Source organism: Rattus rattus, chromosome 3 (assembly GCF_011064425.1).
Source record: "Rattus rattus isolate New Zealand chromosome 3, Rrattus_CSIRO_v1, whole genome shotgun sequence".
NCBI lineage: Eukaryota > Metazoa > Chordata > Mammalia > Rodentia > Muridae > Rattus > Rattus rattus.
Window position 1 is genome coordinate 103,598,414 of NC_046156.1, and position 72,089 is coordinate 103,670,502.

Below are 72,089 nucleotides of genomic sequence, written 5' to 3' on the forward strand. Positions count from 1 at the left end.
TGGTAAAGATCACCCGGAAAATCAAATTCCGGAGCTTCAGCCAGCCACTCTTTCTGTAAAGTTCAGCAGTCTAATCATAAATGGAGCTGTGAAAGACAGAGCTACCCTGAGTGTGATTAGTAAAAACAGGGCAAGAACCATCCTGAAATGTCAGGCATTAGTGATGAACTTAAATTGCTTTTCCATAATAAAGTTATACTTCCGAGGTGACATTTGCAAATGCGTGTCCCGCCTGGGATGATTGCTTCAATCTCTTCCTCTGAACTGTGATTTTGCTAATAGCAGAGACTGATATTTGGGATAGCCGTGTCGCTGAGCCTCTGCTGTGCTCTACATATTTAGTGGGTTTTAGTGCAAGTGAGAGTCTTCCTTTCCCCTTTGCCAGGGCTCACTGCCCAAGTTCTTCTGCCGTCTTGAAGCTAACAGCACTAGCACATGGAACGGTGAAATACGGTCCTCCCAGGAACATCAACATTTTAATTATGTCAACAGTTCCTAACGAAGCCTCTGCCACGTGGTATCTATTTCTCTCTTGTCACAGAATTTGCAGGACATAATCTGAACAGCCTCTAAGAGGAGACCGGCCTCATTGTGCGCGTAGGCGAAAGGAATGACCTTAGGTTTAGGTTAGCACAGGTTGCTTGCCTGCAGAGCGACCGCTCTCAGCTTGCCTTTGACTGACTGCTTCTTTTGCTGCCGTAGTCACACCATCTATTTTTGCTTGGCAGTCTTCTTATCTTTTAATTTCTAATTATCTGTGGTTCAGTTTAAAAGATGAATATGAACCATTTGGGATGGTGTATAAAGAATGGGAAATTAAGCATGAAATGAAGGCACATGAGTCTGTGCTGAAGGCAGAACACATAGTCTTAATGCTCAGAGTTAAAAACAAATCATTGACTTATTATTATTACTATTATAATTATAATATGAGTTTATACATATGTACCACATTTTAAAGGAGGACAGAAGAGGGCATTGGATCCCCTGGAACTGAGATTACAGGCAGTTGTGAGCTGCTATGTAAGTGCTGACAATCAAACCCTAGAGAACATCAACCCAGCCACACACACTTTGTCTAGAGTGGTGTTCTGCCTGCAAGCGATGCTAGGGCAATGGTGGCACGAACCTTGTGGGAGTGACCAACCGCGGTCTGATTTGGCGTAGTCCATAAGATGAAACTCATACCCAGCACTGCTTTGGTGACCAAGAGCCTGAGTCTAGCTAATCCAGTGACCTAGGGTAAAAGCTCTTAAAAATGTAGCAGTAAAATGACTCCTAGTGACCTTCTAATATACTCATACATATGCTATATTCATACATATGCTCATAGATCAGTGCCTTGCTCAGCCATCATCAGGGATGATCCTGTAGCAGATGGGAACAGATATGGAGACCCACAGCCAGACATCATGCAGAGGGAGAGACTGAGAGATTGGAACATTCTGCCTTAAATGGGATGATTCATCAAATTTCTTCCCTTGGGGCTTGGGAAATCTCCAGGCAGAAGGAGGAGGCAGAAAGAGTGTAAAAGCCAAAGGAGATGAGGATACCAAGAAAACAAGGCCCCTAAGTCAACATAATTAAAGTTCATATGAGCACTCAGAGACTGAGGCAGCAAGCGTGGGGTCCGCACGGGTCTGCACTTGGTCCTCTGCATAGAGATTCTGGCTTCCAGCTTAGGGTTTTTATGGGGTTCTTGAGGGTATGAATGAGTGGGTTTCTGCTTCTTCTGCCTTACCACGGGGCTTTTTTCTTCTGTTTGTTTTGTCTAATTCTGATGTTTTGGGTTCATCTTATTATACTTTATTTTATTGCATTTATTTTATTATTATCTCCTAAAAACCTGTTTGCTTTCTAATGAGAACAGGGAATAGGTCTGGATGGGAGGGGACGTGTGTGTGTGTGGGTGCCTGGGGGGAGAAGAGGGGGAGAAAACTGTATCAGGATATATTGTGAGGAAAAAAATCTCTTTTCAGTAAAAGGAAAAACAGTATCTATCCACCTATCAATCTAACCTTATCTATTAATCTAATCTTATATATCTATTAATCTCATCTATCATCTACTATTTATTTATTAACCTTATCTATCTATCTATCTATCTATCTATCTATCTATCTATCTATCTATCTATCTATCTGTATGCAGCTTTCTTCCCAGCTCTAATTCAATTTTCTTTTGTGGATCCTTGATTTATTTGTTTCCTGTAGTTGCATTGATCAATCACTAATGGCAAATTATCACAAACTTTGCAGCTTAAAACAACATAATTATTATTCTGTCCATTTGAAGATAAGCACAGTGTGTTTCTGGATTCTTGGTGGATATTGTCTTGGTGTCTGCATTTCTTTCTGTACCCTTCCTGCATGCAGAATTTGTCTGCTCCTTTGATCACTGCCCACCTTCCATGTACAAAGCTGGTGATAACGGGCTGGGTCTCTCTCACACTGAATCATTGTATAAGGAACATTTGGGTCTTCTATGTTTAAATGCTTCGAAGTCATATTGGGTTCACCTAGTCAATCAGGATAAGCTTCTGTCTTAGGGTTAGCTGATGGTGAATTTATTGTAATTTTACCACATAACATGACAGGGAGATTCTGAGAATTTTTGTGAACCTATTCAGGGAGCAATGACTGTCACCACGATCACTTGCAAATCATAAAGAGCCGAGGCCCATGGAAGGTAAATGACAGTAATTGTTAGTGGCAGAGAAGATTAGAAAGCAGGGCCATGGGGGTATGTGCAGTTTCAATGGGCTTCCACATGACGAAGCTCAGCCCATCAAAAGCAACAACTTACTACGTCTAGACATGTATTCCTCATGGACACAGTGCCAACGATCACACATCCTATAAGAAAACCCACTGGAAAGCCAGCATTTTTTCAGAGATTGCAGTGGTCAGAGTTCCCCTATGAAGCTCTTAGGCAGCAGGGAGGAGGCTGGACTGCCCATAGCATATTTTTATTCGCCTATTGGATGCCTGGCTCTCCCTCTATATCAGCCTTGTTTTTGGAAATTCTATCCTTTCAGATTAGAGCTCTCTTCTTTTCTGTGGTCATAGTAAGAAAGAACAAGGGGTTACAGTTAACAGACTGCAGGTCAGAGACCCCGTTTGTGTGTTACCAAAGATGTGTAATTCGGCCTTCCTTTGAAATTGTCAGTAGAATTTGCATCAGACTGAGGGATGTTATGTAGACTCTTTAATTTTTATAAAATGATTTCATTTTGGTTCTCTCTCTCTCTCTCTCTGTCTCTCTCTCTCTCTGTTTGTGTGTGTGTATCTGTGTGTGTGTGTGTGTGTGTGTGTGTGTGTGTGTGTGTGTGTCTGGGTACCTAGAAAGGCCAGAAGAGGGTGTTGGTTCTCCTGGATCTGGAGTTCCCGTCAATCTTCAGCCAACAAAGGTGCTGAGGATGGAATTCGGAGTCTCTGGAAGAGCAGTGGGTGTTCATTTCCCTGAGCAGCTCCCAAAGCACTTAAAAGCCGGTGACGGGCACTGTAAACAGGCAGGATTGGTGCAAAGACTGTCTCAGGGCATCTTCTAGTCACTGCCTACTGAACCCTAGCACAGTCCATTGTTAGAGTCAATCCTGAGAGTGACAGACAGAGGGTACCATCTCCAACTTCCCTCCTTCGTGTAAAGAAAAAAAAAAAACCTGTCATTAATTCAACACACGACTATCAAACCCTCGCCATATGCTAGGACTGTCTCACAATAACACAAGGGCTCCACTGATGCAGGAGTCCAGAGAGGACGTGATCAGTTGTACAGCAGGGAGGGTTTTTAATTTTGTAGTGAGAGCACAGATTATTTAAAGTGATATTAAAATATAGAACATACTCCATAGGCTGGAAGACGGCTTGAGCCGATAGGTGGCTGAGGAGCCCACATTCTTTATTTTAAAATGTATTTCTCAATTCATGTTTATTTCTCCAAATGAGGCCTTACCCCTTTAAGATGTTTCATTGGCATAAATTAATTATGCCATGTCTCATTGTGCTATTTTCGTATGAGTATCACAGCACTGGTTTACTACGTTCATCTCCCCATATTTCTTTCTTTTGTTTCCTTTTCTACTTTCACAAAGGTTGTTACAGGAGTTTGGGTGTCAGTTTGCAGAAGTATGAGAGAATTTGTTTCCTTTTCTACTTTCACAAAGGTTGCTTACAGGAGTTTGGGTGTCAGTTTACAGAAGTATGAGAATATTACCAGTGCTTACACCACTGAAGAACAAGTCCTCCCACCCCAACCATTAATTGCATAGAAATTCTAAGAGTAGGGCCTTGTGAGTCCCCTACTCACTCCATGATAAGATGTGGACTGGCTCTATCTTGTGGCTATAATGTTCAGGTTAATCACCATTGGTATGAGTTTATGAATGCAGCTGCCACACCTTACCCAGATGACAATGATTGACAGCATGTCCCAGATCTTTTAGTCTTCTTTTTAAAGGTTTATTTTCTTTTGTATGTATACATGTGTGTGAATGTGATGTGTGTGTGTGTGAATCTGATGAATGTGTGTGTGTGCGTGTGTGTGCATGTGTGCATGTGTGTGTGTGTGTGTGTGTGTGTGTGTGTTTGTGTGTGTATGTGTAGGCCAGAGGGCATTGGATCCTTTGAAATGGAAGTTATAATTGGAAGTGTGGGTGCTAGGAACTAAACCCAGGTCCTGTGCGTGAGTGGCATCTGCTAGTCTTCGCCGATCCACCTCTTTAGCCCTCTCACTTGCTAACCCCTCCCTTTTGTGTGATGCTCCTTGAGCCTTGGAGGAGCTAATACATACATTCCCCCCTTTTTATGGCTGGGCATTAACAGTCACTTACTCTCTGCACTTTGATAGTTATGAGTCTCCAGCAAGAAAGTTTTAATAACAGGGTAGGGGGAAGTTTTGGTGACAATATGTGTCGGGAGTCTCTGGATCACATCAGAGAGTGAAACCTGAGGACACATGGTCGGAACATAGGGTCTCTCAGTCTATTTACATCTCTAAGTGGGTTACTATTGATCAGTTGCAGGGTGGAGGTGTCCTTGTGGGTCTTTGTGACCATATTCCTTCTCTGAATTGTGACACCAAACTGCCATGATGTCTCATGTTCCTTTCAGGGAGACAGAGGGAAAAGACATCATGTCAACATGACACTATAATGCTTTGTACTTAGTTGTAACTCATCAGAAGGCAGCTGTAGGAGGGGCCTCTCCCAAATCATGCAATGTGACAACTATTTGTCACATGTGTATTGTCTGGCCATGAGTAGAAACTTCTTGGGTGTCAAGTGGAGACTCCTCATACTTGAAGTATTGGGGAATAGGACGATTTTATTACACATGGTTATGATCTCAGTACAGGACCCAACAGAAAGTCCATACCTGAGGCCCATTTGCTGAACTAACATACACATGTACCTCTTTAAGCCATACTTTCAGTCGTGACAGCTCTCTGGTGGCCCAGCTCTCCATTCAGGCCAGCTGTTTGGAAACAGAGGCCATTGTTTACAAAGGAAATTGAGCAAGATTGTCTGGTGAGACCCACTATCCACCTACCGCATGCGGGAGTTGGATCTGCACCACAGTATTTTTAGAACAATGATTTGAAGAGTAAGAAAAAAAAAACTGCTAGAATATCTTACCTGTGGATAACACTGTTTACTCTTTTTTGAATATGAAGGAGAAATTGAGAGTTTGAGAAATAGAATGAGCAAGGGAAATTAGTGATGGGTTGAGACGCACAGGGCCTGAGCCTCCCATTTTCTTAGAGCTCCCAGGTCTCTCTCCATGGTAAGTGAAAGAGAATGGCTCACTTATCCACAAGCTGGATTCATATAGAAGGATAAATTGTGGTGCAGATAATAGCTAATGTAATGCCAGACTTCTCTCAGGAACTGTGGAGATTTCAGATCAATATGTAGTGAAGGAGTACATGGTGATGACTTTCTGAAAACGTGATCAATACGTATACATCACCAAGATCAGAATTTATTTAAAATTATGAGCAGCCTGGAAGGCTGCCAGGGCTTGAGTAATAACTCCAGGCAGTCCGAGCCCATTCCAGCTTCCTCCGTTTATATAAATTGCTGGAATCTCTCATGCCTGACCCCTCTGATGTATCAGCTTTGTTATGTCGGTTTAGATACATGTAAATTTCCTAGGGGCATTTATTAGCTTTATTAAAAAAGAGGAAAGTGTCCAAAGGCCCGTGGGCATATGCAGCCCAAACATAAGATTAAAAGAATGAAATTAAATATTCAGGCTGCCAAACACCTCATCAAAAAGCCAGGCCAGTTCAGCCCACCGAGGCGTACCAGATTGACAGGTTTGATCATGTGTTTTTCCCTATGAAGGTTTAGAAGACCATGCTACCGTCTGGTTGGACAGACAAACAAACTGCAAAGGCAAAGACCCTTAGCAGCCTTGCCTTTGAGATTCATGCCTGGAATCTGTTATTAGAAGCAATATGGCCGATCTTAATATATTAGAATGAACCAGTGGATAGGGGAAACCCTCAAAGGAAATCTCCTTTATTGAAATGCATCCAAATAGCATCTGTAACCCCATTTGCCATCTTCCTTTGATTGATGACTGTCATCTCTGGAATATTTCACATTGTCATATCTGACACTTTTCCCTACGACCTTTGTACTTAAGCAGGTGTGCAAACATCATATTGCTCTAAGTTAGTTTTGACTCAGGGTGGTTCCTTCCTTTCCCAGGGGATACTGGGAAATATACGGAGACAACTTTTGGTGTCACAATCTGGTGTCACTGGCTCTTGCCATCCAGTGGGCTGATCCCTGGGATGCTGTGGAGCACAGAGCAACTTCTGCAGCAAACATCTGGCCTCTAGGTCAGAGGTGCTGACGCAGTACAACGCAGTCCAAGTTTCTAGACCAACATCTGCTATTGCTCTATCACTTCTTGTTCTTTCTATCACAGCCACATGTCCTTTGTTGCTTCTCACCGAAACTTTTAAAGTTGAGAAAAACCAACTGAGACTGTCACACAGATACTCTGGTTGAATGAAAGGGCATCTTTAGCATGTGGTGAGTCCTTGTATTGAAGTTCCTTATCTTGCATTCACTTCAAACTCAATACCATCTCTTGCCCAGGGGAGGTACTCTGGCTAGCATTATATCAATATGACATAATCTAGGGTCATCAGGGGGGAGGGGATCTCAGTTGAGAAAATACCATAAGATCCACCTGTAAGCAAACCTATAGGACGTTTTTTAGATTAGTGGTTTATGGAGGAGGGCCCAGAACGTTGTAGGTGGGTTTGTTCTTGGGCTGGTGGTCCTGGATCCTGTAAGAAATCGGGCTAAGCAAACCATGAGGAGCAAGTCAGTAACCAGCCCTCCTTTGTGGTCTCTGCATCAGGTCCTGCCCCAAGGTTCCTGCCTTGTTTGATTTCCTGTCCTGACTTCCTTTGATGAGGAACTGATATAAATGTATAAGCCAAATAAATCCTTTCCTCCCCAAGATACCTTTGTCATGATATTTTATCACCGCAATAGTGACTCTGACTAAGACCGAGAGTTACCATGAACTGGTGTCCCACAATTTAGAGAACACTGTATTGTTGTGTTCCCTTGCCCCCCATAACACATTATTATGCTTGAAGAATATTCTCCTAAGTTGCCATCAACTTGAATACGTGTTTCTGAGTTCTGAGAGTGGGCATATTTCATCAGAGTGCAACCAGAAGATGAGTTAGAGAAATCTTAGGCAGCGGAATAAAAAGTGAGTGTCCATCATTGCAGATGCCCTCCAGGAGGTTTTATGGGCTCTTCCGCTCCATCAGAGAGCCCATCTAAAATGCTTGTAATCCTTTGCATGGAATTACAGTGACTCTCCCTCAGTTTGTGTATTAAGAGTCATTATCCTGGCCCATAATATTTTGAAGAGAAAGGCTGTGTTCTTTGATATTAACCGATGGCACCACTGAAGAGCGGTTATTATCGTCATTCCAAATATGCACTTTTGACGCTATGTCCTACAGTGGACCAATTTACCTCTTTGTGCAATCTTTGCTGAAGGCTATCTATATATCTACATTTTTCTGTTTATTGTTCTTGCTGGAGTACCTGTGGCAAAAGAAGTTATGCGGCCTCCTGGCTGCTTCAGTGAGAGGCTGGAAACCTGCAATCTGTACTTGAGGCTCCTGGGTTCCTGTAAGCCGGAGACTTTCTGTCCAGGAGACAGACATGGCAAGAATTATCCTCCCTCAGGGAAAACCAGTCAGTGTTTCACATTAAAAGAGTTACGCTGCATTATGAAAACAGTCTGGGCTTGGCTGGGTTTTTTTTTCCTCACTCTGAAATTGGTTTCCATACCTATAATTATCTTTGAGAACCACCATAAAAGCCCTCCAATCTTTACCTCATGTCGTTCTTCCTTGGGGGCACTGATTCGGGACCCATCCAACTTTTGCACCAAGCCATAATTAACAGAATTATATTTAATAATCCCCCCTGATTCTGAAGGGAGCACAGCAGCAGATAATGAGAGTGGCAGAGGTCTCCCAACCCCCCCTCTCTTGGAATTGTATCATCACATCCTGAGTGCAGTGTGCTGCCCCTGTCATCCTGCATTGGTCTCACTGGTCCAGCAGCCTCTGCCTTAGTGACAGTTAGACACAAGAGAGAGACACATATGATCTGTGGGTTTTCTTCTTTTAACTAAAGGAAAAAAAAGTCATATACTTAAAAGAACACACAGCCTACTGCTGTCTTCGGCAGCTGCAAGATGTTTCACAGTGTAGAACAAGGAACGTTTCCAAATCCCTTCCATGCAGGACCAGGCCTTGTATTATTGATAACTTTTACCCATGGGATTTTGGCCCAATAAGAGATTTCAAGGTTTTGGAAGGAGATGAACTTAACAAGGACTCACCCATTCAAGATTTTATTATTTCATTCTGTTTTTAGAAACGTTTTCTAATTTGTGTGTGCATGTGCATGTATTTGCGTGTGTGCATGCATGCGTGTGTATGCATTTGCATGGTATTACCTATACTCACATTTACATAGGGAGCCAGAGACACTTGAAAGGCATTGGGAATCCTCCCACCCTTTGGCTTATTCCTTTTGGGTAGTCTTTCCCTGAAGCTGGAGGTTGTGCTTTTGGCGAGGCTGGCAGGGCATCAGCCTGGTGATCATCCTGTCTCTACCTACCACCACAGTGCTAGAATAACAATGAAGATGAGCTGGTGCACAGCTTATTGTGTGGGTGCTGGGATCTACACCCAGGGCCTCATGCTTGCACTGCATCTGCTCTTACCCAGCGAAGTGTCCCTCCAAGCCCCTGGTTCACTTTTCACTTCTCTGTGTACCTCTGAATCATTATGAGGCTCTGTTCTCCCCCAGGGAAGAAATAGCATCCAATAATTTCCCCAACAGTAAGAACTATACGTTCAAGAAAATGTCTGTGTTCTTACAGCAAAAGAAAACTTATATGCAGGTCCCTTGTTTTGTTCTATTCTGTTTGTTCTGAAAGGATCCTAAGTGAAATGGCTTTGCTTTTAGATTTAGTGAATGTCCCACCTGACATAAATTCAGATAAAAGAAAAGCATTTATGTGTAATCTCAGGCAGGTAGTGAAACTGCTTCTTATATGGAATCATAAATTTTACTGCTAGAAAGGGCCATAAGGAACACTTAGTCCAGCCCCTTGCGTGTGGTAAATGGAGGTAACTGTGTGGTCTCTTCAAGGCTGAAGTTAAAAGTTAGTCTCTGGGAAGTAAGGCTACAGTTTGGATCTGGAATGTACCCCAAAGGCCTACATAGTCAGCGCCTGGTCCCTTGTCAGTGGTCCTACTGGGAGATGTGGAATGTTTAAGATACAGCTTAGTGACAGAAAGTTAGGTGATTGGGGCATGTCCTTGGAAGGGAGGCAGGACATCACCCTTCCTTATTCTCACTTCTTACTCTTGTTCTGTTATGCATTCTTACTGTAATATACACCTATGGACTCTGTATGCATGAAGGGAAAGGAAAACTTGGTCCAGCCTCCCCTTCCTGCTTTAATACAGCTTCACAGTGATGAGGTCAAACAGTCTTGGGTGGAAACGTTCAGACTGTAAGCCAAAGTAAACCTGCTATGTTTATAAATTGATTTATCTCAGGTATTTGCTACAGTGGGGGAAAATAATCTGACTAACCCATGGAATTGATGGTGGTGGTGTGTGGACAACCCTGTAACAGCAATGAAGACGACCAACGAAAGTAGATGAAGAATGTATGGGAGCAGTTGAATAGAGAGAGTCCCTCAGTCGGCAGCTGAAGATTAGCTTCATGTTCCGATTCATGATTCCAATTGGATTCATGTGGTTAGGCAGGTTAAACCCAACACAGCACACTCAGCCTGTCTTATATACAACCTGGGATAATATGCAGGGAGGGGCTTGTAGCAGAGATCAAGAGGAGCTGAAGAGCATCCATTGTAGTCATAGCTGAGATAAACTGGATTATATCATGAGCAGACACAATCCATCATTTTGTAGGGTCCAGGGGCAGGGCAGGAATAGTTCTTCAGGCTCCAGATCACTTTTTTTTTTTTTTTGGTTCTTTTTTTTCGGAGCTGGGGACTCACTTTTTTTTTTAATGTCATCTCAGGTGGCTTCATCACAGGGCTGCAGGCGAGAAAGCTACAGGTTCCTCACATAAATATCTTTTGGGAGCATTGTTCTTAGTGAACATCAAGAAAAGTTAGGTGTGCTACAGATTGGGAGGTCAGTTTATAGGTATAAATTGAATGCCTTGGAAAGAAAAACGTGGTGCCAGGAGTTACTGTGAAATGTATGGCCCCTGACAGTGTGCAGCTGTCACAGGGAGCTCAGTGGCATTTCTTCTGGTGATGCCATGAAGGCTTGGACTCAGCTGCTCCTATTTTATCCTTGACTGTGGGTAAGGGTGGCAATAAATGACATCCAAGACACAGGTGCGGCCATAGATTCCTTTGGGGAATTAAGACAACTTTTGCTATATTGTGGCTTATCTGTTGTACTTTTCAGCCTGAAGGTCAGATGTACATAATACTTTGAGGCAGTTATGATTCTGGAAGCTCAGGGGATATAGCGTGAACGAGAGGTCAAGGAGGGGACCGACCTGGATTTATGTTTAGAACATGGTTTTCTCCAGAGTCTCAGGTCAAGGACCTGTCTGACAGGGTGAGAAACTCAGTATAGCTTCTGAGAGACAGCTCATTCTCTGAGCTGCAGGAAGTGACATTTGTGACAGTTGGAGAGATAGGTAGAGGAAGGTATTCAATACATGCATTATAATTTAGCGTTTTAGGCTTAGCAAGAAATTTGATCAGGCAGTCTAGAAACCCGGAAACACAGATGGTCAGAACTGTAGCAGAAGATGGGCCCATTTAGGAGGGGCGGCTAAGAACGTTAATAAACTGCGAATGTACTCTAGGAAAAGCTGACGTTCAGAAAGGCAAAGAACATTCTAATCAATGTCTACAGAACAGGCTCAAATTTGAGCTCTGCAATAGCCCGAGGACTCACACACTGACAGTCAGCTGGTTCTGTTTTGCCTGGAGCAAGGACAACCCAGTTGGGGCAGTTGAAATGCCTGGAGCAAGGGGTGTCATGAAGACCGATAAGCGGTGCTCTCCTGTAGCATTCTGCTTCCCCCCTGTCCTTTCTGTTAGGGGATTTGTTCCAAAATGGAGAAGTTAACAATGGCACCATAGAAAATATTGGAGAAAGAGGGAAAACCTATCTGTGTTAAATGCTGTCCAGGACTCTTGGCCTAAAGGAACGATAGCCCAATATAACTGGGATTTTTTTTAAAGGTGATTATTAAAGGTACATTATAATCTAGAACAGCAGCTGCTCAAAAAAAAAATACCAGTGTCAAGGAAGCAGGAAATCGAGGTCCATCAGCACGTCTATTGTTTGGTGGTTTCAGAGATGAGGCATGATGGTGGAGAGGAGGAAGGGTGTGGAATTCATCAAACACAAGCCACGGTAAACTAACCTCGAATGGCACTTGTTAGTGTCTTTAGACTATGAGTTAAATGACATGGGAAGGCAGGTTGTAGACTTTTGCCAGGCCTCTGTGAAGAACGCTAGAGGGGCCTGTAGTTCTAAGTCGCAGAATCTCAGCAGAGAGAGGAGGTTCCGTGCAGGAATTGAGCTGGAGGCTGTGACATGGCGTGCTTCGTGTTTCTGTCTCAAATGTCCTTTCTCTCCCAGTAACTTGGAAGTGGATGATGTGCTTTATATGTGGGCATGTGTAAAAACAAAATATATGCTTAACTGATATGCAAATGTTTAAAGCAGAGTCTCAGTAACCTGAATGATAGGTTCAGAATGCAAAATGTTGTTATCGACATAGAATTACCGGTTCAAATCAATAAGCTTTACTAATGAGATAAACATTATATTGTACTTTAACAGATTAAAAAAGCCGAATGAACAGCAGAGTGAAAAACTGGCTATAAATAATTTCATTTCCCCCTTCCCCAAACTCCCAAAACAAATAAATTGAAACACCTCCCAAAACAAAGCAAAGAAAATATGACATTTTGTTTGACATTAAGTTAAGTGAAAGTCAGCCTTGTGTTGCAGTGTCTAAATATTGACCCACACAAGGCCAGCAAATATCACTATCTTCATAATGTTGTGTTTAGTTCTCAACACCACAATGTCCTGTGGGAATTATACCAACTTCCTGGGGCCACAAGTAAAGGAAAGCCTGTTAGTTCATTGTCTCAGCAACCACTTACACATGCCTAGATGTGCTAATTACTATACTAGAGATAAATTGATAATGTCTCCTCTTTGTCTGTCTGTCTGTCTGTCTCTGTCTCTGTCTGTCTCTGTCTCTGCCTGTCTCTGTCTCTGCCTGTCTCTGTCTCTGCCTGTCTCTGTCTCTGTCTGTCTCTGTCTCTCTGTCTCTGTCTGTCTCTGTCTCTCTGTCTCTATCTGTCTCTGCCTGTCTCTGTCTGTCTCTGTCTGTCTCTGTCTCTGTCTCTGTCTCTGTCTCTGTCTCTCTCTCTCTCTCTCTCTCTCTGTGTGTGTCCAGCAAGAGTCCACTCAGGGAGGCTGACGGTGATGTGCATGGGTGCAGCAGGAGGGGACAATGGAACTGGAAAGATTCAACTCTTTGGGTTCTTCTTCTTGGGAAGTAGTAATGAACCAGGTAGAGCTGGAAGGGGCGTGGTCTTCTTGCAGAAGGAATGCATGTGGGAGAACACGTGGCATAAAAGATCCTGGTTCACTTGAGGACAGAAAATACTTTAGTATTATTAGAGCCTGTGTAAAAATGACACAAGCTGAAGCCGTAAGTGGACTAGGGCCAGGATTGGACAAAGTAGGGACTTGACTTTATCCTGAGTACGCAGGGAGCCAAGGAAGGGATTTTAACAGGGGGTGGGTGATCACTCACTTGGGTTTGAAAAACTGATTGGATATAGTGAGCCAAGTAATGGAAGAATGAATGGGACAGTTGTTCAGATAAAATGCTCTGCAGACCTGCTTTCAGATGATGGCAGTTCGTGGGAAGTGGGGGCATAGTTTAGAGAGATTAATGAATAAATATCAACATTTTGGAAATGTCAGTTATCCTGAGGTCTTCTCTCTCTTTCCCTATTTCTTCATCTTGAGCAGACAGAGCTAGTCCAGCACTTGCCAAATGCAGTGTTGTATCTGTTGTTGTATCTGTATGCTTGCCCTGTGTAAATCTTCATTGTTAGCTCGACTGTATTTAAAAACATTCCATGAGACTTAGGTGTGCTCCTGGGTGTTTCTTTGAGGAATTTTCCAGAGGGTGAACTGTAAGGAGGGCCCATGTTGCCATTAGATACACCATGTTTGGTGTTGCATATCTGGATTTAAAGGGATATAGAAGAGACAGCAGGCAAACAGTAGCAGGACCCTTTGTCTCTTTTCTGATCTCTCCCGAGTCTCTGCTACACTCTAACCCCTGACGGACCAAGCCCTCTGGAGCCATGAGCCTAGATAAAATGCTACTCCTTTCAGGCTGTCTTTGTCAGGTAAAGGATGGAGGTGTCTTTGTCACCCACAATGGACAGTCCTCTTACATCAATTGACAATCAAGACTCAGAGACATGATCATAGACCAACCAGACAGACAGTTGCTTGAGCTTCTCTTCTCAGATGAGACTAAGTTGTGGCAAGCTGACATTTAAAACTCCCTTCTCTTCACATTTCTCCTCTTCTTCATTTGGTTCATGGGAAAATTATTTCTTCTAGCAGTTTCCTGAGGTTGGACTGTACCATTCTTTAATTTGATCCCCATGACTTGAATATGCCTCCAAAGAGTTTGTTTAGAACAGTTTCAAGAGAGGCAGCAAGGTCAGTAGCTACTGTACAGAATTTGACAGAAGGCAGAACTCGTTTATTGTGAAGCCTCAGTTTTCTCATCTTTAAATGTTGAGATGAGACTACATATACTTCTAGCTGTAAAGACTGTGGTGATTCATTTACTGTTTATTAAAGATATCAAGTATAGTAAACACTTAACAACTGTTGCGATCATCGGGGATTATTCAAGGCTGTGCTTGGTTTCGTAGATTCACATTAGGCTGGCAGAAGGAGTTTATGTACTTGGGACTCAGGTGTGGGAATAGATCTGCAAAGACTGTTTATCTCCAGTGAGCCTGCAGGTTTCGTGACCCTGTACAGTGAACCTTCTGTCCCACGGTCTTTGTCTTTCGTGTAGCTCATCTTGATTCCATGGATGCCTTCCTGCCCTTTGTGCTTGGAGAAGGTTCTGAGCATGAAGTCCCAAGCCCATGGTCTTGTTGGGATATCTTCCATTGCCTATCTAGTTTCTGTAAACACTCTTTGGGAGCAAGCCTTCCAGGATCCTAACTCTGTGGTTTTGGAAACCAAGTTGGACTTTGATGTTAGACCCACTCTTGCTTATACATCACTGGGCAGGAGGATTTGACCTTGGTGTATATTTAAATGACCAGAGACTTTCTCTCAGGTATAGCATTGAGGTCAGCCCTGCCCCTAGAGGCATTGCAGGTGTGGCTGCTGTGTCACATGTGCATCATTAGGTGGCAGAGAGAATCTATGTCTACACCAGTGTTCTGACCTGTGAACATCTGGTAATAATTAGTAGCCTAATGCATCCTGAGAAAAAGTGAGCCTGCGATCACCATCCCATCACCATGCAAGTCTGGGTTGGGGGTGCCGACCATGTCCAAGATGACCTTTTCCCAGGGCCATAATGCATAAGTGAAGCATAGCACTCCTGAGACCACTCCTGAGATGACCCCAGACACAGAGAGACTCTGGGCGCCACTAAAAGGAGTAAGAAAGAGGTGGAGAAATGGAAGAGAAAGAGAATCAGAAGAATGTGGGCACAATAAAGAGAGGCAAAACTGGAAACTCAAGGTTAGTGAGGAACAGCCTGATGTGAGTAGCTGGTGTCTTACCTTCAAAGGCCAGGTAGACTCGCCTGGTTTGGTCTGCTGCCCTGGGACATGTTGCTGTCTGGGGGCTGTGCAGAAATGGCCCCACCCCTCTCCAGGGTATCCTGGGAGAGCCGACCTTGGGTATGTGAAAGCAGAAGCCTCACATCCTGTCCCTAACCAGCTATAGTACTCCAGAAACACACCCTCACACTGTGGGAATCGTGTATGAGTGAGCCAGCCACAATGGAGGGTAGCTGGCTCTGCACTTGTCTCTTGTGTGTTGGCATGGACGAGGGGGAAATACCTTCCCCTGCTCCTTGTAGCACTTGAGAGACCAGGCCTTGCACCTTGCCTGGGCTGCACAGTAGAGCTTTCCCTGGAGGTGGGGGCATGGGCAAGCTGGACTGGAGGGTGTGAGCATGCAAGTGTTGGCCTTGTCTGTGGTGTGGTGGCATGGACAAAGGAGAGATCGCCTCCCATTTCTTTGCCCTTGCCATTTGCAGTGGGTAAGAGAGCTGGCCTAATGGGGTCAAAAGAGCAAGAGAGTTGTCTCTGCCCTTCACCTGCTGCAGCATTTGAGAGAGAAGGCTTTGAATCCCAACTGGATAACATAGTAGGGCTGACCCTGATGGTGGGGCATGGGTGAGTCAACCCTGAAATCTGTATACTGTGGAACACACTGTGACACATTACAGCTTCCACAATGAGAATTTTTTTCTCTGTTGTAGGGGAGGTTGAAAGGGTGGAGGATGGGTATGAGAGGAGGGGGAGATGAGTGGGGTTAGGTACATGATGTAAAATTCACAATCAAACGTTTAAAATAAAAGAATTAAGATCAGAGTATTTGCCTGTGAGTTCACATAAGCCAGAGAATCAGTTTCTTTTCCTTAAAAAAATTTTTTTTATGAGACAGGGTTTCACGGTCTAGCCCTGGCTATCCTGGAACTCACTAAGTAGACCAGGCTGGACTCAAACTCATAGAGATCCTCCTGTTTCTGCCTCCGCCTCCGCCTCCGCCTCCGCCTCCGCCTCCGCCTCCGCCTCCGCCTCCGCCTCCGCCCCCGCCCCCGCCCCCGCCTCCGCCTCCGCCTCCGCCCCCGCCTCTGGAATGCTGGGATGAAAGGCATGCACCACCATATTTTTAAACATTTCTTTTGACCACTTTCCCCTTCATAGTCTTTGCTGTTGGTGATCTTTCTCTGCTCATCTTGATGTGCAGTATTCTTTGTCTAGGGCTGAAGATGGATAACCGCAAGCTCCAGACTCCTCAGTTCTGGAAGGGGTTGCAAGCTTTTCAGTTTCTATTGGATGCCAGATGGATTGTGCTTGCTTGCTGTGTTCTTGAGGGCCACTTAGAAGCTTCAGCTCTCTGTACATGTCCCGGAGTTCTTCACTTCTTGCCACTTTACTGCCAGAACTGCCCCTGAAATCGAATGTCTTCTTTTGTCTTTTTGTCTAGCCACTGCCAATTACAACCGGATTCACTCAATGGACACATCACTCTCTGTTCACGTTTCCTTGTATTTTTTTGTACCTGATGCCCAGCTGCTGGGATTCCTTACCTTGTTCAGCCTCAGTTTCTCTTCATCCAAACTCAGACATGCAAGGATCTTGTACCTTATTCTAGTTTTGCTTCCAGCTGGACCACATCTGGTTCCTCACTCTGCTTCACATTCTACAGCCTTGGCCTTACTCCGTACTTATCAATTTTAAAAGGACTCAGATGCCTTAATTCAGGAGAAAATAGTCTACAGTTAAGTGAAGCACATGTCATGCTGTTGAATATTTATGCATTTATCCCTGCATAGGGACAAATGCCCTTAAAAGATAACTTGACGGAAAACTTTAAATTAACCAAAAATATACAGCAGTCTTGCAAAATGAAACAATCCAATCCAGCTACATGTATTTATGAGACTGAGAGTGGGGAAATAGAATCAACTTAAAGGGCATTTTCTCTTAAACGTACCTCTGTAGGCATCTGCTTTCAACCCTATATCTGTTTGTTTGGAGGGAAGCATAGAGCCACTGAAGCAAACATTGCTTTATATACTCGGTGATCGTGGATCGATGATGGGGCTGGCGCACGGAGCGAAAAGACCTCGAGATGCTGCTGCTGTTTTCTTTTACTGTTCAGTCAACAGGAAAAAGAGAACTCAAAGAAAAGAAATAAAATACAAAGAGAGGTATTTTTATCTCCTAATTTCAGCTTTCATTCTTCTATAACCACGAAGGTGTGACTGTCTAACCATCATCCTCGCAGGCAGCTCTAAAATTAAAACAGACAAAGCGTCTAAGACATTATTTTTTTAGATAAAGAAGAAACCAGAACTTTTAGGGTCAAAAATGAAATTATTACTTATTAAATTAATTTATTTACAGTGCATATGTGTGGGGAGGTGTTTGTGCATACATATATACCGTGTGTGGAAGTCAGAGGACAGCTTATGAGAGTGTTTTTTTCCCACCATGTGGGTCTCAGGGATTGAACTCAACGCTGTGAGACTTGACAAGGAATTTTACCCCCTGGTCCGTCTTGCCAGCCTGCAAGAGCTTCTTAAGTGAAACTCTGCCACGTTGGTCAGACTATTTGACTACTTTTAGTATTGGGCTATCTTTCATCCCTTTAACCCATTTATGTTCTGATTTGTAAATTGGGGTTCTTATGGATGGAAATCATATTCTAACATATTACACATACAGAGGTATGATTAAATTTGAATAATAATGGCATCTGCTCTTTAAAAGTCGACTTGAATCATTTCTGCCTTTTGATTGGGATGTTTGAGTCATTTAGATTTAATGCAATTGTTAATATAGTTATCTTAAGATCCACCACCTTCCTGTATGTGTTTTCTCTTAGTGCTGTGAACTCTGCATTCTGTTTCCCTTTCTCTTTTTCAAATTGTTTGTAATGACCTAATTTCACTTTGACTTCCTGTTGGGATTGTCAGCTCTCACTTTTTGAATTTTCAGTGTTTGTTCCATTGTTCACAAAACACATACCAACCTCGCTCCTCACCAAGGAATACCACATTACTGGATGTGTGTATACATGTGTATGTATGTATGTATGTATGTATGTATGTATGTATGTATGTATGTGTGTACATATGTACGCGTGTGTATATATGTATGTATGTATGTGTGTATGTATGTATGTATGTGTGTGTGTATGTGTTATTATGAATGTATAGAAAACAGTATGTTTCCATTTCGAGTCTTCTGTGCAGGTCAGGTTCCCCAGTGTCAAACTGCAAAGCATTGTTACCATTTCCACTTTAACCAGATTTGAAGATCAGTTCAGAACTAAGACGAGAGCCTTCATACTTCCCTATACACATCTGATTTCTGGAACTGTAATCCTTCTTTTGTGTAGATCTGTGTTTTTATTGTATGTTCCTTTCCTCCAGCCTAAGAAGCATCCTTTCATATTTCTTGTAGACCAGGTAGGTCTTTATGATTCTGAAAAAGTTTTTTAGAAAGATTTTAATTAAGTTAATTAATTCACTACTTAACTAAATTGAGAGAGAGAGAGAGAGAGAGAGAGAGAGAGAGAGAGAGAGAGAGAGAGCGCGCGCACGTGTATGCGAGCATCTGTGCATGCACATGTGGGTGCTCACAGAGACCAGAAGAAAGCACTGGATCTCCCATAGCTGAAGTTACAGGAGGCTGTGAGCTGCGTGATGCAAGTTTTGGGAACTAAACTAGTCCTGGAAAAGACAAGCAAGCATTTAACTACTGAGCTAGCTCTTCAGCTGTTTGAAAATTCTTTATGTCATCTTCATCTCTTGAAAGTGGAATTCTAGATTAACTTCCATTCATCTTTTGGTATTTCACTATATTATTATTATTGCTGTTGTTGTTGTTGTTTCATTATATATAGTATTCTGTTATTTCCTGGCCATCTGTTGTTAAAGGGAAGCTCCCTTACCATAGGGAAGCACCTTACATTCTTATTTTTCTTCTCTCTCTAATACTTTTCTATACTCTGGATGATTTTTTTCTTCATATCTGGCTTTAAGTAATTTAATACAGTGCACCTCTGTGTATTTATGCACCTTTGGGTATCTTGGGTTTATAGATTTATAATTTTTATCGTGTTGAATAAATTCAGCACTTATTTTTTTTACTTTATTTCTCATCATATTTGGTTACTAATTCAGTGGAGTCCTTTTAAAACCTATCGTTGTCCTGTATTACAAGATCTCCTTTCTCCCTGGATTACAGTCAGTGGTCTATCCCGTTATGTTCACATGTATGTATTCTTTTTCTTCTGCTGTGTCTAACTTGCTGTTTATTGTATATAATGTATTCTTAATCTTAGTCATTATTAGTCTCTGTAGCTATCTGAAATATGAGATAGACTCATAATAATCATTTTAATATGCTGGTCAGCAAACCTACAAACTATATTATTTCTAGGTCAGTTTTTTCCTAATTTTTTCTTTTTCACTGTAGATCATTGACTTAGTTACTGCTCTACTGCTGTGAAGAGACACCATGACCATGGTTACTTATAAAATAACCCACTTTGGGAGATTGACTACAGTTTCCGAGAGTTAGTCCATGCCAGTTATGATGGTAAGCAGGTAGACGTGGTGGTTGTGTTGTATTTGAAAGGTTACCTCCTGACCTGAAGGCAGAAGAAATAAATAGAGTGAGAAAACGACCGCCCTGGGCATTTGAACCCTCAAAGCCCACCCCCAGTGACACATCTACTTACTCCAATAAGCCCTCACCTCCTAATCCTTCCTAAACAGTTCAACCAGCTGGGAGCCCAATATTCAAATGTATGAACTTATGGGAATCATTCTCACTCAAATCACCAAACCATATCTCCTCTTTCAATACCTGGTAAATTTTCTCATTTATACAAATGATAATGACTGAGGGGTAGGCTGAGACACAGCCAGCAGAGTTCCTGCCTTGTGTCCAGGGGATTATGACTGGTTATGTATAGGAAAACACAGTCATCTGAGTTGGGTCATTTCTGTGCACCATGCTTTCAGATTTATTTGCATCAATCTAAGTAAACCCCATTAATTTAGGAGGTGGATCTTCTAGGTCGTGTGTTTGGCCTCGTGTCAATGTTTAGTCATATTCTCCTTGTCCTCAATCTTGGTAGACATGAATATGACAACTGTGAACTGGAAACTGGGTGCCCTGGGGCTTTCCAAAGGCATGGCTTTAAGAACCAGCACAAGGCCTGAGACAGCATTTTTACTGGGAAGGGCTGTTTACTGGAAAGGATTTTTACGGCAACTCATACCAGCAACAGACTGTATATCTAAGGAAGATTATGTTTAGTAAATTTTTTAATAGATGAATAGATGATTCACCTTGTTCTGGATAACTTTGAAAATGCTATAAATACACACTCACTCTCTCTCTCTCTCTCTCTCTCTCTCTCTCTCTCTTTCTCTCTCTCTCTCTCTTGAACTTTTTATTACATTTCAAATGTTATATCCTTTCCGGTTTCCCATTCATAAACCCCCTATCCATTCCCCCATTCCCCTTCTTCTATGAGGGTGTTCTCCCACCCACCCACCACTTCCCACCTCCCCACCCTGACATTCCCCTACTCTGGGGGTTCAGCCTTGGCAGGACCAAGGGCTTCCCCTCCCCTTGATGCCCAAAAAGGCCGTCCTGTGCTACATATGCATCTCTTTTTTAAATGCAATGAAATCATTTAACAGAGTCTGCTCTTTTCACATGTGTCTGAGCCTTGTTAGACAGAACCAGAGTTGTGTTTAACCCCCCCTCCCCCAACCTCCTAAACAGTCCTTCAAGGTCCTCCTTGGCACAGCTCATGTTTTAGTGACATTCTGCTGGCTGATGTGAAGACAGGAACATTTTCTTGGATTTCTTAAGGGCTTTATTTGTTTTCTTTAGCCTCAAATAGTTTTCTAACTCATAGGTGACTAATTCTATTTGGAAAATTCAAGCGATGGGGTCTTTTGATATTGCTAGGGGTCCTGATCCACAGACTCTAGCAGTTCATCTTCCCTTGGACTCTGAGGTCTATTCCTCAATACAGACTTCTTCCTGGAGTCTCCTCCATGGTTGGCCTCTTGGATTCACTCTTTTGTCTGTTAGGTGAGGTATTGAGGGCTTCTTTTATTTTCATTATCCCTAGATTCATGCATTACTTCATGATGTGTCATATTTTTTTCCTGTATTTTTCTGTTTTTTCCCTACCCCATTGTTTCAAATAAGAGAGTAAATCAGTTCCCTAACACCTTATCATAACTGTGAGAAGAAATACCTGTTATCTTGGTTTGATTTAAAGCATCCCAGCCTGCACAGTGCATTTCTGTAAGTAGAAAAGTTTTTCTTGCTTTTGTGTGAACATTTTGACTCTGGTCAAGTTTCTCCATTATCTGGGCTCCCATCCGTTAATCTGCCTTCTATTGACAAGTACATAGTAGCGAGTCTCCCGACAATTTATGGCTCAGCTTTGGAAAGCAGAAATTTCCATGATAAGTTTATCCTTCAGTTTTCATAAATAGATACTAAATACAAATAAACACCAACAGGCAATGATTTCACACTCTTTGAAAGCAGACTTTCATGAGCACAAGGCACAATAGTACACATAAAAACCGCACTAGACTGAGACTCCTCTATTTTGAGAATTGTATAATTTTGTTTTTATGACATACTCATGGCGGGACAATCAAATTCAGAATTACTGCTTTTAAGTGTTCTTGTTGAGTAATTCTTTGGAAGGGATCCCTTTGTGTTCAGCGTAAGTGGACTATTAAAGGGTTCCACTATAATGAAAGAAAAGATTTAGAGTTATAAGTATTTACTTGAATAATCAGTTTTGGAAATAAAAGCCACAGAACAGGGCTGCAAGTAAATTCTTTAATGAGTTATGGTTTTCTCAGCATTCATAAAGGTTTCCGAGTCTTCTTTTTTCTTTGTGAATGTATATTTACATGTTCATGTATGTTTATCTGTGCTTGTGTGTGCGTGGTGTACAGGTAGTGTTAAGCCCAGAAAGGCTGCTCAGTGTAGCTGGCAAGCTCTCCTTTATCCCCTTTACGGAAAACTCTATCACTTAGAGCATCACCAAGCAAGCTCCTGGCATGGTGGAGTTCAGACACACATCTCTGAGTCTGTTGAACTCCAAGGATGCTTGCTTCCGGTCCTTTCTTCCTTGTTAAGGTATAGAGACAGCTGGAAAACATTTTCAAATTTTTTTTTATTATCTCATATCACAACTCACTTTATGATATTGAAACACAGCTTTAAAAATCTTCTCCCTTTTAAATAAATCCTGTGGGACCAATGTCTTAATTGATTTTTATACGTGAATTTGCATATATATATGCATATATATTGAAATTCAGGTCAATAGTCATAATGAAGCAGTTTCTCTTCTAATTAAAAAGAAGTTAACATTGCATGTTGTACAGGCTCAGGGATAGTATTTATGGTTGGTTAAAATGATCACAAATTATTTGCGATTCCTCTTGTGACGAGGGTATGTATTTGCTGCTTGTCTGCCTCTAGGCAGGCCTGTGGCTTCTTTTGATTGACGCAATGAAGTAGAAGTTTTACCATGAGGTCTCAGCCAGGGCTCTAAGAAGCTTTGAAGCATTTGCTTTGATCCTTCAGAGCTCTGCCTTTTGAGGGATGAGAGACAGGTGGAGAAAGACCCCGAGACTGTAGTTATCCCACATATTCAGCGTACCCCAGTTGCAGTTCTAGACTTAAGAGCGAAGCCAGGTAATGTCATACAGAAAGTGGTCTTTTACTGAAGCACAAGCAAATCACCACTTTATATAAGTAAACTTCGTGTTCAGCTTTTTCATTTAGCGAGAGGTGACTGAATACAGTATAGAATAATAGTCCTCCTACACTCTGCCTTCCTTTAGCTTTTCCTTTCTTTTAACCTAATAATTGTTTTAAGATTTATTTTACTTGTATTTCTCTCCCCCCCCCACCTGTGTGCATGCATGCGTGTGTGTGTGTGTGTGTGTGTGTGTGTGTGTGTGTATGCACGCATACGTATTTCTGCATCTGCCTGTGTGATGACTTGTTTACAGGAGTAAGGACATCTACTGAGGCCAGAGGTGCCTTGGAAGTAGAGTTCCAGGTGATTGCAAGCTGGCTGAAGTCGATGCTGGGAACTGAATCTGCGTCCCCAGCACGAGCACTTCCTCCTCTTAACTATTGAGCCATCTTTGTAGACTCTGGGTGTCTTGTAGCCCAGCCAAGGATAACCATGAACTTCTGAGCTTCTGCCTCCTCCTCCTAAGCTCTGGGATTATGAGCATGCACCACAGTCTTAGTCAGTGTTATACTACTGTGAGGAGTCACCATGACCATGGCAACTCTTATAAAAGATAGCATTTAATTCGGACTGTTATTATCATCATGGCGGGAAGCATGAGGTACCAGGAAGAGAAAGACTCTGGGCTTGGAATGGACTTTTTGAAACCTCATTGCCCACCCCCAGTGATACGCTTCCTCCAACAAGGCCACATCTCTTCATCTTTTCAAGTAATGCCAATCCCTGATGACCAAATATCGAAATATGAGTCTATGGGGGCCATTCTCATTGAAACCACCACAAACACCAAGTTTACTTCATATGTTGAACCCAATGCCTGTGTTGTACTTGTGTAGAGAAGCACTCTGTTGACAGAAGCATATCCCCAGACCTTGTCTTTCCTTTCAATTGGCTTTTCTGACTCATCCATTTTTTTTTCCTTTTCTGAGCCCTTCAAAAGCCTTTGAGTTTTGCATTTGGTGTTAATAACTTCATTTGCTATTAGTTATTCTATATACTACCTAGGTTGAGCATTCTAATCTGTAAACTTAAAAGTCAGTAATGCTGAAAAAAAAAAAAAAAAAAAAAAGGAAAAGGAAAAAAATCCAACTTTGAGTACTGACTGGTTGCTGCAATTGGAACTTTCCACACTTGACCTCACATGCTAAGCTGGTGTTAAAATACAAAGAAGCCCAAAAGTATTGTACGAAGTCATCTCCAGGCTATGCTTCCAAGGTGACTATGAACCATAAGTGAGTTTCGTGTTTAGACTTGGGCTCTATCTCTCGCACATCTCACTATGCGTATACAAGTATTCCAAACAGCTCTGGTCCCATGCATTCTGCAGAAAGGATACTCAACACATGCTTTATATGGACAGTGAGTTCTTGAGAGCAGTTTTCCTTGGAGTCTCCTAGCACACTTACGTAAACAGATGGCAGTTCTATCCATGTTAAGTTGATGAAGCAATGTACTCCATTATTATAATACTTTCTTTTGCAGTCTCATGTTGTCTGGTAGACATGATCTCACCGTTCCTCTGATTGTACGGTCAGATAGACAAGCAGGATGAGCAAACTATCCGCACAGGAATTCTAGCTCTACCTTGACCTTCGTCTACTCTTTGGAGACCTGCTATGTGTGATGTCAGTGACCCACCTGGGTCCTTGTCACAGAGTCATAACAAGGTGCTTTACTTGGTTTTCATAAAACTAAGGAATGGGCAATCCAAGGGCCTCGGCTGTATTTCAGGAAGACTCTTCTAAAACTCAAGTTATAAATCTCCATCTTGTTCCTAAGCTAGTCCTACCATGTTTCTTTCTCATTTTTACTATTTTTAATAGTGTGTGTGTGTGTGTGTGTGTGTGTGTGTGTATGTTTGTAGGGGTTTGTACATGTGAGTGAGTGTGGTGCCCCTGGAGGTCAGAAGGAGTCAGAGCCCTTGAAACTTGAGTTGCAACAGTGAAGTGTACAACAGGGTTGATGGAAGCCAGACTTGGGTCCTTTGCAAAGAGCAGTATGCACTCTTAACTTCTGGGCCATCTCTCTAGCCTCGGATTCTTATACTTTAGACTCTAAAAGTACTCATTTCTATGGGTTTTGTGAAATGACTAGCTATGTGGATTTATTTCGCCTTAAAAATCTTGGACCTGACATATTTGCTAACAAGATTTTGTTTCTTGGGTTTGGAAGATCTAGTTCCCGATTCGTGAAACATTTAGTTGTAGGCCCCCCCCCCCCATCATAGCATCACAGAGCTCTCTGGGATTTAAGAACACAGATGACACTGGGTTCTGGTCCAAGCTCTATAGCCATCAGAACTGTATAGAATTTGTGTTGAGGCACTGTCTCCTCCTCTTCCCCTCCCTCTCTCCCTCTGGCCTCCTCCTTCTCACTCTCTCTGCTGGAAAGGAATACACAGCTTCCACCAGTTTGCGATGAACCTGTTGCTTGCTCTTCCTTCCCCAAGTTTTGAATCAATATCTCAGGAGCTTGGATTTTATGATATTTCTCTACCTCTGTTTCAGTTTGATCAGGAATTATAGCCTGTAGCATCACTCCTCAAACCCAAATACACAATTTCCTTCAAAAGAACATTCCACTGAAGGGCACATAGGGACCAAAAGTCAATTTTCAGGAACAACCAATGTTATTGTATCAGGGAGGAAATTGTTATATGTATTTATCATCACACTATATTTCATTAGAATTATATGAGTGCCTCCCAAACAGAGTTCTTAAGTGGACCAGAGTTACCTGGACCCTCTAACAGACAAAGCCAATAGGAAATTTGGTACGGAGGATTCTTTCGGTTGTTGGATATTTGTAGGTGCATTGAAATTTGAGAAGTGTCAGTGGATGATATTTTGGAAACCCCACGCTCCTTTAATGACAAAGAAATCGAAACACATAAAAACCAAGACACTGAAAACGCAGCCCAACTCCAGCCTGCTGGTCACGTGGTCAGCACAGTGTAATTAATCGCAGGCTGGGGTGGGTTATGGCATTGTTTTCCTCTTTTTTTTTTCTCTTTTCTTTTGAAAAGGGATGTGCACGCACATAAAGGGAAAACTGACATGCCTTTGTGCGCCTGTCTGTGAAGTGCTGTCTTTGGACAGAGCGTTTAGATGGCACTGTCTGTCTGGTGGGAAAAGGGTTTCAGCTCTTGTCTGTTGATCTTGAGGTTTTGTTGCACCAGGGAATGACGCACTCTGCATGTTTCTAGCCACAGAAGCAGAAAGTGCCCCCCCACCCCCAGCCCCTTCTTCCTAAGATGTCATATCTTGAAGAAAAACAAAACAGAAAAGTAACAAATTTATTCTCTGGGAGCTTGGAGGAGCATGAATTATTTATTTTTAGAAATCCTCTACTTTTCTTGCATGAAAGAGAGCCCTATTATTAAAAGTGAATGTTTCTTTTTCTGCATGTCAGTAACTGGGAGATGAGAACGGACCGACTGTTAGATAGCTTCCTCCTTGGAGACTGGGCTCCCCAAGGCAGCCTCTACGGCAGCTAAGTTATTTTTAAGATAATAAAAATCATTGAAATTGATGTATTAACACCCACAATTGATGTGACAGGGCTCTGCTGCTGAGGCAGGCTAACAGGAGGAAAAGGCCGTTAAAATGATCCCAATTACCTTTTAATTATGAATTAAAACATTTGCATAAATCACGGCACAGAGCATTTCTGGGTTCACGGGCACGTGTCCATGTCAATTGCTTGGCTGTATTAGGACCTAGCTAGGGGGATCAGTAAATTCTCCCCTACCTTCATCCTGGAACAGAGGAAGTCAATTCTTCTTGCCTGGGGAAAAATTTTTACATTTCCCCTTGATGCTGTAATCTCATTTTCTCCTGAAACAGTTGTGCGAATGAGAACAATCGTTTTGTCTCTGCAACTCAGGGAGGCTTTCTTTAGAGATGCTCAAATATGGCGTTTCCTTGATAAAAATAAATTTCGGTTAGAAAGAGGCAGCTGGGCCTTTTAGCCCTGGAGGGACGAGAGTGAGGGGAGGATTACAAATCAGGCTTGGCATTTGGTGGACAGTGGCTTTGGGACTCTTAGCCTCTCCAGGTCCTCAAAGCAGCAAGTGTGCCTCTTTGCTCTGGAGAAAGTGGTAAGTGGGAGACGGTTAACATTTTATTCCTAGAACTAAACACTGGCTTTTTCAAATTAGTTTTTGTCTTTAGCAGGAGTAAGGGAGTATTTTAGTCATGTTTATAGAAACCTAATTATGTCTGGTTCATGCAGATGATCCAACCGTTCTAGTGAAAAGGCACTGTTTCCCAACCTGCTCTTGTCTGAATAGGCAACCCTTCAAATGAAAACCTGACGGTTGTGGAGAGGTGGTTGATCTCTGCTGTTGCCGACCCCCACTCTGCCCAGCCTTCCCCACCCACAGGAGTTCAGACCTTTGTGCCACTGACAGCACTTTCTCACTTGTGATTCCATCTCTCTCTCCTGTTTCTTCCTTTCCCCCTCTTGTTATTATCTAGGGGCAGCTCAATAGAGTCCTATGAAGCAAAAGATTAGAAGCAACTCAAGCATCCATCAATGGTTAAATAAAGTGTGGCACATCCATTTAACGGACTACAATGGAGCTGTAATAAAGGATGGAGGGGCCGCACGAAGTGATAAGAAGAGATCTCTGAGATTTATTGTGAGGCGAAAAATAAAAGGCAGAGAACAGTGTGTATGCGCCCTGTCCCTGTGTGAGCTCCTTTGTGTAAAAACATGGTGAGTGAGAATCTGTACCTTCATTTCCTCTTATACTCTTTAAAAGTGTAGAGTAACGCTTTACAAATCTCGATAACAGTGGCTAACACAACCGCAATGCAGGCAAAAAGGATTAGCAAGGGAGATAGTTCATTTCATCCCTTTTGTTGATTTAAAGAAAAAACCAAAACAAAACAGTAACAAAAACCCAAACAACAACAACAACAACAATAACAACAACAGCAACAACAACAACACCCGAGCCATTTGTAGACTGGAGGTGTGGCTTAGCTGGAGATCCAGCATGGTGATAAAATGTCTGAGATAATCAGCTTATCAGAGGACTATTTATATGTTTCAGTCAAGTCAGTTGCTCGGCCTTGATACTTTGGACCTGTGGCAGGGCAGTCTGTCCTGTGAGAGTATGTGTGTAGGAGAGGAAGTATTTATGGGATCTAGAAAGAAGAGGTAGGGTGTGGTCTGTGGTTTCTAATAGACCAGTCAAGGACATGTTCTCCATGACCTCACTTTCTTCTACTGGGTCTCAGTTCTGGAAAGCTGCATTTACAATGGTAAAACAGGCAAGTACCCAAGCCCTTGTCATAAAAATTTTAGAGGACATTTAAAACCCCAACTGTAAAAGGCCTAACTCAGTGGTAGAGTGCTTGCACAGCACACACAGAGCCCTGTGCTCTGTCTCCAGAGGCAACATCAAAAACAACAGCAAACCCAAAACAACCACAGAAAGAACTTCTCATTGGAATAGATGATATATTTAAGAAATTGCAAGAAGCCTGTTGGTAGTCAGAATATTCATGGGTGATTAATGTCCATATCAGAAATTAAACATTCCCCCAGCACAGCACGCAGATGTGTCCTTTTCTCACCTGCTCCCCAGTACTAGCCACTGTGATGGATTCTCACTCCTGTTACATGTTAGTCTTTAAGAGACAGAAATCATAGTTCTCAGACAACATGGATTCATTACGTGATGAATATTTTACTGAATTCATGAACTAAGTGGGGAACTGGTATGACACTGTGAGGATTAAGCTTGAGGCCAGTTTGAGGGGCCCAGATTAAGCATCCTTACTGAGTGTGTCTGGTGCTTTGGCATGAATAGGCATTTGAATAGGAGATTGCCCCCCTCTGTACTAGAATTAGGTCATCATCTAATTTGGAGAAAGAGTAAATCGGACAAAAACCAGAAGATGGTGTCATCTAAGTGGAGACGTCCATGTTAATGACACACTATTTTTGAGAAAAATCCAGGAACCAGTTTAGCTTTAATATCTGAGTATTAATACAGCATAAGCAGATCAAGACCCTAAGCCAGATGTCATGGCACATGCTTATAATCTTATTACGCAAGAAGCTGAGGCAGGAGGATCATAAGTTTGGGATTGTAGCTAGCTTTCCCTTTTTTCCCATTCCATTCTTAGGCAAATGGATGGAACTAGAAAATATCATCCTGAGTGAGGTAACCCAATCACAGAAAAACACACATGGTATGCTCTCACTGATATTAGCTCACAGTGGCTAGTACTGGGGATATTAGCCCAAAAGCTCAGAATACACAAGATACAATCTACAGACCACATGAAGCTCAAGAAGAAGGAAGACAAAAGCATGGATGCTTCATTCCTTCTTAGAAAGGGGAACAAAATACTGAAGGGAGGAAATACAAAAACAAAGTGTGGAGCAGAGACTGAAGGAAAGGCCATCCAGAGACTGCCCCACCTGGGGATCTCTCCCACATACAGTCGCCAAACCCAGATACTATTGCTGATGCCAAGAAGTGCATGCTGACAGGAGCCTGATATAACTGTCTCCTGAGAGACTGTGCCAGAGCCTGAGAAATACAGAGGTGGATGCTCGCAGCCAATCATTGGACTGAGAATGGGGTCCCCAATGGAGGAGGTAGAGAAAAGATTAAAGGAGATGAAGGGGTTTGCAACCTCATAGGAAGAACAGTACTATCAATCAACCGGATACTCCAGGGCTCTCAGAGACAAAACCACCAACCAAAGAGTACACATGGAGAGACCCATGGCTCCAGCCACATATGTAGCAGAGAATGGCCTTTTTGTGCATCAATGGGAGGAAAGGCCCTTGGTCCTGTCAAGGATCAATGCCCCAGTGTAGGGAAATGCCAAGGCAGGGAGGCGTGAGTAGGTGGGTGGGGGAGTACCCTCACAGAAGCAGGGGGAGGGGGTATGGGGTAGGGAATTTCTAGAGGGGAAACTGGTCCAATTTAAAAAAAAAAGCAAGAAGCCTTTTACTGGCCAAATCGAGAGCATGCTTGTCCCTAACCTATTAAATAACATTTTTTTCTTTGTGGTCCCATGATCCATCCCCTCTCTCTCTCTCTCTCTCTCTCTCTCTCTCTCTCTCTCTCTCTCTCTCTCTCTCTCTTCCTTTTCTGTTTCCTTCACTAATTTTTATGTCTTAGTTTGCAAGCACTCTTTAAGTCTTCTTATTGGATGGGATCCAACATTCCAAATATTAACTGGTTCGATGCCAATCTGACTTAACCCTCCACTCAGATTTGAGGTTCTGTGATCACTTATTATCTCAATGCTGCTTGTCTTAGGGGAATACTGTGAGCCGTCTTATTCTATTGGGGCTGTTTCAGTCAGAGTCCCCACAGGAAGCAGATGGTATGCTTGAAATAGGTTAAGGCAGCAAGCAATTCTCCAGTCATTTAAAAGATCTATTTAGAAAGGTGTGCTATGAGACAACCATAGGGGATGCTGTCAGGAACTGGGTGCCAGAAGCAAAGCCATCAGACCCCTCTGGCTGCAGAGTGTAGGGACAGCACTGAGAGCACTGTGGCGTTAGTCTCTTTGGGAAATGTAATAACTTTTGGATGGGGAGAGGCGATGAACTTGACATGACCTTGCATCAAAGAAGCCCTTTCCTTTCTTCACAGAAGCACCCAGCTCCCCAGTGATTGAAACTCGCTGGAAGGTAGGACTCAGGTACCTACTGCTGTAATCCACAGAGGTCAGTATAAAGGTCAGAGGCGTGTGGCTCTTTAGGGACACACTTGAGCTATCTGGTACAAATTCATTTTACTCTGAGGCATGATCAAATATCACTCAAGTTCACTGTGAGAGAGAAATTGTAGTTTTATGAACTTAGGGTTCATTCTTTTAGATCGTAGGAAACAACTTCTGCAATCTCGACAAGATGCCTTCTGGCTGTCACTCCTAGCTCCATGTGACACCCAGTGGAAGGCCAATCCTCCATTGCATCCCAAGAAATGCTTCAAGGCTTGACCTGCCAATGTTTGCTGGCAATGCTCGTTTCTGGGTCCTTTTGGAAAACCATCAGTCCCACCTTTCCTTTCTTCTGAATGGTCTCTTTAACTTACACAGGAAGCACAAAGTCCTTTTTCCCACCCTTTACACAGGCTGGGTGCATTTTTGGTTAGACTTTGGGTCAGCATCAGGATACACACAACTACAATGAGCAGACGGTGTCACATTTATGGGCAGGAGAATAAACACAGGGTCAGTCACAAGCCTAGGAAATAGTTCACATTTCTTTCCCCCAACAGTCAGGTAAATCACAGGGTAATCGTGATGCAAAGTGGCAGGGGAGCTGGGAACAAGAAATAGTAGACTGCCAGCTTCTCACTTGCTGCCATTTTAAAATCTAAGCTATTTTAAGGCATCCTGAGCTTCTAGACTTTAATGTAAAACCTCTTTACCTTTAAGTGCTGCTAGGTAAATGAAGGTAAATATTTCACTGTTTTGGAAGTTACTAAGACACAGATCTGCTTTTGGGGGTTGGAGGATGAGGCTTTGCAAAGCTGTGGATAGTAGGGAAAATTAATCATGATGTCTCCTTCCATCACGCTCAGGTGGGGACTCTGGGTCCAGGGAGAGGCGATGTATATTCCTAGGAAACTGCTGAGTACACCTCTTCAACTCACCTTCTGGTAATGGACACAGATCTCAGATGCCGGGAAGTTTGGACTGGGCATCGGGAATGTATGGAGGTGTGTGGGTGTGTGAGCTGACACCTAGAGAAATCAGGGAAGCCATATCTGTCTTCCTCAGGAGAAGAGCCCTGTGTTGTCTTCATTGACAAGAGTTTCAATTCTTGATACCTGAACTGCCAATAAAAAATTGAATATTTGACATAAGAGTCTTTGATATTTAATGTCATTTACCTGAACTACGGAGGCTTGGTTCTATTGGGTGGAGCAACACTTTAAGGTATTGGAAGATCAGTGTGTCAGTCCTTTTCCATTTAGCTAGTAGTAAGCAGATACTTTGTGTCTGAGGCAGGGCTAGGTATTGAGGATAGGGCAAATGATCCAGACACTTACCTCAAAAATCTAAATTCTGATCCAATTTATTATTTAATCATTTAAGTGATAATGAGTTACAATTATATAGTATAATATATAATTATATTATATTCATTTGGAAAAAGACACAGCATTATGTATCAAATACAAACAAATTACAAAGGGTTGGTAGTGTAGCTCAGTAGTAGAGCACCATCCAGTGTGTACAAAGCCTGGGACTTGATTGATAGCAGTAACAAAAACATACAGAATATATGAGTTAGTCTTATCAACTATAAAACATACAGAATATATGAATTAGTCTTATCAACTATAAAAGCATCCAGAGAAGAGGAGGTTGGGAAGTGAAAGTTGGCATCAGGGAAGATAGCCTTATTCGCCGTGAAGTCCTGGCATGGGTTGTCCAACCTGAGCTTCCATGCTTAGTCAGACCTAAAGGACAGGCCCGGAGCAGCCACTGTCTCTGTGGTTCATTGCCTGTGGCTGTGAGGCTGGGGCACTGCACAGTCACACATAGCACCAGCAGCTAGGAAGGAAGAGTTACGAGTCCAACACAGGAGAAAGAGGGCATGGTAGTCACCTGTGCCTCTCCTTGACCAAATATGGCCATATTTTGTTTTTACTTCTCTATTTCCAAATATGCCCCAAAACTCCTTTATTTCAGCCAGTTGTGATCTAGAAAATATTTTGGGAAGCAGTTTTCATCATTAGTCATTGACATCTCCAGTTTAGTAAAATAGCAAGGTATGGGAACAGAATCACACACACACACACACACAGACACACACACAGACACACACAGACACATATACACAAACATAGGCATGTGTACACACATGTACACATATGCATATAGACACACAGGCATACATGTATGCCCATACACATGCACAAACAGACACACAGTCACACAAACACACAGAGGGACATACATATGCACATGCATGTACACACACACACAGATACACACATGCACACAGACACACATGGGCATACTTCGTGTGTGTATACACACATACAGGAACAGAGACATATGCATGCGTAAACACATGTGCGCACACACATGTGCAGAGACACACACAGGTATACACGTGCTCACACATATATGCACACACGTGTCCACACCCAGATACACATTCACACAAAGACACGCAGGCATATACACTTATGCAAACACTTGCATGCACTCACTTATGATTGGTTTGCTGTGGTGTGAAACAGTTCCGTAAGTTTGCACAGCCTACATTTCTAAGGCGTTGTTACTCTTTCAGTAGTAACAATAAATATTATGCTAAATATATTTTTTAAAAAAGTACTTCAAAAAGGTCCCTCTTGGGTGCATTCCATTTAGGGGATGATCTTCCTTGTAACAAGCACATGAAGCACCATGCCTAAACTCGTGACAGATACTGTATAATTTCGACTCCCCAAGGGCCTGGTGGAGGTCAGCAGAGACTCCCTATCAACTAGAAGCTCTCATCAGTCACGTTCTTTGCTGCCTTGTTAAGCGTACTTTGTTGTTGAGTAAAATTCATTTAGAGAACATGCACAGCCCTGCCTAACTATAATGCCCCCCAGAGAACTTCCAGCAAATATTGGTCTCCTTGTAAGACAAACAAAAGGTCTGATATGGCCAGGGTCACTGCGTGGGAGGTAGAATGAGCCATCTGGGACTTTCCTTAATGACGGCTGGAGGTTCATGACCACAGAATCCTTGAGACCTGTGGGTAAATAATTCTGAAACTAACCATCATTACAGCTAAAGGAATTTCACATTTCTTCATCCACATGTTTTGTCGTACTGAAAAGAGAAGGCGACTGCTCGTATTCTAAAAGCTTATGTTATTTGATGAGAGAAATCTCCAGGTGATGCGGGACACAACTGTGGTGAGCAGAAACCTGGGTTTCTAACCATAGGTTTTACTATTTGTGTCCTAGACGATTATCTATTGTAAAGTTTCTTCCCATTTTCCCCCAAATGGGCACATTGGAGGCATTTTAGTGAGGATTAAATGAGTATGTCAAGTATCAGCTAATTGTAGGAACTCGATAAATGTTAATTTCTTTACTGTTCTTTTCAACCCCAAGTTATTTTATCACAGTAATAATGTATCTTTCTCTCCTCTAGCTATTGCTAAGAGGCTTTTGTGGACATTGATTTTCTTCATAAATAAAGACTGATGCTTCCTGGGGAGGTAATAATAGATTTTTTGCAAGGCCGATGCCTGGCTGTCCCTTCTGCTTTTTGCATTGAATTGAAGAGAGACCATAGCTAAATAAAGGTTATTGAGCAAGAGGCTTCTGGAGTGATGGAAAAATATCGTCTTTCTAGTTAGGTTTGTAAGATGTTTGATATGATTTATGGAATGATTGGCATATTGTTTTGTTTAGTAGGGAGAAGGGAGACTGAAGCCCTTTCACAAAGATACTTGCTTATTTATTTATTAAGGTGTGTGTGTCTGTGTCTGTGTCTGTGTGTATGTGCATGTGCATAAGTGTCAAAGGACAACTTTTGGGAGTTGGTTCTCTCCTGTCACCTTGTGGAATTGAGGACTTGAATTCCTGTCATTAGGCCTGCATGCAAACACCTCTAACTGTTGAGCCATCTCGCCACCTCTATTTGTTTACCTTAAACGGCATATACATGTACACATCTATTGTGTACAACATGGTTTTCTGAAGTATGAAATATATTGTGAAATGGCTGTATCCAACTAGTTACAGTCTGTGCTGCCTTACACAGTGTACCAGTCGTGAGAACTCTGCATCTACTCTCTTAGTGGTTTCTGAGGAACCTGTTCACTGGGACTCTTTTAAAGCATGCAGTCTTTGGAGTGACTCAGTGATGTTGATGGAGTAGAGATGCCCATTATCTCACTGAATGCTAGAGTTTGGTACACTTAATGCTTTGCTTCACTCTGGACATGTAAGCCAAGCAACAACTTGGTAAAAATTCTTATTCTTCAAATTGATGAAGCTACTTCTCAACGGAGACAATCTCATATTCCTCCTAAAGCAACAGTGCCCAGAAAAAAACTTAATTCTTTTGTACCTCAAATAAAATATTTTCCTTATGTTTATGCAGATGAATGAAATTTCTAGCTGGGATATTTCATTGCCAGATTATTCCTCGAATCCCAAGATCTGAGCCAAAGATTTAAGATGCATTTCCTCAGAAATTATTTAAATAAGACATAATATAATATACCGTGGAGACCATAATTTACTTCAGTATTATATTCTTGTTGTAAAAGAGTTAAATAGCTCCTGGGTCTAGCATATGAGTTAGGAGAACTTGTCTCAATAGATAATCATTAATTTTTATGTGAATTTATATAAAAATTCTACTGTGGTCACAAATCATCTGCATTTAGTACATCACATGCATCTATTTTAAGTTCTTACTGGGCCTAGAATTTTCTAGGAGTTTCTTAATGAAAACTACATTTAACTAATTTGCCCTGATTTTTGGTAAGTAGCCATTGGACAAACAGTTGACATGGCATTCTGTATGGCCTCTTTGGGATAGTTTCTTTCTCTATAAAGCAAGGAGATTATTCTCACACCTCCAGGCTCTGTGGTTTTATGGCTATAGAAATCAGCCATGCCAGGAGAAGGAGTCCACTGCTGACATTACCTGGAAGACCGGAAACCAGAGGCAGGGCTGCCCGGAGACCTAGGATAATACCAATCTCCCTGGAAACAAAAGCAAAGAAATGATTCCTAAAGATATTCTGCTATACTGGTAGACTGACGCCTCCCATAATCACCATCAGAGAGGCTCCATCCAACAGATGGGGACATATGGAGAGACCATAGTCAAACGTTAGGTGAGCTCAGTAAAGAAGGGGAGGAAGGATCAGAGAAGCCAGAGGGCTCCGGGATATCACACGAAAACCTGCAAAATCAACAAACCTGGGCGCTTAGGGGCTCAAAGAGACTGAACCAACAACCAGGGAGCCTGAATGGTTCTTTTTTTTTTTATTAACTTGAGTATTTCTTATATACATTTGAGTGTTATTCCCTTTCCGGTTTCGGGCAAACATCCCTCCCCCTCCCCTTCCTTATGGGTGTTCCTCCCCACCCCTCCCCCATTGCCGCCCTCCCCCAACAGTCAGTTCACTGGGGTTCAGCCTTAGGGACCCAGAGCCTGAATGGTTCTAACCTGCGCCCTCTGTGTGTATGTTTTGGTGGTATAGCTTGGTGTTTCTGTGGGGACTCCTAACAGAGGGAATGGCATTGTTTCTGACACTTTAGGTTGCTTCTGAAAACCTTGTCCTTCTACTGGGTTGCCTTGTTGAACCTTAATATGAGGGGGGGTGCTTAGTCCTACTGCATCCTGGTAGTCCATGTTTGGTCGACATCCCTGGGAGGACCGCCCTTCTCTGAGAGGAGGAGGAGTGGATGGGGAAAGGGGAGGCAGGAAGGGACTGAGAAGTGAGGCGGGAGGGGAAACTGAGATTAGTATATGAGAGAATAAAGTAATTAATAATAGTAATAATGATAACAATAACAATAATAAGATAGAAAGCACAACTGACTGGAAGATGTCCTTGGCTGCTTAGGAATTCTCAGCTCAGGAATGTAATCACTTCCTCCTTTAGAGGATACATTTGTCCATTCTTATCCCATTGGCTTTATTGCACAAAATACTCCATCTTTTCTTATTCTTAATAATGGTTCACTTGTTAGTCCTTGTGACAGATACCAGGGCAAAAATTAAAAATAAAATATCACAAAATAAATGGAGTTGGAAGGGACCGTGACAGATCATCTGGCCCAGCCATCTGCAGTCGCAGCTTGCTTTAGTCTTCTCTTGCTCTAAAAATAACCAAGACTATCCAGCCAAGTCCATATCGCTGAGCATGGCCAAACGTGTCGGCCACACTCAGGGACCTTCCCTCTATTTATCCTTGGGACTCCTTTGCTTTGCTTGGAGAGAGTTTCAGGAGAACATCTGACTGCAGAGTAGTGTCTGAGGTGAGCAGCTGTAGGGAACAAGGTTCTGTGGGCAAGGCACATCTAGAGACATTTTAGATTGACCCGCATTTCTGTTTCTGTCTGCTTCAGGGGGGCTTAACCTTCTCTGCATGCAATCACGTTTCGTGGCCCCTCCCGTGGGACCTAAAGAGAACACTAGTAAGAGCTTGGCACAGGGAAAAACTTAAATTAGAACACAAGAATGTCAACACCAAGCTTCTAGAACATACATTTCTGTGTCTTGATCACTGCTGTTTTGTGCACACTGTGGACGGTTCCTGGCACACGTGTAGTAGAATGAACTTACTCCTGTGACCTTCTCCCTATACCTTGTGCTTGTCATTTCCCCTCTGCCCTCCTTTCAGCCTAATCTCCTCTTAATTTCTCTCTTACCTGAGGAAATCCAAGCTGTTAAGGGGAAAACAGTGTTGATATTTAGACCCTTCAGCCGCAGCTCTTTGATTTGAAAAAAAGAGGGAAGGTGGTGATTGCTGTGGCTGAGTGGGACAGGTGCTTCTCTGCAACTTATCTGCTCGTTTGTGAGGAAGTTGCTCCAGAGGACGCTTACGTGTGCTAGCTTATTCCAAACCCAGATCTCACCCTATTTCCAAGGGGCATGTCTAAGTGACTCAGCCAAGAAGCTGCAGCTGAGCAGATACCTCTTATCTCTGTGTTCTTCTGAAAGGACCAGCCACTAGGGCTTGTGGTCCCTGCACAGAGACCTGCAGGATCATTGGAGTGTGCCAACTCTGGTAGCTGGAAGCTCAGTCCCTATCTTTTGAGAAGACCCAGTGCTCAGAACACAGGGGCTACCTGGTCCCTTTGCTGTTCTCTGAATTGCAAGTAAATAATGCAACCCCCAATCCCCAGACATGGTCTCGTGTAACCCAGGCTGGGCTAGAATTCACTATGGAGCTAAGAATGACCTTGTATTTCTTATTCTCCTACTGTCAGTCACTTCTCAAATGCTGGAGTTAGGGCACAAATCCCCATGCCTGTTTTGTATGATGCTAAGTATTGGTTCTATGCATGACACGATACGACCTACCCTGACAATGGGTTCCATCCATTCCCATCCCTGACAAATCTCTTTATCCAGAAGGAACATCCTTCTCTTCTCCAAGTCCCATCTTGTAAAAGGCAGTCAGCCACATTCAACTCAGCTCTCTCTAAAGTCCTTCCACCCCTCTTATGTCACCGAGTGTTTATGCATGCCTCATATTCTGCCTCGAATATACTCTTCTGCCTATTCGATTGAAAAGTGGTTTCCCACTAGATATCTGGTCTCAAACCCTGAGTCTCTCAATGTTTCTTTGTATGCAAAAAAGAAAAGGGTTTCTATACAGTGATTAGGTTTAGTATATTGGGGTAGGAAAGATTATATTGGCTCATCTGGGTAGATCCTAATGTCATCACATGTCTACTTTATGGGAGAGGCATAGGGACACTTCGCCTAAAAGATTTTTTTGTAAAACCAGACATCGAAGGGATAGGGGAACAAAACAACCAGTTCTGGCAGCCACCAGCAGCTGTAAGAGGAAAGGCACAGAAAGGCACAGGGTGTCTGGAGGGAACACAGCCCAGCCAACTTCAACTCCATGACAGTGAAACCACATTTCTGGGATCTCAGCCCATGCTACCCAGCCTATACACATGGAATTTAATACACCCATAAAGAAAAACGAAATCACTATACTTGCAAGAAAATGGATGAAAGTAGAAACTATTATATTAAGGGGAAAGGAAGCAGACTTAGATAAATACTACCCCTTTTATATGCAAAATTAATTAATTATGTGTGTTTGCCCATGTGATGGAAGTAGAAAGAAATCCATGAGAGGGGAGGGAGAGACCTTCAGAGGATCATGAAATAAATAGTGAGTGAGTGAGTGAAGGATCAGAAAATGGGAAGGCAGTGGGGAAGGGTAATGGTGAACAAATCATAGTGTCACATGCATACAAGTGTTATAATATGATACGAAATGAAGCACCCATGGGAATGGCTTTGTGGATAACAATTGGTGTGTAAGCGTGAGGAGTGAGTTAGGGTCTTCAGTACCCATGTAAAAGTCAGGCAGATGTGACAGTTGCTTATGATCCCAGTACTCATGGATAGAGACAGGGATCCAGGGGGCAAGTTGGGTAGATAGACCAGCAGGAATTGGTGAGCACTGAGGTTGCCAAGAGACCTTGCCTGAATAAGTAGAGACTGATGAAGATATCTGACGCCATCTTTGGGCTCTACATGCACCTGCCCACAAGTACAAAGGCATTCACAAACATGTCCCTCACCACACACAGATTGAACATGAACACATCCAGGCACGGAACACAGACACATATACACAGATTCACACAAGTGAAACATTTACTTTGTGTGTCAACCAAAAATTTTTATTGAAGTTAAAGCAAAGCAAACCAAAACCCCCATCTCCAAGGCTATCAGCCTACAGTTCCTAGTGAAATAAAACATTTCCACTGACTATGAGTTTGTAGATATTTGGCTTCTGAGATTCTTTTAAGCTATTGGGCCCTTACACAGTCCTCTCTTTAGCCATTTCCCTCCTGGGAGGTCTGGGTACTGCCCGGTACTTCTACTTGACACTTCTACACCAAGGCCCTGGCCAAGCAACTCCTAACCTTCTCCCCCACCATCCCAGTGACCTTAGAAGACTTCTGTATGCCTTTGTTCACATGGGTGGCTGCCTTGTCTTTTATCCTTTGTTCTTGGTTTAGGTCAGAGCTTTTACACAGAGTTGAGATCAAGCATGCATATTATCAGGGCTATATTATAAGTTCAGAGAGATGAAGGGAAACACCATGAGAGTTAATTAACAATGAACTATGAGACTCTACTGTTCTGCATTTCACAGATATGATTTGGCCTCTGGCCCGGACCCCCTCCAGCCTGACACCCCCTACCAGGGCTATGGCCACGTTGCTATGGGGCCTGAGCTCAGTTACCATTGCCACTGAGAGAGGGCAGGGAGTCCTGCGCCTGTTTTATGAAAGGCCCAAGATCTCATCGCTGGAATGCTTCTTTCTTGAGGGGGAAAGCAGACAAGGTTTTGTGGTATGGAATCTTGCAGGCCCACATCAGTGCATTCTGGCTTAATCGTCTTTGAGAACCGCACTATAGGAACCATTAGCCATCTAGTTCAGGTCCTCCTCCAAAATGAATTGAAGGTATTGCTGGCAATTTGTTTTTATGTCACACCTTCAGTGACTGAAAATGTCAGCAAAACAAGATAAAAATCAGGCTAAAGCAAACCAACCAAGAAAGCTGAAATTCTCCCGAAGGAGCGAACTGCATCCACTCTGCAGAACCTGAGCAGATCCCCTCTCTGCCTCTCTGCACCCCACTTTATTCTTTCCCTTCCCTGTACAGGGATGGCTTTTATTTCTACACCTCAGTACAAGTGTCTGAATTATTTTTTTCCAAAACACACATTGCCTTCTGGTGACTTTAAAGTTTCCCTCAAGATCAATGAACCTTCTCCATTTGTGCAATTAAGAGACCTATTTTGTTGATTTCACCTTTAAAATAATGCATTTCGTGGTGAAATTTTTGTCTCTGCCTCTCATAAGGCTTAAAAAAAAAGAGATATCGAAGAGTCAGTTATAAAATAAATAAATCAATAAAGAAATACTGGGACCTTTAAAGTGACCTCACTCCCTCTGGCTCCTGCTCATTAAAATGTTGAAGTCCTTGTTTTCCCTGCTTCAGTGGTGACATGAACCCTTCTATCCAGTCCCAGCAGAATATGGGATAATTGATGTGCTCATCAAAGCTTGTGTCTTTGAAATATGGGTAAATGATTGGATAGTAGTGTGCTCTTGATAGGTATGGAGTGCCAAGATCTATGAGGGATGGTTTTGGACTGTGGTTGACTGACCACTCTTGTTGTTTTTGATGATTCCAACTCCAGGTGTAAATGTGGGTGGATGTCCTCTTTGTGTGCTACTAAATCTAGGAGTAAACACAAGGCATTCACTCTTCAGGGAGTTTGGAAAATAATAGAATAGCTTTTGCTTTTAGGATATGGAGGTCAGACATCCAGACATTTCTTTAACTTAGGTTTCCTCAGTGAGGAGACATTTTTCTAAGACTTAAAGAGAGATTCTTGTTGGGATAGAAAGGGTTGAAGGTAGGTGTGAGCTCCATCGCCAGCAGGGGGAAAGAGCACGTTCTCATTTTGATAGTGTTTTAAAGAAATGGATAGTTGTTAGAGCCATGTAGACAAGTTAACAGGTGACCTTAGAACAACCAAAAATGATACTAACTTTCTCATTGATGCAAGGTGAGCACATCTGTTGCAGCCATTATCTTTAGTATTACTGTTTGTCTAGAGTTTGATAATATGGAAGTAGGTCTCGGCAATATCACCGTATTCCATTTTCATCATTAAGCTTCATTATATTCTGCTTTATCTGCATATGTACACAATCTGATCCATTAAATATAATTTTGTTTTAATTACTAGAGTACTTTGTTCTTGAAAGCACGCTAGAGGGTTATTTTGTTTTCTCAGGTAATAAGCAAATATATATCCATTTTACCATTCTTTTAAAGTAATTTGCTTTTTCCTATCAGTTTTTAATTTAGTAACAGTGATAATAGTTCTTGATATGTAGTAGATTACACAAGGTCTGGGTGTCTGTCAGCTGATAAAGTGCTTTTCTTTCACTAGTTGTTGTTGCATTAGACCTTTTTGTCATTGAGAGTAAACACTTAGCACATTATAGAACATTAACATTGCCCTTTAGTCTTTGAGAAATGCATCCCTTGATGTCTTTCTTAATCTTTAAATAAGCTTCAATGCACAGGAAATAAGACTCTTTAGCTTATTAATGACTTATTTATCGACACCTATTTTCTTGTTGGATTAAAAAAAATTATTATATTGGCACATTCTTGATGAACTTCTAAGTAAATCACTTCAATGTGTTTTCCCCTGTCTTCAATTTAGGGTGTTGAAAGTTAATCAATCAGTTGCAGGTACACTGACTGAAATGTAACACTTTCCCAGTGGGTCTCAACAACCTTCATGCATCTTCTACCTAAAACGTAATGATAATTTCTCTTTGTTTCAGAAAAAGTTGGAAAATGGCTGTTATATATATCTCCTATCATATCCCAATTTTTAATTGCTTCATCCAAGGTCATTTGAGTTTCTGAAAACCTTAGGTTTGAATTGTATTTTAGGAATTAATACTAACAGTGTTGGGTAAAAATGTTTGTTAAACACATATAAAACAAAGAACATTTATCAAGAAAACGTAATGAAGCTTAGCAAGAATGAACAATCAATCAAATCAGACAGTGGGTAAAATTCATGAAGGCATCAAAGAGAATATAGGAAAAGAATATAAGCATTTATATTGAAAATTGTTCATTAGTCATTAGAGAAGTACACATAAGGACCACAAAGAAACTTTAGCATATACCTACATGATGGATAAAAATAAAAATCGGGCAAGACTAGATGCTAAAGATGACCAGGAGGATATAGATCCATTATTGCTACTGGTGGGAAGACGAAGTATGATCATTGAAAAGTCACCTGGTAATTTGTTTGAAAATAAAATATGCACTTGTCTTATGCCCTAGGAATTGTACTCTTGGCATTTAGCTTTGAGAAATAAAATTCTATGCTTATGCAAATCCCCGATCATTAATGTTCTCAGCAGTGTCATTTGTAGTTAGCTACAACTTTCCCTGGACAGAATCCAAGTGTCCTTCAATAAGTCTACACTCAGACAAACTCTTGTACGTCTAGATGATGTAATTCTACTGAACAATAAAAAGAAAAACAAGATAAAACAAACCCCAAATAATTAAGACATGCAGTAACATAGACTGATCTGAATACCTTCATTGTTAGCAAGATGGTGGGAGGGGTTAATCTTAAAAAGTTTACAGGATGTATGATTGTGTTTATATAACGTTACAGAAATGCTAAATCTGTAGAGATGGAGAATAGTGATACCTACAAGACTCAGAGGGCTTTGGGCAAAAATAAAAAAGTATATGTGTCTTTTGTGGTGATTACAGGAAGTCTATCAGGCAACAGATTGTGTGAACTTTGTACCTATACATATCATGCACACATACAGACACACACACACACACACACACACACACACACACACACACATACACACACACGCACACACACACACGCACAGCAGTGCTTTACTGAATAAGGTCTATATCAGATTGTTCTGATGTAAATTTCCCATGCTATTTTTTTCATATACTATGTTACATGAAATTGTTATCCTTGGTTAACTTGGGAACTCTCAATGCTAGCTATATCTGTGTTCCATCTCTTATATGACTTCCCATGAATCTAGGTTTATTGTAGGTAAAAAGTTTAAAAAATGAGTAAGTAATGAATTAATTGGAATATTATCAGCATTTGTAGAATATATTGCATATACAATTCTTCATACTGGTAATTGAAGAAAATTCATAAACAATAATTTTCCCTCTACATGTCTTAAATTCTGGTACAAGATAACTTATTATGGTTTCATTTGATCAAACAAAATTGACCATAGAGATTCATTATACTCTTGGTCTGAGCATTGTTTCATGAAGTAATGCTGTATTTTATGTGTTTGTCCTTTGGGAGGAAGGGGAAAGCAGTGGCAGCAGGGTTCAATGTAGAAATTGGTCATTCCTTGAGGTTCCTTGGTAATATAATGAGTTAATAGGTGCCGTATTTAATGTTGAAAATAAAGGATTTGCAGCAGGTATGCTTATGGTCTCTCAGTGACTTACCTTTGTTGAGATTGCTCCTGAGGGGATAGATTTAGAATTAGATTTCCTCATCTCTACTAACATGTTATCAGCCCTAAACCTGTCACATGTCAAGGCAATTTCAAGAGCATCTGGGGAATGAAAAAGGGCATGTGAATATTTTGTGAGTCATAATTGTCTTTGTCACAAAAAAGACATTTTAGTAGGGACAACGAGGTGACAATGAAACTGTCTTGCCTTGTGTACTTTTAAACAAGTGCATGTCATACTAAGAAACTTAAATGCCCTTCTGTCCATTTCATTTATTATCAGTTGTTATCACTCATTTCTATTGTATCACTAATGGATATTTTCCTCATAACTTGAGTCTTATTGAGATAATAGACAATATCTTGGGCTTTAAAAATAAAATCCAGCCTTAGAATATTTCTCATAGCTGTTGGTAATAATCTCATGATGTTCCTTGACCACTATGAGTAAATTTGGGTAGAAATTTAGAATCATAAAGGATGTTGTGTTCATTTGGTCCAAATTTGTTAATGTTTCATTTGACCTCTGTGAGGGCACCAGAAGAGTAGCCTGTAGCCTTCAAGTCAGACAATGCTTTCACTTCCCACATAGTCTTGCAAATGAATAGTACAGGTGGATGAATTCAGAAACCCAAACAATGCACATCCCTCACAGAAAGCCTAACACCACTGAGAGCTAACTCTAGGATAGACTTAGAAACAGACAGCAAGTTTTCCTGAAAGCCATCATTACCTTTGGTGTATTAATTCTACAACCTTATAAAGCAGGGCCATCAGGTAGGGAGCAAAAACCCAAGTACATAAGCCCTTGGGGACATGTCACATTTGAGCCATAGCATTTGCACCTGGTCCCCATATGCTCATGTTTGTCTCATAATGTCAGACCCATTCAGTCTTCCAAACTCCCACTAGAATACTCATTATGTTCTTCCCATGGCATTTGAAAGCTTCTCTGGTTTATAGCTCTGAGCTCTTCCACATTCCTCTCACCAAACAGTTAAAAAAGAAAAAAAAAAACCCTTTGTGAAGAGAAAACAGCCTAGAGAAGCTACTTAATGGGAGAAGGATTGATTTTCCCTCATTGCTGAGGACTTTAGTCCATCCTGGATGGTAGACTGGTTTCATGGCATCAAGTTGAAGCTCCTCACATTATGGACAGACCAGGAAGCATTTGTGCACAGGAACCTGTGGAAGCATGTCACATTCCAACCCTAATACTTGGAGTCTGGGTATTCAGTGAACTTCTGGGAGGTTAGAAATTATGGGATATTGTGTGGTTACAAAGGAGAATTAAGAAAGACTAACCAATGCCCTTTTTGCCTTGTCTGCTCTCTCTCTCTCTCTCTCTCTCTCTCTCTCTCTCTCTCTCTCTCTCACACACACACACACACACACACACTTTACTATATGTTGCACTGAGAGGCACTAACTCCTCACAGAATGATTTTTAGTGATTCTTGACAAAATTCTTGTGTTTGACAACTACCTATGGTTGAGCTAATGAACAAGAATATATTGGACTGGAGAGTTGGCTCAGCGGTTAAGAGCACTGACTGCTCTTCCAAAGGTCCTGAGTTCAATTCCCAGCAACCACATGGTGTCTCACAACCATCTATAATGAGATCTGGGGTCATCTTCTGGCCTGCAGGCACACATGCAGACAGAAAGCTGTATGATGTAGACATAATAAATAAATAAATATTAGGAAAAAAGAAATGTAAATAAGAATATATAGCCCCAGCATCAATGTCAGTTGCTACTTTAATTACCTTAACAATAGGATAAAAGTAAAACAATGGAGATGTATATGGAGCTTCACCCAGTTGTCAACATCACAGTAGCTTCCTTGCTAAACCCGAGGATGGTTTTAAATATGGGGTGAGTGATTGCTTAACTTTGTGTTTCTACAGTGTAACAGTCATAACCACACAGGTTTACATTTTGACCACACTTCTAACATTTTCTCTATTGCTTCCGTCTAGGCAAGCAAGCAAACAAGAGGCGAAGCATTGATTTTTTTGTTCTTTCCAATTTCTGTGGTGTGAAGACTCTTATGATGGCTAATTTCAAACATGTAATATCATGTCACCGAACGCACAATTGGGAAGAGATTCACAGTGGGGCGCCATTAGATAGCTGCGGTTTGTGTGAAGAATTCCAAGACAACGAACAGACAGACACTGGAAAATGTAGTGGACTAATCAGTGAAGAGCGTTTCTTACTTTTGTTTTGAAAATGCATTATTTGTTTGCATTTCAAATGACTTGGTAGCTGCATTTAACAATTGGGTGTGAGAATTCCTACATGTTTAGCAACTGGCTTAGATGAGCCAGTCAGGACACCTGCAGTAGATGGTAATACAATATTTTACATTATTCTTGGCATAAACTGAGAGTCTGTTTTCATACCTCTCTTCTCTGGGTCCCAACTCAGACTCTTAGCAAGTGCTGTTGAAGTACTACTTTGTTTCTGGCTTTACAGAAGAAATAGGAGAGTTAGCAAAAACCATCCACAGATCCTGTAGTAGTAACATTTCCCATTTCTGTGATAGAATATTTGATGAAAGTCAAGAGAAGGTGAGATTACTTTGATTCACAGTTTTAGAAAATATAGTCCATCTTGTTGGGGAAGACATGGTGGAGATACACGCAGGAGTATGTGGCTAGGACTTCTTGTACTTGGGATCCAGGAACAAAAGATAAAGTGGGAAGCAGAACTGAGCTGTAATCTCCAGCAATCTGCTTCCTGCAGGTAGGCCCTACAGACTAAAGCTCTCACAACCTCCTAAAAGAATGCCAGTGGCAGGGGACCAAGTATTGAAACACACCAGCCTCTTGGGCTCATTATATTTCCAAGATAAACATTGCAATGCCATATTAGTGTTGAACTGGTGACTGGGCCCATACCTTTCTCTGTCCACACAATCCTAACTAAATAGTTATACTTCTCTTCAATTTCATTTGTGGAGTATATGCTTTCTTAGATCCCCTAAGGTCTGGTTACAGAAATTTTTTCTATCTCTTACATCATCAATTTCCCATCTTCTATTGATTTATGCTATCCAACCTTCCAACATGCTGTTATTTCTAGCATCTTCTGCCTCTGCACTCCTGCTCTCACATTTTAGTCAGTTTCTGCCCCATTTCTTTCCTCCATTTTTAAGAGACACTTCCCGAATGGATATCTATGCATCTAATTCTATTCTTCAAAGATGTTGTGAGTCTACTCGTTGCTGTATTTTATTTCCCTGGTGGGTGAATTTCTTCATGATCCTTGAATATTGGTGTCCTAGTACTTAGAATTTGGGTGTGTTTCTCCGCACATCAATTCTAGATCCTTGACTATTCCTTACTATCTCAGAACACTCAATGCCATCTATAATTCAGTAACCCTGTATCTTCAAAATAGACCTCTACCCCAATGTCTAGATGAAACTCTATGCCAAACTGACTTGGAATAGTAATACCTCAAACTTCTGTCAACCAGGCTCTGATCTTCCTTAGCCCTTTCCTCATACACATTCCAGTCTCTCAAGAGACAAATACAACAAACAGAATATTAATGTAGTACCAGTGACTGGGCTCATACTCTCCTCTGTCCACTCAGTCATAGCTTAATAGTTATACTCCTCTCTAATTTCACTTAGTTTTCATTTGTGGAATATATTGTATTCTTTCTCAGCTATTCCAAGATCTGGTTGCAGAAAATTTTCTTCCCTCCAGTCTCCCATCAGCTTTATTTTTTGAAACCATCTTAATCAAGTCCTCTGCTTGCAGCCCATGTTTAAAATCTGACACTCTCTGTAACCTCCTATGGTGTCAGCTGATCTATTATATCTTTCCTCCCAGAAGAGCGAACTCAGTTCCTTGAGCTTGCTAAACATGAATCCTGCTAGCAAACTGTTCGCTGTGCTATCAACTGATCACTCTCATTTCTCATCTGGATTATTCTGTAAAGTTTAAATAGTCCAGCATTCCCTTCTTCCATTGCCTTTCTACATAGCAGTAATTGTTTTGAACTTAATTGAATGTGGCATGTCACTCAGATCTCTACAGCAGCTGCCCATTTCACTCAGCCAGTGTCAAAGACCTCAGTGGCTACCAGGCATTAGACGGTCTGCTCTGTTCTCTCTGGTTCTTCGTCTCATACTAACCCACTTTGCTGCTCTTGGAGCATGGTGGGCCTTCATCAGCCATTGGGGGTGGTTGTTGCTAGCTCCACCCAGGATGCCTCACTTGCCAGGGATTCTCTTCATTAATTTCTGGTCTTTTCAAAGTACTTTTAGATTGTGCTTCTCACTGAGTCATTTTAAGCCACAGATCAGATTAATCTGATTAATTACTTAATCAGATTTAAACATTAAACAATGCTTTAAATTTTATTGTTTTAAATTATGTGTATGTGTGTATTTCTGTGTGTGGGACTGTCTAAATGAGTATGGGTGCCTGTGAAGGTCAAAGTTGTCAGGTCCTCTAGACGTGAGTTGCAGGCAGTACTGAGACGCTTGACATAGGTGCTGGGAACCAGGTTTGGTCTTCTGCAGAAGCAATGTGTGCTCTTACTGCTGAGTCATCTCTCTAGTCATGCTGAATTTAGCTTAAAAATAAAAATTGTGATGCGATGAAATCACACATTTCCTCTAAGGCAGGCGAATAAGCCCAGTCTCAGATGTGGTGGATACACTGAAAGGAAAATGAGCGAGTCTGAGGCCAGAAGGAGAAGGCGGATGAAACAATCTCAGTAGCAAAACAAAACCACAAAGAGAGAGAGAGAGCCACGACCAAAACCACAACAGATTTGGCTCATACATTTCTGTTTTATAACAAGCAAATTACAGCGCAGCAGTGAGGAAATAAAAGATACAAGAGACAAACAAAAGATTAAAATTTTCCCTGATCTGACAAAAGATTGTGTACAGATTCTGCAAGGAGCTCAAAAAAGTAAACACGGGACTGTTGTTCCAAACCCTGAGAATCTTGCTGAACTCAGCAGGTATCATATTATTGTTTAATGGGAAGAATGCATTGTTCTGGTATTATATGCTATACCGGGGTGAATGCGATTGACAGTAATGCACTGCATATCTCGAAATAGACGAGAGGAATTTAAGGCATTCATCTTAAGGAAATAATAAAAATTTAAGGTGATGGATATGATAATTATCTCAACTTGGCCATTATCTAAGGTATACATGAATTCAGATATTACATTTTTCCTCAGAAATACCAACAGGTTTATGTGTCAATCAATTTTAAAAAAATTCCCTGTCATTCAAGAGAAAAGAATAAGCTAGTTCTCCAACGGGAAAGATGAGAATGACTACCATCATGCCTACATACAACACTGTCCTTCACAGTAGGCTAGCCCAGAGTCCTAGGTTAACAGCTTGTTCTTTATGGAAGACTTTCCATTAGCCAAGGCTATGCCAAAACCGTGAGCCTGCACAGGTTGATGCTTACTCCTTGGCATTCACTTCACCTCATGGAAGAAATATATCTTTATTCTTTGGGACTAGATGTTAGAAGCATGTTCTTTCCTTGTCCTATTAGAAAACGACTAGAGGAAGAAAACGACCACACGGCGGACTAAGCAAAGAAGCAATTTTAATAAAGAGAATAAAGAGGGGAGTGGTGGCCAAGGGGTCAGTAGCATTTGTGTTAAGTTAATATGGTGGGATACCACAAGAAACAACAGAAGCATACAACAAAAATTAAAAAGAACTGTGCTGCAGTGGGACCAACAAATGTCTGGAATTCTAACACTAAACCATCAGAGAAAAGCTTAAGGTTTTTTGTTGTTGTTGTTTGTTTGTTTTGTAGAGTTTATTGATGGGTGAAATGGTTGGTCTCAATCGTCAATTTGACCACACTTGGAGTCACTTTGGAGACACAGCAGCTCTGGGCATTTCTGTAGAAGTTTATTTGGTATAGAAAGACCCATCCTAAATGTGGATGATACGAGTTCGTGGGTTGGGGTTCCAGACTGAAGAAAACAGGAGCAAGCTAGCTGGGCAGCAGGTGCGTCCACCCCCTTCTTGTCGCCTGACTGTAGATACAGGGTGGCCAGCTGCTTCATCTGACAGCAATTCCTTCCTTCCCCAGCGGACAATGTGACCATGAGCTAAAGCAAAGTCTTTTTCATTAAGATGCCTTTGCAGGCATCTTGTCACTGAAAACGGAAAACTCACTAATGCAATAAGAATTCACTAAAATAAACCTAAATTCTTCATCTGGTTGGAAGAGACAGAGCCAAAAGAAAGATCTAATCTAATTTCCTTAGGTAGGGAGGCACCTGGAATTAATAGCATCTCAACAGAGATGATGAATGACATGTTTCAGGAAAGAAAGTTGCCATGGTAGAAATAAAGAGTAGGGTCGGAATAAATAAAAAGAAAGAAAACAGATAACCACTAGCCTCATTACAGGAACCACAAAGCAATACAGGCAACAATAAAACTATAACATAAATATGTAATATGTAACATTATGGAAAAGAAGATAATTATCGTTTTATTAAATGTTGAAAATGTTTGTCTGTGGTAAAAGGGCAGTTTAAATATGCATATATATATTTATATACACACACACACATATATACAAGAACCACTTAAAAGTAAGGTTAAAAAAGTCAACACATACAAGTTGGGTAAAGAGAATCACAGACAGAAAGCGGCAGTGGCAGCATTAATATTATACCATAATTAATGGAACTGAAAGTAAAAATACAAAATGAAATAAACACATTAACAGAATAAATAGGAATATTATGCAATTATGGGAGGCAAAATTTACGAATGAATTATAAACCTGTGTGCACTGAACATCAGAGCATTTAAATAAATTCAACAAAGCTGTTAGAAATACCAGCAAACCCTGACAAATAGGCAATCATAATGGGGAATTTCCGTATGCATCACCCAAATGGGCTGGATTTAGAAGCCTCGGAGTAAGCAAGAATAAATAAAATTGGTAGAATGCAGCTTGTGAGTCTGATTTTATCCTTTCTCCCATTTCTCTGTTTTGTCAGCTCAGTACACCATAGCAAAATATTGGAGACTGAGGGGTATACGTAGCAGAGAGAGATTTTTTCTCGGTTCTGGAGGCAGACAGTCCAAAGTCAAGGCCCTCCCAGGTGTTGTTCCCTTTGCCTTGCAAATGGCTTCCTTACTACTCAGCTTACAGTTCCACTTTTAGGATCTTATTTGACCTAAATTGCCTTCTTAAAGATATTAACTTAAAATACAGTCACATTGGAGGCTAGGATTTTAAATGTTTATGTGTTTTAGGGGAACAATATTCCGGTCTTGACGCTTCTCATACACATAACAGTTTACAGTTCTAGTTGGTACCCTAAACCTGAGAGAGCAGGGCCTTCAATTGAGGCAGAATAAAGTCTCATGCAATAGTCAACTTTATCCAGAGCATCGGGCAGTTTATACTCTGAAGAGTCACGCAAGTAAGGTGTTCAATTACAAGGACCAGCCACATGAGGCAAACACGTTTCTCCACAGAGGCATAACAAGAGTTGAAGTAAACTCACTCCTATCCGATACACCTGGAAGGATCATGAACACATGTTTCAAGAACAATCCTGTGTTTTTGAAGAAGCTGGTGTCACAAGACTCTTGTCTGGTTTTCTTGGAGTTTTCTCACAGGTACTCAGAATTCCCTTTGCACTGTTCTTGCTCTGTGTTTCGATAACATACCATTCTGAAATCTTTAAGAATTATTCTAAATTTACTCTGTGGCCTATAAGTGGCACATTCAATGCTAGATAATAGAACATCTGTTTATGACATGGGTTACTAAGTATTCCAAACTTCTTGTTTTCAGAAGGAAGACAAAAGACTCCTTTCAAAATATTACTTCTCATAGTGACGTATCTGGTCACCCAAGAACGCCGATGGATGTATAATGAAACTTAGAGAAAGGAATGAAGTAGCTGAAGGGGTTTGTATCCCCATAAGAATAACAATACCAACCAACCAAACAGAGCCCCCAGGGACTAAACCACCATCCAAAGAGTACACGTGGACAGACCCTTGGCTCCAGCTGCATATGGTAGCAGAGGATGGCCTTGTTCAGCAACAATGGGAGAAGCCCTTGGTCCTGCCTTCCCTCCCCCGCCCTGCCCCACCAGTGTAAGAGAATGTTAGGGTAGGGAGGCAGGAAGGGGTGGGGGGATGGGTAGGGGAACACCCTCATAGAAATTGGGGGTTTATGGATGGGAAACCTGGAAAGGGCATAACATTTGAAATATAAATAAAAATATCCAATTTAAAAAAAGTAGCATAAAATAGGGACACACAAGTAAAAAAGAAAAAAGAAAAGAAAGAAACTTTGTGTTTTCATATTGACTAACATCGAACCTATTTACAGTAAGTGGATCAAGGAGTCGTTTTAATTTCCACTTCTTATTACTTAAGAAATATGTTTTATAAGGTGAGGGCTGCCATGATTATTCTAATAGGTCTGAGTAATGTCAATTGAAAATCTGAAAAGCATTTACATTCTAGATTCCATGGAGAGTCTAGATCCCATGCTTCTGAGTAATTCGAGGAGATCAGAATGTCAATAGGAGCACAGGTTGGGGAAAAGTCTGCCACAGCCCTGATGGAGATCTTTGAGGAACTCGAGACTGGTAGGGAAATCACTTCAAATGCCCTTAAAATGGACTTAGAAATAGAGCTTGAATGCATGAATGACGTGTTGGAATTTGATAAAATTGGATTAGATGAATAGTTAATTCTTCCAGATAAGCAAATAAAATTGTTTCTTAAGATGGCTGAACGTTATTGAAATGGCAACAAAGGATTTAGAATATTATCGTGTAAGTTGCTAAGTCAGATAGAGGGTTTGAGAGGCCTGACACAAATTGTGAGAGAAGTTCTACTGTGGTAAATGGTAGCAAGCAGCATCACATGCTATCGGCAAATCTCTCATGAAAGAAGAGAGTCAATTGATGTGGTGAACTCCGCTGACGTCTTATTTTAAGAAATTGCCACAGCCACTCCAGCCTTTAGCAACCACTACTCTGCTCTGTCAGGAGTCATCAACATCAAGGCAAGACCCTCCACCAGCAGAGAAGTTAGGACTTGCTCAAGGTCAGGATGACCTTTAACATCTTCTAGGAATACAGTGTTTTAAAAAGAAGTATGCACATTTGAAACATGGTACCATTTTCTTACTTAATAGAATACAGCATAGTGTAAATATGACTTCCATATATATTCAGAGACACCCACCAAATCCATGAAGCTAGTTTTATTCTGATGCTCATTTAATTGACATATATGTTTTATTGAGCTCTTTGAGGTGTACATGGAGGTAAAAATAACCCTAAAGTCTTTTTCTTATTAAGCCTCAGTTATAATGCTTTGATTTTATGCAATCAACAATGAAAATGGTTTTTATTCAGGAATCTATACTAGACAGCCTGGCAGAGCAGATGGGACAGTATTTGAGTTTTTTTTCCCTCTGTTTGCCTATGCTTTTCAATCAAATGGTTTAAATTAAGATGAAGTTTGGGCTCCTAAAAGAATAACCCCAGGATTTGAAAGTTTTAGATGTACAATATATGTATGTAAATTAAATAAATAACGGGAATTATCAATGACAGTATTTTGTCATACTTTTCGGATGGGTCAATGAAGAGGTGATTTTGCAGATTGTAGGTATAAGCCCTGGATTCTAGGCAAATAATTATTATAATTTCCAAATATATGTGTCATCAATTGTGTCTTCACTAAGAAAAGTTTTTTGGGAGACGTTCATGTCTAAGAATCTACCAATTCATCCATGCGGAGAAATGAACACATGCCTTGCAGAATGCATTTAGCTTCTGCTTGTATCTGAGAGTTTCATTTCTCAACGTGTTTAATGATTTTTATTTTCTTTGAGATATATTTAAGAGAAATTTTTATAAATTAAGAAAAAAAATCCTTAACCACCCCCGCTAAAAATCAGTGAGTGAAAATGCCTGGGAATGGAGAGTGTAGCCCGACAGGAATGTTGGCTAATAGTGGGGTCTGTTGGGCAATTGGGTAGTAGCTAGATACAAAGACATGACCTGTAGTGTGTTGTGGAGAATCCCCAAATATGAAGGCAGGTATCCATGTGACCTGTCTAATAGTACCAGCGTCTCTTACAGAAGCAGCCTGGATTTGACCACATGTACCCTTATGTGTAAAAGTACAGCTACTTTTTTTTCATTGTGTGCCAAAACAACCAAGGACAGGTTAATAAGGGAAGAGTTTATTTTGAGTCATGGGTTGAGGGGATATGGTTCATCATGATAGGAAGACACCGTGATGGGAGCGTGAGGTGGCTGGTCATGTTGCACTCACGATCAGGAAGCAGGGGTGTAGTGAGTGCTGCATTTATTTCAGGCTAGTACCATGGGATGGTGCTGTGATACTCTGTGGGACTTCCATCCTCAGACCAAACTCTCTGGATAATTCATAGACATGCCTAAAGGAATGTCTCCTAAGCGTCTCCCATGCCAGTTAGATGGAAGTTAAAGATTAACCATCAGATTACATGAAGACGTTCGTCTGTGGGGAAGTCAGAAGAGAGCACGTAGAGTGGGCCTACACTCAGTCAGTTCTTACTGCATCAAGATCAAAGTACTAGATGTTCTTACAGTAAATGCATTGTGCAGTCAATCAAAAACAACCAAAAGGACAAACGTACTGGTACATATGCGTATACACCCATGCACGCACGCACAGGCACGTGCACACACAGATACACATGCACAATTTCACGCTAAGAAGGAAAACCTCATTCATACCGCAAGTGCTCCTTGGAGTAGAAAGGTAGACACCAATGTTATAATGCTTGGCCAAGGCATGAGAAAGGAATGTGAGTGGGTTAGAGAATTATAGAGTGGAACAGAGCAAGGTTGTGCTGTGCTTGGACCAGGGCTAATAATGGGCTCTCAACCTAATGGTGTGATTAAGGGAGCACTCTGTACCTGATGTCCAAACATTAATCTCTGGACTGTAATTATAGATGATCCAAGCATAAAGAATGCATCTTTAAAAACACTTTTTTACAAGCCGGAATTAAAACATTCCATATAGCTACCTCAGGTATGAGAAGCTGGAAATAAATTGGATATTAATGAATCTGTCAAAATAAGAAGCATCTGTCTCAGACTACATAATGGAGAAGTTATTAAAGTACGAGAGCTAGAGGAAATAAAATAGCCCTGGATAGAAAAGTACTCCACCCTACTTTTTGATCCACCCTCCTGGCGAGCCACTGGGGGACAGGAGTTTCCCACCCTAGATGTAATTATCAACACAGATTCTCAGCCTCAGTACTCTGCCTTTCACATACAAACTCTTAGAAGAAAATAGATGCTTGCAGGTTGAATCTCTCTCCTCTGGAGTATTGAGGAACTTGGAGGATTTAACAACATGAACTTATGTTGATGTTCTCTGTGGTCTTTGGTACCTCCTGGCAGTAGATCTTGAAAGACAATGCCCTAGACATCTTGGAATACCATAGGTTGGGTAATTCCTGGTCATCTGAAGGCTGAGGAAGCTGATGCATGATAGCCCCCCCTACCTTTTTTTTTTTTTTTTTTTTTTTTTGCTTGTATGCGTTTCTTGGTTCTGAGTGTGGATTCTTGGAGAAGAGCTTGACTCTCGTTACAGAGCGTGTGCCCTTGGAAACCGGGCTGCGCAAGAATGCTTGGGATGCTAGTGAGGGCTTCAGGAGACTGTCAAGAAGGCTGTGCTGCTACAACTTTTCTCACCTACCTATTGAGTGGCTACTGAATGACTTCATCTTTCTAAAGCCACCTATCAGGATTAGCATGCTGGTCATCCGATGTGTGGAAGTTTCAAGACAAGAGGGAAACAGCATGTATTCTTGAATCAGACTGATGAAGGATTTTATTCAGATTTGTCACGTCTATGTGTGAGACACTGGGGAGAGCGACTGATCCCCTGGTTTAAGGGAGGTGTTTGAATCGTGTAACTGACAATTTTGTGTCTTACACGGATATTAAACCCCACTAACAATTGTTGGATGCCAAAATGATCATCAGTGTACTTACTTAAATCATTTAGGCTTCTTACAAGCTAGACAAGATGATGAAGTATAATCCCTCCATACAGCACGTGATACATTGAGCTCCAGAAAAATAAAGCAACAATGGGGGCGTTAACACTCGACCACGGAATTCAGCAAAGGTTAAAATGCTACATAGAATTAGTTTATAATTACAGTCACGAACCATCGCTGCTGCTCTCTACTCATTAGTTTCATAGAGTGGGATATTGCATCTTTAAATGTTTAAGCAGAAGTCTGACATGACAACATTTTGTGAAGCTAATATTAATATTAACCAGATATTCTTGTATTAAAGAATAAATAGGACATATTTTTATATAGAGAGAAGGGGCATGCAAGTTGAATGGATGACTTTGTCAAGTGAGGAAAATGATCTTTTGTGTGCACAAATGTGTATATCATTCATTCATTCATTCATTCTGTGTGTGAGCGTGGGTGCTCGCATGTGACAGTGTGAATGTAGATTTAGACAACCTCGTGTGTCATCCTAGCCTTCACTTTTGCTTGAGAGATGGTCTCCTTGTTTGCTGCTCATACCAGGCTAACTGGCTCACAAGCTCCTGGGATGTTCTTGTCTCTGCCTACCATCGTGCTGCTGGTGCACTGAAATTCCAGATGTCTGCTACTGGGCCTATTGCTGTGTAACTTCTGGGTACTTGGACTCAGGTCCTCACGCTCGCTCAGTAAGCATTTTAGCCATGGAACTGCCCCTGCAGTCCTTCAGGAAAGTGATCTTGTTTTGGAGGATTCTCTGGATAGTGAAACAGATATTAGTATAGTGTATGGTGAATTTAACTAAATGTGAACATTTATATGATATAATTCTTACTGAACACTGACCTGTGGCAGGCGGCATCTGAGGTGATTTTTATATCATATCATCTCATTTAACTCTTCTAAGACCTTCATGCTGTGTGATTAAATTTCATGGCGTTCATTTTATGAAGGAATAAATGGAGGCACAGCGAGTAGGCTGGCAGGCGGGTGCAAGGTGGCACAGCTGGTGAGCTGGGCCAGGGTTTGATCTCACCTATCTTCAGCTCCTACCTGTGTTCCTCAGGTCTGGTGGGGACTCATCTCAGTGGAATCTAACTATAGGAGCTGATCCTTAAGGGTGAGAATTGGCCAGCCACAACCCACCCACACACTCTGCTTCTAATTCCCTGAATTAAGTAGGGAAGCATTTTTTGTTGTGAGAACTAAGCCCTTGATTTGGGCATGCATCACATGACATCTGCTTGTAAACTTCTGCCTGCCTAGAGCAGAGTGATCCATTTGCATATGTACAGATTTAAAAAATACGTACAGGGTGGGAAAGTATTGGGAATTTATATTAAAGAGAGGAATTGAACTGTGCGCACAGCTGAATACATTTTTCAAGAGGATGGAGAATTTTGATGCAGTGGAACACATCGCATTGTACTTTTGCACTTTTCTGGTATTTAAATGGAAGATGCTTAAGCGAAGTTTAAATCTAAATGAATGTTAGCTTATTTTTCTTTTCTCTAGTTCTCTCTTTTGTTTGCTTATTTTGTTGTGACTACAGTGAAACAAACTGCATTTTCCAGTATTTTAATATCTAGTAATATCATCTCAAATTAAAAATTAAATATTTTATCCTACAAATGTTTTACTTTGGATGTAGGTGAAGTTATATTTTTGTCTATCTCTATGAATTCATATGATTTGAATTTCAATATTTTTAGTGTGTGTGAGTGCATAGAAGCTTGGTCACCATGTCAAGCATATGGAGGTTGGAGTATAACTTGTAGGATGCGTTTTCTCCTTTCACCACCATATGCATTAGGGTTAGGACTCATAATCTTAGCTTTCCTGACAAGCACTGTTAACTTAGAGCTAACTCAACAGCCCAAATCAGGTTTTGTTTGTTTGTTTGTTTGTTTTTTGGGTTTTTTTGTATTTTTAAATAATGGAGAAGAAATGACTGGAGTTATAAATAGCCACAAATACTTCTTAAAGTGTCCTGTTTGTGTGTGAAGGGCTAAACAAATCTTGGTTATCACAATCATAAAGAAAGAAACACAAAACTCTGTTTTTTCTGTGTCTCCTTGTAAGTGTCCTTGGGGCAGGTGATATGAGAGACTTTAAATGTTTCACTTGGTTTATAATCTACATAATGAGATAAATATTTTGGATGAACTGCATTTCAGTTCCCTGTATAAATATACATACTGTATATGTATAAGGCACTATATATTTTTTTATTTTTTATTTTCTTTTTTTCCCCACTATACCTATTTTTGCAGTCATTCAAATAATGCAGAATGGTGGACAAGTGTAATGTTGAATGCCTCAAGATTGGTCTTCAAACCTTGAAAGATCCTATATCATAGAAAATAATGATATATTATAAGTTGGTCTGAATTTAGTGTATGAACCTCACCTTTATTCACACCACTGTGCTACAGTTTATTAGAAGTTCAGAATTGCTGTGAAACAGATACACTCATGAGTTCCTCCACCTTGGGCAACTGAACCTAAAGTGTATCACGATTGTTAAACCTAACAGTGCTAGTCAGGGCCAACATGATGTTATAAGTCATGGAAAATGCATGTATTTTCACATTATATTTGAATAGAAGGCACACACACTACTCTCCATTTTATTTGCATTTAATTTTCAAATGTACACATTAAATAGGAATAAATTTAAGGCCATGTTATGAGTCTGTGAGATTTCTCTTTAAAACACACACAATTTATTGAAATGTTCAATAACTTAAGAGCATGCCCATTATATATTTCATTATTCAGATGATCAATGCACATCTGTAGTAGAAGATATTTAGCTGAAACTCAAGTCTAAATATTCCCTAGGGATATTTGCCATATATGTATATTTAATATTTCTACAAAACATCCATATCCTGGATTCATGCTTCCATAGGTGCTTGCAGGCAAGTGGAGTGTTAAGAAATTGGAATTTTAGAAAAATGCTTAGTAAGACCTCAAAAGCAATTGTAGTATAAAATTAATACTGATGCATGCCAGTTTCCACAATGTTTTTACCCACATTTTATTTTATCCAATGAGAGCTACATTTTCCGGTGTTTCCTAAAAGAGAACGTGTGTGGGTGTGAGAGAATGAGAGAGAATGAGAGAATAAGAGAAAGAGAGAGGCTCTGTCTAGTCACAGCATGATTTTCTTTTCATTTTAGATCCAGACCACCTTTGACTCTCACATACAAAACCATGAGATGGACGGATGCACATGGGGGCTCAGTGGCGATTATACATAATTCTTTGCTTAATCTGCTGCGTGACATCAAACTACTCTGCACTTCCCAGCATTGTCACCCTTCCTACAGGTATATATCTAATCTGGAGATAAAAATTGAGGAATAAATGAGGCAAAAATAAAAGCATTGTTCAAAGTCGCCTTTTTACTGCCTCGGAGTTTGGGAATGATTGCTCTCTACATTGGCATTTGAGGGAAGAAATTTGGCTATTATAGTTTTTCTTGTTATTTTTATTAAGCGAATGAAAAAGGATGGTAGCCATTCAGCCACTAGGGTGTTGGAACAGCAAATTGAGGGGCCCCCAAAGACCTTGAGACCCATTTTTGAAGTTCAATTCCAATCCCTAAGATTAGAGAAGCCCTTCCAAAATGAGGGTCACAAATGCATTTGTGATTTAGACGATTTGTCTGGATGCTGTCAGGGAAACAATTGGCCATTATTGAACAGAACTGCTGATTTTCCCTCTGTACCATTTTTTCCTTTTGTTTCGGTCATTGCTGAATGGTAAAGTCTGACAGCAAGTTAAAAAAAAATGCTAGTTGTATGGTAGCGAGGAAAACACGGTGATAAAATGGGAACAAAGTAGTAGGGAGACAGAATTTCCCTTAGTGATGACAATGGTGTTTTCTTAAATAATTTAATTGAGTTGCAAATATATTTGTTACTTACATATACAGATTATATAGGCTGTAGTTAATGTTGGGGCATATATTAGGTAATATAAACCTCAGTACTATGAAGGAGCTCTGTTGCTGGGTGGAGGCAGTTGACAATTTCCATAGGGCCTTCTCATCTTCACTAACTCCAGCATCATCCTTCATTGTGTCCCCCTTCCCATCTATTCTTATGGCTCATTGGTTGGGAACAAACCCAGCACCTGAAAAACAGCAAATCCATTGATGGAACTTCAGAACTAGATGTGGAGTGGGTGGTCTGGAATGCTTGAGCCTTTAGTATTTGAATCTCTGCAATCTTCAGGAACACTCTTCATTATCTTGCAGTGGTCTGCTTCCTGCCCCACTCATCTCCCTCTGTTTCCTTCCTGTCCCAGGAACACATTGCCATAATTTCCTGCTTGGGTTCTTCCTAGGTTGCATGCTGCCTGTGAAGTCTCTTGTCCAGTTAGACTTGCAGAGAGCAGCCTTGAAACATCATCAGATCATGTCTTCTCCAGCTTCAAAGGTGTCAGTGGCTTCCCGTACACTTGATGTGCTCTGAACTCCATCTCTTGACTTTTAACCAACACCCTGGCTCTTGCTCTGTGCTGGTCACCTCCATTACTCGCTTCTTCTCCTTCACCAATGACTCTGACAGAGCTCCATCTTTCCAGTAACCAGGCCATTCGACCTCGCATCTCTACAAGGCATTCTATGTGCTCCTCACAGAACTTTAGCCTCAGCTTAAAGCCCTCTCCCAGCTCATATATTCCTGCAGTTACCTTGCTCAAGGAAGAGCTGTTCTTGGTCAAGTTCTCCACCAAAGAACATGTGAGAGTCTTCTCTGGGCTTCTTGTAATTTCAGACATCGCTTTGAAGTTCAATAAACATAAGTATGCTGCCCACCATTGGTGAGTTAGCAGACAACATATAGTCTCAATGGAGGGTGGTGGCTATGTGGCCCTAAGTCTGGTGGAGTCATGGAGAACTTGACCTGATGGGTTTGAGTTCATACTTTAGCTCTGTCTCTTGATAAAAGTGCTACCTTTGGCAAATTACTTAATAACCTCTGTGAACTATTGCCCATTATGTAACATGGAGGTTATAGTATTATTTTACAAGGTTGTTGTAAGGATTATGAGCGTGTGTTCCATGTAATTAGCATGAATAATAATGAATAACATTTACCGATATTTTTCTGAGCCAGGTCCTAGGTTGAGAGTTTATGGTACCACCATAGATCTTTTCACAAGCCATGCTATTATTCTCATTTTGCATAGAGAAAGAGTTTAAGGTTCAAGTTTAAGGCCAAAGTTATTTAGTTGTTAAGTGGCAGAATCAGGATAAAGTCATGAATTAAATTATCGAATCAAATCTTGTAGATGTTAAGCTACTGTAGCTTCTATATGTTACATGGAAAAAACACATCCACATCATAATAAAGTGTTATCTTTTTTGAGTCAGTAGACAAAGGTAGTCACTGAGAAGAGGATCTAAAGATATACAGTGGGAAGCCATATTAAGGACTCAAATAACCACTAGAAATGGATTTGTGTGTGTGTGTGTGTTGGGGGGGGCTTTGTGATTTTGATAGTCTATTACTATTCTCATTGCTGTGAACCAAATGCCCAACGCTAAGCAATTTAAGAGAAAGGCTTATTTTGGATTATGGATTGAACGGATACAGGCCATCGTGGTAGGGAACCAGTTCACCATTGTGGGGCTACAGCTCATCATTGCAGAAGTACAGTCTACCATCGGGGTACTGTGGGACTTAAAACCATGCTAGGAAGTTTGGTAAGGTAGAGCAGGTCGAGACCTGGAGAGTTGGTGGGGACACGACTGAGGCTTAGGTGACTCCCAGCTCCCTGCCAGACTTCTGACGTGGAACACTGGCCATGTTTCTCACATAAAAAGAGACATGACCTGTGGTCATGTAGACTCAAGAAAGCTCTCCATGCTAATAACTTACCTAGAGGCCTAGAGGATTTAGCTGATAAGCTTCCCTTCCTAGACATTCCTCCCTGTAAAAGGTGTTTAATCTCAGGCCACCCTGAGAAGTGGGTATGGTTTTACGCATACATTTTCCTCCATGACAATAAACTGTTTGGAACCATGGACTGGCTCTTTTCATAGAAGACCTCTCTGTGCCACAATCACCAGCAAACTTGTTGCTGCCAAACCAAGGACTATCTCCACTGGGACTCAAGGACCATCCCCCCAGGCTAGACATAGCCTGAGAGCCCCAACTTCATTCTCTGCTCTTCTGTGACTCCCATTGGAGCATGGAGGTCCAAGAGCCTGAGAATCCCATGGCCCTGGTTTCATCGCTGGCCCAGGGACTCCGAATCAGCTCCAGCTTTCCTACATCTCAGACTGTGCTTCTCACCCACCCAGAATGGTGTCTTGAGGCTTCCTTACAGCCAAGCACCCACCCCAGCGGAGGTGTGGGATAAGCACAGTCAAAATCCCTGAGTTCTGCCTCTCTAAGCAGCTGTGCCCAGTGGTGGAGAAGATGCAGGACATTAACCCTACAGGATACAGCCCATCATGGTTGGGATGCAGCCCATCATGTTTGAGATGACATGAAGATAGGAATACCAACAGACAGTATGCAGAGAGAGACAACTCCACGAGTCACAGGAAGCCACAGAAGGCTTTTGAGTAGGTATATCACATAACCAATTTTATGTTTTAAGGAAACTGACTCAGTAGCAATATAAAGACTGAGAAGAAACCAGAGAGACCAGTGACATAAAATTACAATGGTATTGAAATGTCTGAAGGAACTATAGTTGCAGAACCAACCGAACTGGAAGAAGCAGAAGGGGAAAGAATGAAAAGAAGAGAAAATGCTTTACTGGTAAGCCCCTCTAGGTGCACCTAACCCCGAGTGGCCAGTTTTTGCCCCTGAGGACTTCTAACCACCAGGGTCTGTCCACAGAACCCATGAATGTGCCACCCCAGGTCTTCCAGACTCAGATGACCAAGCATCACCCTATAGAGTACAAAGTCCAAGCTCAGGACTTTAAAAAAATCCACCAATTCCCACTCTGAAATCTCCAGTCTGGAAAGCTCCATCCCCCAAGAAACTCTATTCCCCACCCTTACTCCCAGCCCCCATCTTCTGCTCAGTTCTGGCTGCTTCTTGCTGAAGCAGAGGCAGCTACCCTCTTGGACTTCCCCTCCCAATACATCGCTTTTGTGGCACTTGTTGTGAGGTGTGACTTTACGGTATTCTTGGCTCTTGACTTCCAGGACACCTTCCTTCTCTTGGCTGTTACACTTTCTCCTCAGAAGCCTTTCCCCTTAGAGCTTTAATACTTACATCACTCACAGCTCATGGAGGTTGGTTACTTCAGAGAGAAAAAGGAACTTAGCTCAATAGGACTCCCAGGCTTCTGCCCTGGCAATGAGGAGGGAGTTTGGTTGAATTTATTGTGCTTACACTACAGGCATGGAATTTCTTTATTCTGCTCTGAATATCATAGCTTATGGTAGTACTCCACAATAAGTTAATAATATGGTGTCACCATGTGGGTCAATTTCTGGGCCAAAGACGATGCTTCTGTTACTTTTCTTGTCGTTGTGTCAAAGTAACTGAAAAAAGCAATTTAATGAAAGTTTATCTTGGGTCACAGTTCAAGGTTCATCATGGTGTAGATTGCATGGTGGTGGAAGCATAGGGTACCTGATCATATGGTGTGGTGCCTACAGTCAGGAAGCCAAGAGGGATGGATGGCACTGTATTACTAGCCTTCTCCTTTTATTTATCCAACACAGTACATAGAGAATGGTTTTTCCTACTTCCACACAATATAGGAACTCTCTTACAGATATGTGGTGCTGGTTGGTTTTTATTGTCAACTTGACACAACTTAGAGTCACCTGTGGAAAAGAAAACCCCAAACAAAGAAAAACCTCGCTTGACCAGATTGGCCAGTGGTCATCAACACATTCCTTGTAAGTGCCGGAGTTCTAAAATGAGAAGGCTTTGGCGATAATAAACACAAATATTATAAAACAAACAATAGTCCCATTGAGAGACAACCATTGATGAATTGTGGTCAAGTCAAATCAATCTTTATGAGAGATTGTCTTGATCCGTAATTGCTGTGGGATGGCCTAGATCATAGTGGGTGGCGCTATGTCTAGGTCTCCAGCCTGGGAAGTGTAAGAGATCAGCACATGCCAGAGGGAGGCTAGGAACATTCCTTCGGGTTCATGCCTCCATTCCACTTTGAGTTCTTGCCCTGGCTTTTCTCAAAGATGGACTGTGACCCAGAAGCAGAAGCCAAATCAGGAGTTTCCTCCCCAAGTTCATTTTGGTCGAGAGTGTTTTAACATAGCAGCAGAAAGCAAACTAGAGCACACGCCCAGAGCTCTGTCTCCTGGATAATTCTAAATCCTGTCAAGTTGACAGCCCATATTAACTACCACAGCCGTTTACCTTCAACACACCCAGGCTGGCCCAGAAGACCTTGATGTGAATTCTGTACTTATGTCTAGATTGCCAGGGGGTGTCTTCTGTTCTTTTATGTTTATATCACTGCGTTGTGTGGCTTTTCCATTTCTGTGGGGGAGAAGGTGGGATTCCAAGGTGAGCAGGTTTTACATGTATTTGGGAATGAAATATTTAATCTATAGTTAGAGAAAAGTGAAACTAAACAAAACCATAGAAATTGACTGGAAAAGTAAAACCAGTGTGTGTTAGCAGTTTATGAACATTTTTTTCTTTTCCTTTCTTTCTTTCCTTTTTTCTCCCCTTTTGCTGACAAAGCTCGACAAGCTTGGACAGAAATCCTTGCACAAATCTGATTATCAGACTTTTCCTCGCTGCAGCAGGAGTCAGCATAGCAAGGAGACCAACAGAATACACTGTTATAGTCTCCTTTCTCCGTTTTCCTTTAAGGGAAGATGCATCTCAGGAAATGCAGGACATTTGTGATTCTGTGAAAACTCACATGGCTTCCTTATTTCCACAGATCTCTTTCTGAATTCTAGATGGGGCCAGGGCATTCTGCAGTCAAGCACGATGAGTCTCCATCTGAAATTGCCTCCGTCCACAATGGCTCTTTACCTGCTCGGTCCAATATTTCTCTCCAACTGCTTTATTTCCTTTAGAGATGAAACTCAAACTGAAGCAAACATAATAGACTTTTCAACTTGAAAGGGATGATTATAAGCCAATGTCTGTGTTTGCTATGTCCGGATCTCCAAATTCACTCTGATAGATGGTCATTGCCAAGATCCTCAGAAGTGATGGGGTCCAACATAACAGCATGTTAAACCGAGCAAGCTTTGAAGACCAAGATTAAATAAAACAAAACAAGCCGCTGTCCCACTGAGAGGCAACCATTTAAGAATTTGGGTCAAAGATGTCTGAATTGGAAGTGAGGGACTGGATTCTGTTTTTCTTTTCCTCTGTCACTACTTATCCGTGTGGCCTCTGTTCTTTGACCTCTTGAGGACCTTGGTTTCTATATTTGTGAGAGAGGAAGAGAGACAGGCTAGTGGCTTGCAGATGACGCTCAGTGGTTGGGATGCATCCAAATCCGTGAGGAAATGAGACTGTCATAGGTGGCACACTCGTTTGATTTGTAAGTTTGGACTGTGTGTTCGGTGTCTGTGTCAGTTTCCCCATGTCTTTATTTGATTAGGTTTGAGTTTTTACTTTCAAATGTTTTGTTTCAAAGAAAAATCTGAATTCTAAATTTTTTTTTCAAAAGGGCAGAATGAGTTCTTGCTTATTCTTCATTTAGATTCATTTTTAAAAACATTGGTCCTGTCTCCTCTCTCTTTTCATGTGTCTCTGCATGCACGCATGGTTATGGTATGCTTGAAAGTGGAGATGGAGTTTATTAAAGATATTCAAGCATAGAGGTCAAGAGAAAGAGACGATCAGAGAAAGAAGATAAGACTCTCCGGAGAGGGCCATGTGCTCCTCATGGAAGAGTTGCTATTTTTATACTATTTGGAGCAATTTGAGAGTAAATCACAGTCATCATGGCTCCACGCTTCAAAGCACTCCAGTGCTTATCGCCTTAGCACAAGGATATATCTACCTTCATAATCATAACGGGTGATCCAATTCAGGAAATCCAGCTTTGATACGACATTATCTAGTATACAAAAATTTTTAAAAATGTTCTGGTTTTCTAAACATTATTTTTTAAATATAGTTAAACTTTGAGGTGCTGCTAATAAAATGAAAATCAGGTCTGTAAGCTTGAGACAGTTTGTCGCCAAGTCTGAAGACCTGAATTCCGCTCCCGGGACTCACACGGAAGAAGGGAAGGACCGAGTCCTGCATGCTGTCCTGTGACTTCTACACATGCACGGTGGTACCTCAGGAGTTTCACACATCTCTGTGTGTACATATGTACACACCTACACACACTAATACAAAAACACACAAATAAAAATATGTCTAAAAATTGGAAATAAACATATAGCAGGAAAAAAGGCTAATACAGTGATGCTTTCATTTCCAAAGTATTGAGGGAACGATGGCAATCTGATGATTGGTTGCTGCTCCAGGGTTCCGGTATGTAAATTCACTTATTTGGCTTAACATTTTCAGAGTGCTTAGATACATCATGGCTGGTAGCTGTAGTAGAAAATAACGGGTATGGTGGCAGAAGCTGGAATAATGTCTTCTTTTTATTTCCCTTTTATTTATTCACATTGCATCCCTCTCACTGCCCCCCTACAGGTCATCCTGTCCCTCATCTCCACTATCTTTCTCCTCTGAGTGGGTGGGGGGACACCCAAGGAATGCCCCCAGCATTCAAGTCTCCATAAGGCTAGGCACTTCCTCTCCCACTAACCCTAGACAAAGCAGCCCAGCTAGAAGAACATATCCCACATAGAGGCAACAGCTTTTAGGATAGTCCCTGTTCCAGTTGTTTAGGATCCACATGAAGTCCAAACTGCACATCGGCTACATATTGGGAAACCTACATCCTGCTCATTTATGTTCTTTGGTTGGTGGTTCAGATTCTGAGAGCCCCGAGGGTCCAGGTGAGTTGACTCTGTTGGTCTTCCTGTGGAGTTCCTATCCTCTTCCCGGCTGCAATCCTTCCTCCTATTCTCCCCTAAGAGTCCCCAAGCTCCATTCATTGTTTGGCTGTGGGTGTCTGCATCTGTCTGAGTCAGCTGTGGGTCAAGCCTCTCAGAGGGCAACTTGTTTCTGTCTGCAAGCATAACAGAGTATCATTAATAGTGTTAGGGATTTCTGTTTGCCCATGGGAGGGATCTCAAGTTGGGCAGGTTAATGTTTGGTCATTCTCTCAGTCTCTGTTTTTTCCCTGTGCCTGTAAACAGGATAAATTTTGAGTTGAATGTTTTGTGGGTTGGTTGGTGTCTCTATCGCTCCACTTGGGTTCCTGCTTGGCTATAGGAGGTGGCCTCTTCAGGTTCCATATCCCCAATGTAGTGAATCATAGCTAAGGTCAACCCCATTGATTCTTAGGTATCTTTTTTATCCCAGGCTTCTGTCTTGTCCTGGTAATGTCTCCCACCTCCTCACCCCCATCAGTAGATTTTCATTCATTTTCATGGCCATCTAGGCATCTCTCCTGTCTTTACCCACACCTGATCCTGAACCTCTCATTTCCCTTCCCATAGCCCCTCCTACATAGTTCCCTCCCTTCATTTGCCTCTTGTGACTATTTTATTGTCCCTTCTAAATGAGATTCAAGCCTCCTCACTTGGGTCTTCCTTCTTGTTTAGCTTTCTTGGGTCTGTGGAGTATAACATGGGCATGTTTTTTATGGCTAATATCCACTTATAAGGGATTGAAAAATTGGGGTAGAGAACTAAACAAAGAATTCTCAATGGGGCAACCCTGAATGGATGAGAAGCACATAAAGAAATGTTCAAAGTCCTTAGTCATTGGGAAATGCAAATCAGAACAGCTCTGAGTTTCCACCTTACACCCATCAGAATGCCTGAGATCAAAACTCAAGAGATAGCACAAGGTGGCACGGATGTGGAGCAAGAGGACCACTTCTTCATTGCTGGCGGAAGTGCAAACTTGCACAACCACTGTGGAAATCAATTTGGTGGTCTCTCAGAAAACTGGAAATAGTTCTCTCAATAGTACCTCAAGACCAACTATATCACTTCTGGGCACATACTCAAAAGATGCTCTACCATCCCACAAGGACACTTGCTCAACTATGTTCATAGAAGCTTTATTCTTAATAACCAGAAACTGGAAACAACCTAGAAGTCCCTCGACTGAAGAATGGGTTAAAAAAAAAAGGTGGTACTTCTACACAATGGAATATTCTTTAGCTATTGAAAGCAAAGACATCATGAATTTTGCAGGCAAATGGATGGAGGTGGAGAATATCATTGTGAGTAAGATAACCCAGTACAAGAAGGACATGCATGGTACATATTTCTTAAGGAGACTGTCTCCTTCATAACCACGGTCCCAGTACCAGTGGTGGAAATTACTATCTATACTGCTGTCCTCACGACCAGACTCCATGCTACCTTTTATGGGCAACTAGTTAGCTCAGAATTCTATGCTACACTCAGTTCTCATACAGTTTTTGTTTCCTTTACTCTTAAATTGTTGTTCAAACTTCTTGTTTTGCTTTCTTGACCTTGCTATGTTAGAGATTGGGGGATGTTTGTTTTGTAGAATGCCCTAGGTCTAGTTTGTTTGACGTTTTCTGGTGATACAGGCTATGTGACCTCATCAAAGATGTTGTCCCAGTTCTGGATTCAGACAGTTCTCTAAGCTGTCCTTAATCTTTGTAGGGAAAGGCAGTACTCTTGAGTGCAGATCTGGATGATAGGCATGCTTATTACTGTTTGTCTATGACTCTCCTCTCCTTGAACAGACTTTGAGACCCTGGTCTTGGTGAATTTTCAGACTCTGTCCCTCAAAGCAAAGGACTTCCCGCTCACATTCCTACAGCTCAATACTAAAGGAGTAAAGCTTAGTGGAACATACTTATTCCTCCAAGGCAGGTGTGAAGGGTTTGAGTCAGGATTGTTCAATAATAAAAGGATGAATTATAGAGTATCACATGACCAGGAGAAGGAAGACAACATAAAATAGTGCATAGATTTGTGTAATCTATGTTAATACGTAGTCATTCATTGTACTTGAGCAACGTTCTCCATATATTCTAACTCTTTAAGTGGTTGCGCCTGGGTTAGTACTATATAAAGCATACCTTGTCATATCAGGGGCAGGAAATGAATTTGTGTTAGATTTCTTTAAGAAGGACTTTGCAATTTGAAAGTGTGATCCACCTCATGCTAATGAGAAGCTTCCTTTTCTCCCATATGGATTCAACTTCACAAAATGTCTTCAGTGGTTAAAAAAAAAAAAGGATGGATTTAAAAAAAATAATGTGACTTCATACACTGGGCAGGGTGGTGGCCTAATGGACCCTCTGCTGATTTGTGCCCAGTAGGACTTTACTTGGTCCTTGATTAAACCAAAAAGATATTGTATTTTACCAGCTGGAGCTGAGGTGTGATAAGGAGGAAGGGTTGCAAGGCAAGCAGCTCTGGACTTAGAGGCAGGAGGACTGAAAGTTTGAAGCCAGCCTGGGCTACATAGGGAGAACATGCTTCAAAAATCTATCTTACCAACCAAACAAAACCATAAAACAAAACAAGAAGCCATAAAAATCAGCACCAGAATCATATTGATTTTTCTTTGGATTATATGATGCGTGAATAAGTTAGAGATAATCATTATGGATTCACAGTTGCTGTGTTTCTGAAGCATTTATTTGCTCATTTGTTACTAAAGTATTCTTTTAAAATTAGTCCTAGTGCTATCAAATAATCAAAATGCACATGCGGAGTATAAGGAATGTCTGATACCTGTGTCTTTTTTAATTATTATTTTATTTATTTACATTCCAGACATTACCCCCTTCCCAGTCCCCCCTCCTACAGTTCTTCATCCCATTTGCCTTTGAGAGGGTACCACCCCCCAGGCATCCCCATCCTTGGGTCCTCAAGTCTCTATAGGATTAGTCACACTCTCTCCAGCTGAGGCCAGACAAAGCAGGCCTCTGCTACCCCGGGGGACCTGTGTCTTAATACAGGTTTCTAGGACCAGGCAGCCATTTATGGCCTAACAAAATAATACCATGCACCACCACCGGGAGAAGAGCGCCCTTTGGAAGTATTTAAGGCAGCTCTGAAAGCAAGGAGACCCCCGCTATCATGCTTCTCATTCCTGGACCCTGAGCCTGAAGTGGACCTGACAGGAACAAGTTAGACAGGACTGCTTTGGGCTGTAGGTTTCCTGTGTTGATAGGTTCCCTCTTCAGAGCCCTTTGAGAAGTCAGACATCCAGTCCCTGAATACATCCTGACGTTGGAGCAATTTAAATTGCAAGAGCTTTGCGTAAATGGAACAAAAAGGAACTGGCTTTTGCAGTGTGGTTATGTTTTACTGAACTAGCAATGTAGCATGACCTTCCAATGAGTCTCTGGGATGCAAGAGGCCGTGTCTTTGCCTGCCAGCCACCCACCCTGCTGATGCAGCATCTGCAGAGCCCCGGGGAGCCCACTTTGAGTGTGTTGAGAAGGAACTCCTTGGTATTAACTACTTTCTATTCACAGAGAAGGGAACACTTTCTCTGAAGCCATTCTTAGCTATCAGAGGGGATCTGAAACATTTGGCAGGACCATTTCTGAAAAACAGCCTCAGACTCTAGCCCTGCTTTACTGAGGTCACCACTAGCCACGGGCTAGGGGTCCCCCTCACATTTCACAGGGCAAAGCTTTGATTACATTTTTTCGAATGGCTTTCAAACTTAACTTCCAGGCTTGCATTTTTACATAAATGAAGCGAAGTAAGTAATCAGCACACTGCTCTGTTTAGTGAGGACTGGTTATTGATGGTAAGTAACAGCAGCTGTCATTACGTGCTCCTTAAGCGGCATGCGCATGCGCCATTGGGGAAGCTTGCCACACATTGTCTTATGCAACCCTTGTGTGTTCCTGCTGAGGAAGTCTGTAGTGACTTCCACCCTATGCAAGGCCAAGAAAGAAGCAAAACTTTATCTAGGTGAAACAAAAGGAGCTATTCTCACCTTTAAAATTCAGGTAGATGAAAAGAAATCCATCGCCCAGAGGCTTAAAGCAAGAAGATGCACACGGTTCCTACATGCCATTGGGCTCAGGAGGGGTGGAGCATTCTCTAGACACAAACACCTGAACCCCTTTCTGGTGGAACCTAACCTCAGTTTATCCCGATGGCCATTGTAAGATGCGATGGGATTCTGGGAGTATTAAAAGAGAAAACGTTTTCAAGTGAACACGATAAGCTGTTTTTGTCAGCTACTTGTTCCAGGCCAAGAACCTAATCTGAATGCGTAGATTTATCATTATTTTTATATCTTTATGTTACAAAAACAAAGAAAGCTCTTTTTGAGGATTACAGCCCAGCCTCTGTTTGACTAACTTCACTGTGTGCTTGACCTCTCTGTGTCCTGATAGCCTGACATTTGAGGGGCAAGTGTCTTAGGAGATGGATATATACTTCAGTGAGGAGAAAAGGAGGCACAGCCTCCTGCCAAGAGAGAGTTCACAGGTCCGGTCACTGAATCCGAGTACATTTCTTAGGTGTAATAAAAGGACGGGAGGGTCCCGCGGGCTCGGCATCCTGTGCTCAGCTTCTGTCTTCACCCTTCTTGGAGGGTGCTAGAATCAGATTCTTTCCCCTGAAGAGGAAAGGCCTTTTCTTTGACAATATTAGGTCTATTTAATTTCAATATAAAGCAAATAAATGGGAGTAAAATTTCCTTGTTGATTTTTTTTTAAAATCCCTATGTAGCAGAGGATACTTCTTTGACTAATTAAGACTAAAAATATTTCTGACACACAATATAGTCATATGAAGAAACTCACGGATAAAACTATGAATTTTTTTTAGTAGAAAATACTGGAAGTGGAAACTAGTAAGAAAACAGCTTAAATATTTATTTTTTATTTTTAGACAGAGTCTCATGTTAACCCAGGTTGGCCTTGAACTCAAGTAGCTGAGGATAACCTTGAATTTCTGATCCTCTTTCTTCCAATTTCCAATATTGAGATTTGAGGTG

The 72,089-nt window shown here is 41.5% G+C and overlaps 1 pseudogene; it reads left to right on the forward strand.

Moving 5' to 3' along the window:
- The first annotated feature begins 14,987 nt into the window (after window positions 1-14,987).
- On the forward strand, window positions 14,988-15,107 carry LOC116897550 (annotated as a pseudogene).
- The last annotated feature ends 56,982 nt before the right edge of the window (window positions 15,108-72,089 follow it).